Source organism: Aethalodelphis obliquidens, unplaced genomic scaffold, assembly GCF_003676395.1.
Source record: "Aethalodelphis obliquidens isolate GAN/ISIS:26980383/991018 unplaced genomic scaffold, ASM367639v1 scaffold8, whole genome shotgun sequence".
Classification (NCBI taxonomy): Eukaryota; Metazoa; Chordata; class Mammalia; order Artiodactyla; family Delphinidae; genus Aethalodelphis; species Aethalodelphis obliquidens.
The window spans coordinates 5,173,000-5,241,640 of record NW_020837952.1 but is presented as its reverse complement, the minus strand read 5'-3'; the positions used below and the strand labels follow the sequence as shown (position 1 = coordinate 5,241,640).

Below are 68,641 nucleotides of genomic sequence, written 5' to 3'. Positions count from 1 at the left end.
GCTGCCCGCTGCCCGCTGCCCGCTGCCGGCTTCCCGCAGCCCAGCCCGCCGCCGCCTCCACTCCGGAACTCGCTTTCCCTCCAGCGTGCAGGCTGCGGCGTCGCCTTACTCCGCCTCTGTCCCTGCCTCCCTCCATCCCTGCCTTTCCCCCACGTCTCAGACCAACAGATATCTAATATACTTGTCTAGGCTGAGCCGGCTCAACGCTGGGGGATCGCAGCCGCGTTACAGGGTCCTAGCGCGGCGCGCTTCGCTCCCCGTCCCTCAGCTGCAGCCCCCTACTTTGCTAGTTGCCGGGTTCAACAGCTTCTCTCTCGCTTTGCCGCTTCTTCCCCCTTTCTTTCCGCCTCTGGATATGAGAAATAAATAAATCCACGGCTCCTGCCTCATCAGCCCTCCCCACTCCTGCTGCCTCACTCCCCCTCCTCCTTACCGAGTGTACCGCCTTGTTTTCGAAGAAAATCTTAATAGTCAGACATCTAAGCTGTAAATGAACATTTTTTTTCTTTGTGACGGCTAATTTTCTCTCCAATTCTTACGTCTTGCTCCGCTTCGCGGTGGAATGGAATGGATTTAGAAGTCTGCGTATGGGAGGGGGGGAGTGGAGAGATGGAGCCCAGAGTTACAGGCGGTGGCGAGAGATACGGAAGACGGAGAGATACGGAGAGAAAAAGAGGCATTGGGGTGGGGAGAGGAGGGAGGGAGAGGGAGGGATGGATGGAGGGAGGGCGGGAGGGAGGGGGCCCCAGCTGGCGGGAGCGGAGCCAGAGAGAGAGAAAAGGAGAGAAAAGTTTCCCGGAGTCTTCATTAGTTGACTTCTCTGTCCACTGCTTCCCCCAGCCGGCCGAGCTCACCCCCAATAAAGGAAGGAGGGGGGGGGTCTTTTTTTTTTTTTTTTAAGGCCCCAAAGAGTCCAGTGTTTACAAGACCAGAAATGCCACGGCCACGTCCTGGCAGAAAGAAAGGCTGAAATGGAGGACTGACGCCTTCCTTATAAGGTACGATGCTAACTTGACCTTCACTTTGTCAGGGCGCCCCCCGCCCACCCAGACCGCTGCAGGCGGCCAGGCAGAGCCCAGGCGACCCTGGCCTCTGCCTCCCTGCTTCTTTTTCTCTGTCAAATCTCTCCTTTCCTTTTTTTTCACTTCATCTTTTTCTCTTTTGTCCTTTTCTTCACTTTTTCCTACCTTTTCTTTCTTATTCCCTTCCTTCTCTTTTTCCCCTGCTTTTCTTCTTCCTGCCCCTTTCCTTTCACTCATTCCTTTTATTCTTGCCCACTGGTTTCATGGTTTCCCTTGATTCTCTCTTGCCCAGCTCTCTATTGCAATCTCTCTCTCTCTCTCTCTCCTGATCTTTTGAATCCCGGAAACAAGAATAAATATTTTGAGTACTCTCCCATCCCCACCCCAGCTGACCTCCACAGCCCTAGCCTGGCCTCTGCCCCCATCCAGGTATCCCTGGGGAAGAGGGTCCAGGAAAGAAGGCCGATTTAGGATTATAGGGGCTTCACTCTGGGCCCAGTGCCCACTTGAGGATGGCAGTGAATTTGGTTTTGGTAAGACTCTGTTTTCCTCTCACTGGCCTCACCCGCCAAGTCTCTGTGACCCTAGTCGTCTTGAATGGAGGACGAAGCCCTTGTTGTGGCAGTATGGGGAGAGCAGAGACCACTGCTCTTGAGACTAAGGGGGAGACTTAAGGACCAAATTGTTGTTTGCCCTTCTCTCAGCTTCCAGCCCCTAAAATCCTAGAGATTTCACTTAAGACCTTTGGGGAGGGAATTTAGAGAATTAGGGATTTCTGGAGATTCCCACACACATGAAAATAGGAAAGAGATAGATTATCCAGGCCTCTCTGCTTTGCCTCTTGTTGCCTCCCATGCTCCAACAAAGCCTCGGACATTAACTCTAATCATATCTTGTGTGGCTATAAAATAAATGATATTATGGACACCCCTATAATTATCTATTATTCACTTACTTGTGATAATTAAAATACTGGATGAGGCAGATCTATGCAGACAATGTAAAGCCAAGCAAATATCCTGGAAAATGAAAGTGAATCTGTGTCCATTCTTGAGTATGTTCCAGAATCTGTAAGCCTGCTAGGACCTCCTGGATTTAAAAGTAGCCATCTTGTAGGGGATAGGGTCATATTGGGAGACGCTACCACTTCCTTTTCCCCCCTACATCCCACTTCTCCTCCTCCTTTGCACAGACACCAGAGAGGATCAGACAATCAAAGGGAAATTCTTTCTCTCTCCCCCTACAATTATCCAGATAATTGCATGAATTCTTCCTTGAACATTGCTGTGTAGTCAGGGTTGAGATTTCAGCAGGAAGTGCAAGGGACAGGATTCCAAATGGGGGAAGCTGAGAGAGAGTCCTGTGTTCTTACATTCCCATACTTTATAGTTCTGTCTAGTGTTACATTGTTTCTTCAGGCAAAGATCTTTGTTCGCTTTCAGTCATATTTCTCCCTTCCCCCTCCCTTTCTCTCTCTCTCCCTCCTCCCTTTTTCCGGTCCCTTTAAAGGAGACCCAGATCATCCTCTGCTCTTAATAGATGACTATAAAAGTAAAATTAATTCCCCCCTGCCTTTTAATATCAATCTCTCTCTGTTAAGTATGCACATTGGTGAGAATAAACAGAATTAAGTGCTGCAACCCAAACCAGCAATTATATCCAAGGGTTTTTTGGGGGGAGTGTTTGGTTGTTATTTGTTTTTTTGTTTTCCATTGGGCTTATCTGGGAGTGTTTACTCTGCCGAGAGATAACCAGGGGGTATTTGTATTATTTTTACAAGCTCATTGGGGCCTGAGCCAGTACCAACCTGGTAGAAAAAGCAACCATGAAGCCAGAGAGAGAGCCAAAGGAGGGAAGAGAGCGCCAGATGGAGATGAAAAGGAACCACGCGGAGAAATGCAGGGAAAGAAGGAGGCGGCAGGTCCCGGAACAAACGTGGCAGAGGGCAAGACAGGCACTCAAGGACAGAGGTTTATGTATTTTTATTAAATTTTTTTAAAATTTGGGGCTCAGTGAAGAGAAGGGACGACTCAGGAAAGGGGAGGGGAGAGGGGATTATTCGAGTTACAGCGTGACCACCCCAGAAGGGGAGAACACTGGATACACCAGATCCTCGGTGATCCCCGGTGCTGGTGCTGGAGCAGGAGCTGCACTGGGCTCGCTCTGGTTCCGATTTGCCGCCGTCCCACAGCCCGTCGGGCTGGGCTATCGAAGCCCCCCCTCGCGGCCACCAGGGCTTCCTCGCTCTCCTTATCATTCCATCTTTATGAAGAGGCTTGTTAACAAGACCAGCGAGCTGGCCACGCACATCTATCTCTGCCGCTCGAGCTCAGCCAAGCAGCGGCCGGCGGGGGCGGGGTGGGGAGGGGACTGGCGAGGCACTAATTAATTGATTTCTTTGGACAGTAAAGTATGGCCGCATCTACATGGAACCTATCGACTCATAAACAATATCTCTGTTGGGTGTGAGTGTATTGTCTCTCAAAGAATTTTTCCATAGGCGTGTGTCATGTAGTCCAGGATTTTTAGCTGCTAAAGAAAGACCCAAGTGGGTTTCATTTTTAGGGGGCCAGATCGGAGTTAGCTCAGCTCCAGAAAATACTTTATGACTGCCTCTGAAAAAGCGTTGGGAATGGGTTTTGTTGAGAAAAACTTGGGTTATTGGATAACCTTTCCCAGTTGCTTGGTTAAGGTTAAGGATGGGAACTGGAGTCGAGGAGTTGGGCAGGCCGGAGTCCTCTTCCCGGTCGTCTGGGACGGAGTGGGGCTGCTCTCAGATTTGAGAGGAGCATAGAAGACAAGGTCCAGCCTTTACTTCATACTTCCCTGGACTTGAGTTTTTAAAGTAAATTTTAAAAAAGTTAAACAAACCTTAGCTTTCAAGAAGCCCTTGCATGCCCAGCACACAGCCGGAACCTACCTGTTACACACCTCACCTGGTTGCTGCTCTTCCTTCTTTCCCCCTTTCCTAACTGGCAGCTCAGAGTAACTATATTTATATTATATCTAGAAGAACACATCCTGAGACAGAAGGGGTAACGTAATTATACAATGCTAATTCCATACAGGAGTGGTTATGCAGTCAGACCCTGCCGCAAACAGGACCTAGGGCTCTAAATATAGACCCTGACCTCAGACAAGAGAAGCAACAGTTAAATAGAGATAGAAGACCACTCATATAAATAATCCACGTAGACACAGAAGGGGGTTTGTAAAAGACAGAAATAATAGAAATACAGAACAGAAAAGAGGTTCAGCTGATAGAGAATGTCATTGCCAATGCCTGAGCTTCCTCCTGCTACTGTTTTTAAGATTGCCAGAGAAATGTGTATTATAAATACAGTAATATGTGAAATCAAAGTATGTACTTCAATGTATTTGGTACTCATACACCATGTGTACAAACATAATTCACAGAATATATTTTTCATACACTGGGTTGATAGGCACTTTGTGTATATATAATAACATGATGTATATTTTTCATGCAGTGTTTTAATGTGGATATATTAATATCTGGATGCATTGTCCATGTACTGATTTTATATGCCCTTTGGAGTGTATACATCCATGGAGCTAAATAGATGTAGGACTGTACCTTCCCTGCGCAGGATGTGTGCAAGTGTACTGTTTAATCTATGTAAATGAATTTTTACATGTAATGGGTATACATGCTATATGTAATCTTTTCCCAGGAGGTTGTTTTCCCATACAATAGATAAGAGTGCCTCCATATGTATATTTTCTAGAGAAATATATTTTCCATGCCCAGAGTACATGTAATACAGATGGCTGTGCATTTTAGACTGTTTCAGTATATCGGTTATGTCGTCAGTATGGCCAAGCGTGCATTTTGTGGAACAGCTTTTCGATGCTCCGAATGTGGACTGTGCGTCTTTCACAGGGAGCTTTTCTAGCAACAACTGCCGGTGAGTTCCGCACAGACCGGTCGTTGAAGGAAGTTCTCCACTCCGCTTCAGGGAAACTGACAAACGGAAGGCTTATCTCGGAGTTCCCAGGAAGCGGCTCCGGCTCAGAGAGGAGAACTCACCCCCAGGCAACCGGCTGGGTCACAATGGCTAAAGGTCCGCTGCGTTTGGTCTCATCCAAGCCCAGTTCCTCGGCTCCGGTGCCAGGCTCCCTCGGGCGGCACAGCCTTTCGGAGCTTGGGGCAGAGCCGCCGGCGGTGACGAACCCGGCGGGAGGGCGGGCCGCCGCTGTGGGGACGCCGCGTGCCCAGCAGAGGGAGGGCACCTGGGAGAAAGGCCTGGTTCCCGCAGCCCGGCAGCGCCTCGGACTCGGGCTGTTCTTTGAGGTCACCCACAAACCCACGGAGCGTCCCCCCGCCCCCGGGCTGTGGCTCAGGGCCGAGCGGCTGGGCGGGTCCGGGTCTTCGCGGTCTCCGCGGATCTGGCCAGCAGGGGTCATCCGGTCCTTCGCGGGAGCCGGCGGCCCTCGCGCGGCGACCGGAACTGCCGGCTCTGTTCGGGCGGCGGGGCCGGGGCTGGGAGGCGCGCCGGGTTTCCTCTCCCCGGGACCCCGGGCACACCGGAGCCGGGGTCGGGCCAGGCGGGCGGGGAACTGGACTGAGGCCCCGGAACCCTGTCCGCCGGGCCGGGGCACGCAGCGCTCCGGGCGCGGGGAGGGGAGCGAACGGCCAGGCGCCCGCGTCGGCCACCAGCGGCCGGCGGGCCTTTGTCTCGGGGCCTCCCCTGAGCGGCGATCGCGAGCTCGGACCCCAGCTGCCGCGGTGCTGCGCGTCCGGTGGCGGAGGGCCCGGGACGCACGCTTCTCCGCGGAAAACCGGCAGCTCCGTCTCGACAGAGGCGGATACCGAAGGGCGGCCGCTCGAGCCTAACGCTCGGCTTATACGCGGCTGCGGGATCCCAGGCCTGCAGCCCACCTCGCGCTAAATTACACCGAGACCTTCGGCGCCTCCCTGTGCCTGCCGCGCAGAGAGGGTTGGGGGCTCCGGGGTGCGTTTCCCCCACGGGTCGGGGGCCTAAAAACCGCTCCTACTTTCCTGGTAATGGCGGGGAGGATGGGCGGGAGCTCCGGCCGGTCCGGAACCCAAGGTCCCGGGGGTTTGATTTTTCGAAGATCGGGGCCGGCGGTCCCTGCACCGCTCTGGGTCTGAGCCATCGATCGCGCCGGGTTTCCGGCTGCATTAGCATCCACAGAGCCCGGGCTGCCGGGCCCGTCTCCCGCCCGCTCGATAGTGGCTTTAAATACCCTAGCTGCGTGTACGCAGCTCAGACTGGAGTAGAACTGGGTGATAATCAGGACCAAATACACAACTCATTTGAATGGCATAAGCTTACACATACACAACAGTGAAATTATTTTTCTACCTGGATTATCCAGATAACTCTCTCCTTTTCTTGTTCCTCAAGACCCAGTTAGAGACACAGGGTGCCTTGTCTTAAATCAGTGGAGTAAATTGTAGTTTGAGGGCTTAAGCCAGACAAATACTTGCAAAATAGATGCAATCTTTGCCCAGATCCAGAGCTCAGCCAGGTCCTGGGTATTTGGGTTGTGGCTGCAGCCATGACCTTCTCTTTGGCCAGGAGACCCAAGGACTTGTTATTCAGCCGTTGGGAGGAGGTTATAGTGTTTTTCCTTCTCTGACAGCTTCCCCAGTTATTGAGTCTCAGGGCCTGCATAGACAAAACCCAACAAGGAACCTTCTCTCTCAGATCTGCAGTGTCTCTGGGAATAAACCAAGGGAATAAATTAAAGGCCAGTTATTCCTGACCTCTCTAAATTCCCTCTTTCCTATTTAGCCAGAAATGCCTTCACTGTTAACTCTCCCTGTATAGATGTGGCTTAAGAAGAGGGTAGTCTCTTGCCTGGATTCACTGGGATTCAGACCTCCCCCCACCTTTATTCAGACTCAAGGGTAGCCACTCAGTCCTTCCCCTACACCACCAGCTCAAGGCTGCCAGAAGCTATCCAGTCCCCAGCCTGCCCCGAACTCTGTGGGCCCTTTATAGGAGTACTCCTAAAGCTTGGGATCTCCTTCCTGCCCGAATCCTTCAGATGCACACTCAGCAGGGGACTGGGGCAAAGGGAGGATGGGATTTGGTCTAAATCTGCTACTTTTCCTAGTTGCAGGAGTAAAGAAAGGAGGCGAGAAAGAGAAAGAAAGATTCCAGGGCAGGAGGCGTGGCTCGGGAGGCTGGGCTCAGAGGGGGGCTCTTGTTATTCTGGAGCAGGCCCAGGAGGGTGGAGGGGGAATTTGGAGGAGACTTCGTGATTGGAGCCTGGCTGTGAGAAAGGGAAACTCGGGGATCAGAGGCTCACGGGTGGAGGCAGAGGGAGGGCATCCCATCCATAAGGAAGGAGTGGGGTGGAGGTGCAGAGGACTCCTGGGCTCAGCTGAGACTAGACTCTGGCCTGGACCTGGGCCTCTCTCTGTCACGGCCTGGAGGGGCCGCAGCTGACAGAGGCGGAGCCTATTTCACCAGCTTCAAGGGGTCTTTAGTACACTCTCCAGTCATCTTGCAGTGCACAAAATGTGCTCTCAGAGTGAAGCCACAGGGTTAGAACCATCAGGGTGAAGTGTGGACCCACCAACCCCTGCCCCTACCCCATAGCACTCTCACCATCCCAGCTCCAACCAGCTCTTGCCCCTACCCTGGCTTCACTTCTTGGAGATCTTGCAGCTCAGACTTCCTTTTTGTGGTGCTGAAGGTAGTTTCAGCCTCCTCCCGGGCTGTCCACATTATTTTTACAACCCCACGACTCCTCAGATATCCCTCTCCTCCCCGCTAATCTACCATCCCCCAATTTTCTCTCTGCTAGTAATTGCTTGGGACTGGAGATGGCAGCTCATCAACAGATCTTGGTTGCTGGTATATTTTTGTTGCCCCTGCAACCGCTCTTCCTTTATTATTATACGTTTATTATTTTTATTATTCACCTGGGCTGGAAAAAGTAAAGTGGGGGAACAGCTAGGAGGTTGGGGATCCCATTCTTTCTGGGCATAGGAGACCGTGTGTATGGAGCCAGTTTAAAATTTTTCTCTCAAAAAAATCACATCATCATACCATCATGTTTTAATTATTATTATTAATATTAATATGATGAAGCAACTCTGTACAAGGACTATATAAAGGGAAAACGTGCTAGAGACAGACGTTTGCATAGGAGGGCACACTACAGAGAACCGGGGAGGGAGGAAAGGAGGGCATCTACCCACAGGGATCACGCTAGGTACTAGCAACAGACACAGAGAACAGGACACAGATTGACAGAGAAGCTCACAGAAATCAAGTTTAAAGCGACAGGAAGAGAATATTGCATATCTTTGTCCCCCCACCCCGTTTGGAGTGTTTTGGTCTCCTTTATTAAGCTGCGAGAGTCAGGCTGGAGTGCTGAAACTCAAATCCAGCACCCCAGAGACCAAGAGGTCACAGGAGGGGCTGTATGAAGGGGTACATGGGTGACCAGGCAAAGAGGGGAGTGCCTCATACCCAGCGCCAGCCCACAGGGGAGTGTGCAGACAGCTGGAACGGTGGTGATTTCTGCAAACGTGTACATAGGTTAATGTGGGTGGGGAAGTGTGTCAGGTGCCCAGTGGGGGATGAGGGTATGTGATTGTACGGCTACTCTGCAGGGCTGTATTTGGGGATATGAGGCTGCCTCTTTGCAAGTACAGTCAGGAGAGTGGTGTGGGCCAAGTGCTGTACTGGGCAGCTGTGCCTATATGTTTGCCCATGCCTCTGCACAGTCTTTCACAGGGACTTGAATCTGGTGGGAGAGTGGATTGCCTTTCCAGGGTGTGGAAGGAGAGACTTTCCCCAGGTGGGAAGAACTCCAAGCTGGCGGGCCAGTTTCACACTGTCCAGGCTGGGCTTAACTCCCATCATTCCCCTGCTTCTCGCCCTCTTGATCCTGGCAAGGGTGGGTCAGCAGGTGGGAGGTTGGGGGACTCTCACCAAGGGGAATCAAAACAGAGTGCAAGAAGGCAGGGGGGCTCCTTCACAGCTTCTCTTTCGGAAGCCAGCCTGGGATCTACTGGGCTGGGGCTGGGGCCTGAAGGGGGCTATGAATAAAAGGCCCTCGGCTGGAGAAGCCACTTTCTGGCCTCCAGTGGGTTTTGGGGATGTGCCCTTCCCTCTGCTCTGGTCCTCCTAATCTGCGGCTCCCTGGCCTGGGGGCGGAGACAGCGGATCCTGAGACAAAGGGCGCCGTTGGGGAGCAGGTGGAGTAGGGGTGGGTAAAAGAGAGAAAGGAGTTGGGTGGGGGGCTGCAGTGCCCCCTCCTTCATTGTCACCAGCCTGGGAAACCCGGGCTGAGCGGGGGCCTCCGCGGCCGGTAGCCCCTTTTAGGGGCGGATTCTCTTCCCGCCTCGTAAATTACGCCGGTCCAGCCTCCGGCCGGCCGTGACCGTGAACGCCAGCGGCGAAGGGAGAATCTGCAGCGGCTGCCAGAAACTCTCTCGGCCAATCAATGCCGCGCTTCGCAGCTCCTTTTACAGCTTCCTGGGCTTCCCGGAGGGCCAGGTGGAGGTCCCTGGGGTGGCTACTGAACCCGAGGCTGCGTCCGCTCAGCTCTCAATTCCCCGCTTGCGGCTTCCGGTCCGCAGCCGCCTCAGCGGCAGGAAGAGTGGATGGCAGCACACCTGTGAGCGAATGGGCGCAGGGGGCTCGGGAGAGGGCTGGGGACCAGGAGACGGTTCGGGTGGCCTGCCCTAGAGGGGACAAAAGCCTGATCATCACCTTGTCCACAGCCGGGTCTGCCAAATGCTTATGCCTGGGCCTGCTCTGTGTCCAGGCCTGGAGGACCCAGACCCCAGCGGACCTGGACATTGCTGATCATTCTGTTCTCCCAAACCACACTTCCTCCTAGGTCCCCCCACTTCCTTCTGCCCTCCCAGAGCTACCCTGACCCCTTCCCTGCTCTCTGCCCATCCTCCACTCTTGCTCCCTCCTCGCAGCCTCTCCTAACCCCAATAACTGCAAGTTCTGAGAGCCTTAGTCCCACTGTCCCCACCCTCGCCTACTCCTGCAGGCAGACAGACCTAAGACCACGGAAGGAAAGTGGTGGGAGGGGACGCCTGAGTCACCTTTCCTCCAGATCTTCAGACGGAGGCCCAACGCCCCGGTCCCATGTCAAACTAGCCCCTCCCCAGCGCCTCAGCCTTCCCTGCCCCTACCCCCTGCCTGCAGCTGTGGGCTTCCTCTCCCTGGCTGGGTTCTTCCCTTCTCTCTGGGACCTGGCAGGGTCTGCTGGGGGGTGTGTGGGAGGGAACCACGAACAAAACAGACAAGAGGACGTCCCAGGAGGACCTGCCAGAGACGCCTGGCGTTCTAAGCGGGGACTGTGTCCCAGGCAGTGCCCCCTCTTTGCTCTCTGCCAGAGACAGGCTCAGTCTGGGGCTGGCGCCCGTGTCTTGCCCCCTAAAAGAAGGAGAGAGCTTGCTCCCTCAACAGAAGTCTTTTCTTTTTCATTCTGCGGTTCTGAAACCAGATCTTGACCTGCTGGTCACTAAGATTCAAGCGGTCTGAGAGTTCCCTCCGGCGCTGCCTTGTGATGAACTCGTTCACCAGAAACTCGCCCTCCAGCTCCGCCAGCTGCAACTTCGAATAGGGTTTGCGCTTCTTCCGTGAGCGGCTGTGGATCGGGTACCAGGGCGCGCCTGGGTGGAGACGAACCAGCAGGGTTGGCCAGGGGACCAAGAGGTGACAAGCCCAGTACCGTCGGTCCTTCCCCAGCCCCTTTCACCTTGGCCTAACACCCGACCCCAGGCTCTTCCTCTCCTCTCTTAGGAAGACTCCCATCCCCTCCAACTCCTCTGCCTCCATCAATCTCTTTTTCCCCTTTCACTCTTTCTCCTTGCCTCCCCTACTTCTCACTGCAGTATCCCAGAACCTTCCAAATTCCTATCCTCTCACTTCTCCCCAAACCTCTTCTTCTCCAGGATATCCTGGCCCCTTCCTCTCACATCCTCCAGGATGGGGTCCTGATTAGTTAGAACAGACATGAGCGAGTGACAAGAGACAACCACTGGCCTTTCTTTAAAAAAAAAAAAAAAGTAGGTAATGGGGGCCTGTGGGAAGGTGGAAAGAGAGGCCCTGGGAGGGCAGGGACCAGCCTCTGGGTCCCCACCCCCCAAGGCCTGGGGAAGTGTGTCAGAATCCCCTCTCTCCGGAGCTCCCTGCCCCCTCCAGCTGCAGGCCGAGGAAAAAGGGAATCTCTAGTTCTTTTACGGGGATATTTACATGTTTATAGGGCTTGTCCCCCCCAACTCCCTTTTTTAAAAGAAGCGCTTCCTCACCACACAGTCCGTCACCCCAGGAGGCCCTAGCTCAGTCCTACACTGCCCACCACCCCCCCCCGCCCCGCCCCGGGTCAGACGTCCCGTCCGGAGTAACCTCGCGAATGGGCCGGGGTCCTTACCGCTGGCCGCGAGGCCGCCGCCGGGGTTTAAAGGCGATACCAAGCTGCCGGGGTCGCCCGCGCCGGCGCCCTTGTTGCCCTCGTTAAGCAGGGACGAACTGGAGTCGGATTCCAGCGACTGGCACGAGGGCGGGTCGTGCGGGGGTCCCGCGCCACCCTCGCCGCCTGCCGCGTAGTCGTACTTGAAACCGAGAGCAGGCGGCCCCGACGGCTCCAGCTGCAGCAGCGCTGCCCCGGGCCCGACTCCTGGGCCGGGGTCGCGCCCGCGCTCCTCACGCTTCAGGCCCCCGCCGCCGCCCTCGGCGCACGGCTCGCGGTAATAACCCTTGCTGTCCTCCACGCGCGCCAGCTCGCACGTGCGGCCGAAGGGCGGGTTGAGCGACACCGGGCTGCCGAGATAGGGCTGCGGATAGCCATTGCACGGCTCCGCCGACGGCCAGGGCAGCGAGCACACGTTGTCGCGGCGCGGGTAGGACAGCGAAGGCAGCCCGGGCAGCTGCGCCCCGGACGCACGGAAGTTGGGGAAGTAGAAGGTGTCTCCCGTGTGGATGTTCACCAGCGGCCCCACAAACCCGGGATTCAGGAGATTATGCTCGCCCATTTCCGCGGGGCCCGACCGGCAGCTTCTACTTTATTGCTATCTGACATTAAACATAGTTAAACCTGCACCGGCCACCCATTGGCCGTCCAGCTCACGTGGGCGCCGCCGCCAGGGGGATGGGTGGGGACAGAGAATCCCCCCACCCCGCACCAACTCCAACTTCCCCCTTCCCCAATGTGGGGGGGGAGGGAACGAACCGCGGGGGCAGATTTATTCTCTGGCTTCTGGTTTTTAAAAAATCATATAAAACCTAACGCAGAGATCGAGGCAATCGCCCGACACGGGGCAAGAGGGAAAAAGCCACACCAAAAATACCCGCACATACACGCTTCTGCACCCTGCACTACCCCCCCAGATGTATTATCTTCTCACCAACAGCTGGCCGAGCCCAGCCCGTCCCTCTTTAATTAGCTCCTTTATTAACTAAAACCGTTGGAATTTACAATATCTCCCCAATAAATTACTATTAGATATTGTGTCATATAAAGTTTACTGGCTGTTTAAGGAGACGGATGAGCCCTTTGGCTCGGGGTTTATTTACAGTAGAGGAGAAGTGGGGGTAAAGACAGGTTTCCCTGCCGCTGTCTCTCCCAGCCCTGCCGCTGCTGTGCTCCTTTTCCTCAGCTCTTTCTCCCCAGGAATTTAGGGAGACACCTGGGGTCCTCTCCTCCAGGAAGGGCTCAGGGAGGATTACTAATGCTGGGTCTTCCCCATTCTCCAGCTGGGAGCCACCCAGCCACACACCTTCACTCACCGTCAGAGGAGGGATGCAGAAGAGAGGCAGAAGCAGCAGAAAAAGGAAGCGCCCAGCTCCATGAGGACTTGCCTGCCTGCTCCTGAAAATCTGGGGGCTGAACTACTCTTCCCCATGACTTCTGTGGGTCAGGGGGGCTTCTGGGGGCGTCTCTTGGAGACTTTGCAGCAAGAGGCTCTGGGCTCCCAGCAGGGCTTGGCTGGCCCAAGAGGCTCCTGATTCCCACTGTGGAGGAGACACTCACACCCCAGAACCAGCCTAGCATACCACTGGGACCATCAGATAACTGTGCCCAGCCCAATAGGTGTGCTGGGACTAAGGGAAAGAATGCCAGAGAATTATCTTGTTAGGGGTTTAAAATTATTTTTATAGTGCTAACCTCAGTAGCTCCTTCCACAGAAGGCTGAGAACCCAACGCTGGCCATAGGCGAAATTAATCGACATCTGGAAACCACAATCTGGTCTCAACCAAGTCCACAGACACAGCCAAACAGATTAAAATGAAAAAGGAAACAAACCCTCAAAACTAGGTGTATTCTATTGGAGTCCAGTAGACACAATACTCAGATTTCTATGCGATTACTTCGGGCTCCAGCAAAAGCATGGCTTTAAGTAATACCAGGTGAGATCAATAGTTCAGCAAAAGTCTAAATATGACAGAACACCAGAAGATTTGGAGAAAATGAGGGAGACGTGAGTCTGAGAGAATCTGGGAGAAAGAAATCCATGTGGGTGAAAGTTAAATATCTGAGAACGAGCGGAAGCTACAAAAGCAGAGCGAAGCCGAAGATTCTCATCTCCCTCTTTTTCTCTCTTCTGCAGGACATGGCAGAGAGAAACGCAGATTCTTCGAATTCCACAGCTCCCTGGGCGATTTCATATCCCAAACCATAGCTGGGACAGAAATGTGTCCGCGCGGGCTTCGCCCAGCCCGGCACAGCTCGCAGCTCGGCACCCGCCCCTCGCCCCTCTTCCCCTTCCCTGCCCTGGCCGGCCAAGGCCCCCCCCCCCCCCCCCCCCCAGGAGCCCGCCCCGCGCCGGGCCCACTTGCCAGAACCGAAGCCAAGCGGTGGGATCCCAGCCCCGGCGCAGTCACTTTCAGTCAGAACCACGAGAGCCGGGGCGCCGAGGAGCGGGCAGGAGAGAGCCTGAATTGGCCTTTTCGTGCTTAATTGATTAAGGGGCTGCGCGGCTGCACAGAGCATCCCTCGGCTGCAAAATCCACGTCACAGCATCTCCAACATCTTATTTATGCCTCTTTTCAAGATGCATTAATGAGCGTTACTGAATATTTAATTTTAAAATTTTATTTGGGGGTTATTTTTGGTCATAAAGATAAACAGGGTGTGACTTTAATATCGTTGCTGTTTTCAATCAGAACGTTGCACCGGCGGCGAGGTCTCCAGGCCTCCAGGCCTCGCGCTCAGCCGCTATTGTTGGTGTGGGGGAGGCCGAGTTGAGCTTAGCGAGATAATCGCTAGTCCTTGTGCGGTGGAGGTTTCTCCCCATTCTCTTTTTCCCCTCCCAGATGACTCCAATCTCCTAGAAGGGAGACGCCAGGAGGAAGGTCTTAGCCTTTTCGCATCCCTCGCCAGCTCGAAAATCTCAGGCCCGGAGCTGTGCTCGCTGCCCTCCCGGCCAGGCCGCTGAGCACGCAGAGAGGCGGCCACAGGGCGGCAGATGCAATGCCGGGGAAATGAGGATGGAGTGAGGACTTCCTTCTTCCAGACACGCAGTTTCTCCCGGTCCGATTTGGCCCCATCAAAAAAGACCAGTTTCCCCACGTTTCGGACCCTGGGCACTGGCACACGCACAAACCCCTCTTCCTTCCCCCTCTTCCTTCCGTGCAGCCGACCTGATTCCTCTAGGGGAGAGCTGCCGAGGCCCATCAGCAAAATTCACATCCCCAGTGCCCTGCCACTCGAGGATCACTAGGAACCTAGGGGTTATCAGGACCCCGGCGAGGACCCAGGCAATCTAGGCGCCCAGCCTCCTCGTGTACCACCGCGGTTCTGTGCGCCTTTAAGGCTCCCCGCCGCACACGCAGCTCAGGCGCCCCTTTCTTAACCCTACTCGGACTAACTGGCTGCAGAGCTCCGCTCCCAGCCTGGGTCCCCAGGACCGGCGGGAGGCTCGGGTGCAAAGCTTCAGACCTAAATCCAGCCTCGGCGAGAGCTGCTCTCCAGGAGCCGACGGGAGACTTGGTGAGGAGAATGCTTAGGACTCGCAGCAGCCGAAGGCGCTGGGCAGCGGCTTCTAGCTGGGTTCAATCCGCCGGCACTTCGCAGCTCACATGGAAAACTGTACTGGCCTGGCAAGGCTCTGGACCCGCGGAGCAATCTCTGCGCCCGCTCTTCCGCACATTCATCAAATCACGAGATTAGAAGAGGTGGACTGCCTGCTGGACCCTGGACCACAGGTTCCTGATGCAGCTGGCCTGGCTCAACCATGGCCCGCTCATTAACTCAGGGGTTAACTAAAACTGAAGGCCAGGATGTGGTCCAAGGCTTTCCTTGAAGACCCGCGGCAGCCCTCTTGCTTCCTCGCATCCACCAGCTGGATGCGCCGCCGCCTCTCCCGCACCGACTCTGTCTAAGCCTCCGTCCCTCCTGCATCTTCACGGGCTATGCGCTGGTCCTCGAGTCCCCACCGCCGCCGAGCCAGGCGAAAGGAGTTATTATAAAATCTACGGCCGGCTCTGGTGGCAGGGGCAGAGCAGCTGCAGGAGGCTTAGGCCACCGCGGAGTGGCTGTGAGCCGCAGTGTTCGGGCTCCCCAGGCAAACCGAGGTCGAAATTATACCGCGCGGTGCTGCCTTCTCCCGCAACAGTCGAGAGGCCAAGGCGGCCCAGTTCAAGGTCACTGCCTAGTTTGCACAAAACGGTTCTGCCGCCTATGCACATGAGGCAGGGCCTGGGTCTCTGAAGGGAGGTGAGCAGGAGCTGGGCTGGGCGGGAGAGGCGAGACGGAAAGCGGCGGGTGGGGAAGGTCTGGGCCCCAGACCGACCCCTCGGCTCTCTATGTGTCACCCCTTTAGGGCATCTTAGGCTTGGGGCAGGATTTTGTCGGGGTCAACCAAGGCTGACGGGTGGAGGTAGGGGCTCAGACTCCTCGTTCTTCGCTTCACCAGCTCATCCAGGGGTCCGAGCCCACCTGGCTCCCAGGCCTCCTTACGGGTGCCTAGGACTTAAGGAGAAGGTGAGGAGGCCCCTTCCCCCGTGCTGCCTTCCAGGGCTCTGCAGCCTGGAGGAGCGGGGTGTGAGAGGGACCTTGGGTGAGGGGGCCCAGTCAGGCTCTCAGGCTCACACAAGCAGCCTGGGGTCAACAGCGTCCTAACCTCCTCCAAGCATTCAGTGGTTCCACTTGTCCCCCTCCCACCACAAGATCCCAGCCCGATTGCTACTCAGGAAATGGGGAAGGGATAGGGGTGGTCCCAGGCAGGAACATCTGGGAGACCATCCCTCCACCCCTCACCTGAGCATCCCTAAGTGAGCCATCTTCCCCCATTTTCACTGTCCTTTCGGCGCACTAATAGTTAAATAATTTCGGGGTTCTGACATTTTCCCCCTCGCCAGCAGAGGATCTCTTCCACCTAGTGAATTACTGAGTATCAGGAAAGGTGTGGGGACCAAGTTATTTAAAAAAAAAAAAAAAAAGCACCTTCTCCACAAACACCACACCTACAGTCGCCAGCAAAGTATGGGGAGCCCAGGGCCTGGTCTCCGTGGACCTCGAAGCTCAGTATGGGGTGAGGACTACCCAGAGTGCCCTCTGCCCCACAGCCAGCCGCTCCCTGTGACCATGGCCTCTGACCAGGCCTAGCTCTGGGGAGGGGCTGAGTTCTGCCCGGGGTCTGATCTGCCCAGCTACCCAACTGCTACCCAAATCCAAGCCTCCAGTTCGGGGCGGGGGCGGGTGTGGCGCTGGGCAGGGGCGGATCGGGGTAAGGGCAACGGGCCCGGGAGGCTGGTGGGGGTAGGAGGATGCGCTATCCCCAAGGCTGGCTGGGCTGGAAGAGCGGGGGTCCACTTACCTTTGGAGACGGAAGAGGTTCAGAAGGGTGCGGGGCGGGGGTTCTCGGCCTCTAGAAACCCTCTGGGTGCCCCCTCCCAAGGCGGCCCGCAAGCCCAGCCGAGGTATCTGAGGAGGGCGGGGCGGAGGAGGCGGAGGCTGCGGCCAGCGGTAGGCGCGCGGGAGCCGAGTTGCAGAGCATCTCTGGAGAGGCCGCCTTTTATGGGCGTTATTAGCGCCCCTGTCTAGACTGGAGACGACACCTCTGTGTGTAAACAGAGGCGGCGGGCTCTGGCGGGAAGGGGGATGGCGCGTCAAGGGGGCGAGTGGCCCTCCCCTTCTCTGGCCACCGGAAGATCAAGGCCTTTTCCACCCTCCCCCCTTCCCTGTGCTCCCTGTGATGTCAAGGTCAGAAAGACCTAGTCACGGTCAAGGCTAAAAGAGGAAGAGCCTGGTTGGTTGCGAAAAGGCTCTGGCCCCCTCCTCCTCCCAGAAGCCCCTGGCTCCCCAGGGCCCCTCAATCCTCCACCAGCGCGGGTCTAGATACACATCTGCCTGATCCGGCACTTGGAGTTTTTGAGGAGTGGGCTCCTGACACCATCCAAGTCAGACCCAGGTGGATCCTAGGGTGGGGAGTTCTCTTCTGAACAGAGGGGGCTGCTGCAGGGTCCCCAGCTTCAATCCTCTGGTAGATGGAGAGTGTCCCAGGGGCTGCCCCCGCCTTATACCCACACGGGGCCTGCTGACCGAGCCGTCTGTCGAAAAGCCTCAGGAGCAGATGGTCTGGAGACAGTCCTGGAGGGATCTCCCGAGAACTGCTGGCCTTGCTCCCTCAGGTGGGTTCCTGGCTGTGGGACTGACTACCGGCCAAAAGGCCCATTCTGCTGGCCCTAGGTCTGAGGACTAAGATGTGGGTGGGGAAGGGGTTTTCTCCCCAAGCTCAGGAAAATATCTAACCGAGCCCTCCCTGGCAGCCTGGTATAGAGCCCTCCAGACCGAGAGTCCTGTGAGGCTCCAGCTCACCCGGGTCCCCCCAGCCTTTGCCACGGGGAACCACAAGGAGCCGGGGATGTCATCGGATTATGAGAAAGATAGCAGGAACCTCAGTCCCAGAGAAGAGCTGTCCATTTCCCGGGGATGCCTCTATACTCACAATCCTTCAGACATTTTCTATCCCCTTGCCCCCGCATATTTATTGCATCCTCACTCTCACACAGACACTAGAGGACTGGCCTTGGAAAGAAAGGCTTTCTATAGATTTGCATAAAGAAAAGAAAACACACTCTACGCCCTGAGATCAGTGCCGGCTGACAACATTGCTACACGTGCACACACACAGGCAGAAAAGGCTGAGGAAATTCTGCACTGGTCAGAGGCTCTACACACACACATACACACAAACACACGTATACACACACCTTCACAGGAATGTCTCACAGAGTTCCCCAATGAGAATGCCAGCTCTCAGAGGAAGGAAAGGTAAGGAACCAACACAATCAGGGAGAGAATCATGCTTTTTCCCAACTCTGGGAAGTGTGTGTCCCCAGAAAGCATACTCACACAATACCTGTCTCACCTAGGAGTTTCCATTCTCGTGCTTACTTTTATGGAAGAGGCATCTCCAAAACTGATCCAGGAACATTTGATCCAGTGCATGGGAGGCATCTTAAACACCCTGCGGCACACTGGGGCTCACAGGGACTCAGAGGGACCGCAGTGCTTGCTTGGGTCACTGGTGTCCCAGTGCAACCCCAGTGAGCCCGCGCAAGCTTTCTTCTCTTTTCCATCGCCCCCTTCTGGGGCCTTAGGGCGTATCCCTCTGTGGGAAGACTCGCTCATTTGCCCTCATGTGGATTTGTGTGCAGAAGTGGAAGGATGCCTCGGAGAACTATAGAATTCTCTTTCCCCACTGAGTCTCCAGCTTCCACTGACTCTACAGCTGTGTCATGGGACTACCCAATGTACCCCCAAGTCAAGAGGGGTGGGGGTATCAAGGGAGCCCCGGGTCTCTTGTCTACTCAGTTCCTTTTTCTGACCAAACACACACATTTAATTTTCAATTCTTCCCATCTCAGGAGAGACTCAGGGGTTTTGGAGAGAGGTTAAGGTGGTGAGTGGGGAGAGAAAGGAGAGATGGAATTAAGAATGAACATTATTCCTGGGAGATTCATCTATTCCCTCCTAGATTTGTACTGCCCAGCGAGGGATTCTTTGGTGGTTAACCCAGAGTTGAAATGGAGTAGAAAAGGACTGGCAGCAGTATCAGTAGCGGAGCCTCCACAGAGGGTGAATTCCTCAGGCTCTTTGTCTCTCAGATTCGGGGTGTGTGTGTGTGTGTGTGTGTGTGTGTGTGTGTGTGCCACACACACCCCTGAAACATTTATTTAAATAAAATTTTAAGAACGTCAGCCATCAGGCAAAGTGAGATCAGAGAACTCTGATTTCCAACCCAATGCTTCCAGTCTTTCTGTGTCTCAGGAACGGAAAAAATATTATATATAAATAAAAATGGCTGCAGTAAAGATTTAATCTGAGATAACATTGTTTTAGGCTATATCGCTTTTTAAAAGTCTCTTAACCTGACAACTTAACGATCTCATTAACTCAGCCAGATAGGGAGATAGGCACAGACGGACGCGGCAGGGAAAACAAATTAGTGGCAGAGTCTACAGGGCTCCTGATTGCCTGGAAGACTGGGGTTCCCGAGAATGCTGGAGAATACACGTGAGATTGGCTTAGAGGACTGGGGGCCCGTGGGGTCCTAGCAGCCCGGCCTCTTGCATAGGTTGGTGGAGAGGAAAAGGGAGCAGCTTGGGAATACGGAGCTTGCGGCGGCCTCCCAGCAGGGCAGACTGAGGGGACCCCTTCCCAGCTCTAGCTCTGAACTGTCTGGAGGGATTTGGGACCCTCTGGGGGCAGTAGAGCCTCAGGAGCAAGATTAGCTCCCCACTGCCGCCACGCTGCCACCACCACAGCATCCAGTCGCCAGCTGGGACACCACTTTCTCAGCACAGAGATCCAGCTCTGAGCTCTATTAACTGAAGTGAACCCACTCACTTGCTCCCAGGCCTTTTCCGTCGCTGATCACATCCTTCTCTCCCAAGCCTACTCATCTATTTGGGGCATCAGGATGGGAAAGAGTTTTCTTCTGTCTAGATCGTATCAACAATCTGAAAACCTCACTTAAAAAACTTACGTGGAGCAGAATATAAATTTGGGATCTATCCAGCTGGGGGTGTTCTCTCTACTCTTCCCCCTGCCCATTCTGGCTGAGTCAGGGCAATAGAGCCTACCCCAAGAACCAGTGGATAGAAGGAGTTTCAGAAGGAATCTGAGCGATAAAATCAAGGCAAAAAAAAAAAAGATTTTATTTTAAAAACAGGTTTGTGGTATTTTTTTCCTTTTTGCATTCAGTACATTGTCATTCAGACATCACAATACTATATACAGATACACAACATTTTTTAAAAGCCTGTTTTGGATGAACATTTCAAAAGAACACGCTTTTGTAATGCACCAGTGGGAAGGGAGAAGGTGAGCCCCCATCCCCCAGCACCAAGTTGGCCTTTGAGGAGGGAAATGTCAGGCAGCGTCTGCGTTAGCTGGCTAACTGGGAGCCAGCTATCTTGGCCTCCTGGAAGAAAAACTGCTGTCCTCAGGACAATGAGTAAAAGCGAAAATGTGAGGCCTTCTCAGCTACCGCCTTGACGGAGAAGCAACTGGAGAGGGAATCTGCCGGGGGACCCGCTCTCCATCCCCTTGGAAGAGAAGCTTGTCCGTTCCCTAGCAAAAAGTTCTGCTCCTGTGCATGGCCTGACCCTCAGTCTCGCCACAGAGAGAGAAGGAGAGAAGACAGATTTAGCAGCATGGTGGGAGTTTCTGTCTTCTCTGGATTTCTGCATGTTGATTGAGAAGCAGAACAGAGGAGGCCATGGGGGCAAAGGTGGCTCCTCAGAAACTCAGTTCCTTGGTCCAGGTGGGGGAGAAGGGTAGGTGTTTCCTCATCCAATTCCAGCTTTTGTTGAAACAGGAAAGAAAAAACCTAAGCGCTGTCTGTACTCCAATCACGATGCCAGGTCCCTAATACTTATCATTAATATTAATGTGACTTTTAAAATATGCACAGAAACATCTTAACTGGGAAATCTTGCCTAACTAAAGAGTGCCAGAGGGACAGGGAACGGGAGGAAGGACTGGACGGAAAGTAGGAGCTCGCCAGGTCCTGCTCGGGGTCGCACCCTTAGGGGGGTCATCTACCTGCCCGGGCAAAGGATGAGGCAAAAATGGGGTCATTCGGGGTTCCCCAGCTCTGCTTTGGCTGGAATGACCGGGCTCTTGGCTGCCACTCGGCGCTCCGGCAAGGCGAGGGGCAACGGCCAGAGGGAGTGGAGGCAGGCTGCCTTCCTCCCACGCCCGCCCGGACCCACCTCCAAAGCCGCTGAGGCGGGGTAGATGCCGTCTGCGTAGGGGTGAGGGTTGAGGATGGGGTGGGGAGTAGAGGGCGGCAGAGCACACCCTTTGATACCCTCTGCCTCCCAGCGGAGTGGTTCCTCCTTCTGGTTAACATTAAATATTTGTCTGTACCCGAAAAGCGTCCTTTGGTGTGTTCGGATATGGTACAAATCGGCGACATAAATAGACGGGGCGGGCAGCTGGGTGCGCGGTCAGGTAGAGTGAAGATGGGGCGCTTTTGATTTGCTGACCACCTTCTTCTCTTTGACCCGCCGGTTCTGGAACCAGATGGTGACCTGGCGCTCCGAGAGGTTCGTGGTAGCCGAGATGCGCCGGCGCTTCTCTTTGGTGATGAACTTGCTGGCCGCATACTCCTTCTCTAGCTCCTTCAGCTGCCCCTTGGTGTAGGGCACGCGTTTCTTGCGCCCGCGGCGGTAGCTGTTGACCTCGGGCTGTAGGGGGACCACGTCTGGGGGGAGAGAGAAGGCAGGCGGCAGGAAGTGAGTGGCATGGATGGACCCAGGACCCTGCGAGGGGCCTCAAGTCCGCGCGGCTGCGGAGGCGCAGGTTCCGGCAGGGACTCAAAGGGAGCTGACGGATTGTCCCCAAATCTTTTGCACCTCTGTTATTAGCAAGGCCTCGACTTAGGTGAGGACCCTGGGGTATTGCCTCTGGTGCAAACTTTAAAGGAGGGGGCGCCCAAACTCAGTAACCAAGATGAATGATATTTTAATGCAATGTTTTAAAATATATAAACGAATGCCCAGGAGTCCATGATGAACAAAATATGAAAATTTTAAATAAATGCGGGACCAGTATTACTGATTTTTCCTTTTGCCTCAGCTTCCAGTATGGCTCTACACAGCACTCCTTGTTAGAATCCTTGTTCCCTTAGAGGGGTCCCTCCAAATTGCACCCTGGTCTGCTAGCCTGCAGGATCGCAGGTATTCAGGAAAATCCCTCTTTCCTGCAGGTGGGTCATATGGGCATGGGTCAGTTTATACTCTGCCCCATTATCAGAGGAAGGTGTTCTTTTGTATGTTTGAGGGAGGGCATGGTGGGCAGGGAGACAGTTTCAGTGGGCACAGACCCCCAAGTGGGGCCTCTTGCCTTTGGTCACTGGCTCTGCACTAGGAATCTGAGGCCAGCACCGACAGCTAGAGAGAAGAAAAGTGGCCAGGTGAAGCCAGACTGCCTGGGAGCCAATCTCTAGGAGTCCAGTGTTGTGAGCCACTTAGTAACATCCAAGGTGGGAAGTCCTAGCACTGAGATGTAGGGAATCAGGTCCCTAGAAGTGGAGGGTCCACACCCAGGTGTGTGCCCACCAGAGGAGACACCAAGAGAGCCCTTCTTGGGTTGAAACCAGCTGTTCACGTAAGTCTTCTATAAAAAGAAATCAGTGCCCCTCCCTTGCCCCCATAAATGTCCACTCAGCAAAACAGCAAATCCTGCTCCCATGTGCTATCCCTGTCATTCCTCTGAGGCTGAAGGAGACTGTCCCCACCCCATGCGGGAACCCTAATCCTAAATACCTTGTCATCCCACTACTAGTTCAATTTCTTCATGCTCTGAGAATGTCACAGGCAATACGTGTCACTTATATCCCCCCTTCCACTCCACCCTCACCTCTGTCAATAAAAAGATCATAGCAACACTTTCAAGGGGAAGTGGGGAACTAGGGAAATTATCTGAGTAACTCACCCTTCAATTTTTAAAAACGTAATTGGCAGAGTTCTTCATGCAGGATTTAATGAGTAGGACTGAATATTTGAGATTTCCCCTTCATTCTTACTGCCCTTTGGAAGTGTAGACACAGTCTAGAATAAGGACACAAAGCTCTTTCTGAAATGCTTGTTCTCACTGCCCCCCCCCCCCCACCCTCATGAAACACCTTCCTTATACCCATTCTCATTGGGTCTGCTCTCTCTCAGGGACCCTTGTCTACACAGGATGGGGAGAGAAGAGGTCACCATCAAATGCAGGGGGCGAATAAAGTACGCAGAAAGAATATGGGAGAGAGGGGGTTCCAATGGCCTGGTCTGGCTGTCTTCATGACGACAATTTTTCGGGAAAATTGTTGGACTTGTCACTTTTCTCTGCCTATGTAGGAACAGGCCAAGTTTTTTTTTTTTTTAATCTGCAAAACAAAACAACTTCACTTTAGCAGAGCAGATCCTTTATGTTAAAAAGGATTTTTTTTTTTTGCACAAGATAATTTTTAAAAGTCTCACAGTTCTTAAATGTGTCTTACTCTTACAGATGTAACTATGATTTGAGAAACTGATGATTCTGGAATAGGAGTAAAACAGAGAGGGTCAGTAATGATACCGTGAGGCTTTTTTTTTAATCCTCGGAACATTTTTTCCAGTCTTATTTTATTAAACCCATTTTACAAGATAAGGAATCTGAGGTTCAGAGTAGGTAAAGGAACTTAAGTGGCAGAGCCAGATTTCAAACCCAGATTTTTGGACTCAACATAATGACACAGTGAGTTCTAAAATGGAAACAGACCGCTTGGTACAATTTAGCTTTAAAGTACCTCCTTTTTCCTGGAGAGCAAATGGGATAAACGTGGGTTTGGGTTCCTGAATTAACCAGATAATTGTCCCTGATTTTTTTAAACTTCACTTTCTGGAAATGCTCACAATTATCTACCCGATTTTGGGTCTCCTAAACCACAACTATAAATTTCCAATGAGGCTTAATCAACAAACCCTAAAAAATCAGTTTAAAAAAAGCAGATAGCTGGTCTAAATTGGTTATTTTTCTCTACAGAATGCCAAGAGTTGATGTGGCCAAGTTTTTCATGGATCAGACCTAACGGCTGGTTGTTTTGGCCAACTGGGGAAATACCTTCAGTCTTGCCTTCTGAAAGAAGCCCCCTTTCATTGTCTGCTGTCTTGTCTGGAAAGGAAGTGGGATCTGCAGATGTGGAAACATCTGGAAGCTTAGGCCTCGAGTTGTGTCTATGCTGCCTAAAGTAAGTAGAGGACTTGGTGATTAATTTTACAATCAACCTTTCCCTAATCTCCCTTCAGAGCGTGTGGGCGTGCACACACACACACACACACACACACACACACACACACACACACCACTTCATACCTGGGAACCTAATAGACACTTTTGAGGAGCAGATAAAAATCAGATCAATGCTCAGCCACAGCTCTCTCTTGGGGTCCTGTGTACATGTTCCTACTGCCCACTGGCTCTTGACCCACCCACTCCCCAAACAGGGCTCTGGTCCTCCGAAGAGGACCTTGTTCAGCTAGAAATCCTAGCCACTCTTCTCAAGCAAATTCCAAAGACTTGTCAGTAGAGACTTCCAGTATGGCCCAAAGAGCCCATTATCTCCTTCTCTCTCTTACTGTCTCCTCCTATCCTATCTGTCTCTGTCTCTCCCTGTCTCCCCCACCCCGCCCCCCTCCTCTCTGCTTCTCTCTTGGAATTTCTGCTGATTCTCTCTTGGAATTTCTGCCTCTCTCTGTCAAAATTAAAAACTGTCTATACTCACTATAGGAAGAAAAAAAAAAGAGCAAAGAAGCAAGGGTCTAGATAATTGGGTGAAGGAAGAAGCCACAACTCAGCTGGGCCCTAATTATCTGGATCTTTCTGAACAATTGCCTTCATCTCCCACACCAGCCCAGACTGCCATAGATGAGGTCTCTCAGAGCCAGAGGCACTGAAAAGAGACAGTAGTGTTTATGCCTAGATGCTGCTGAACAAACCACAATTGCATAGACAGAGTTATCTGGAAATCTCACTACTTTAAAGGAGCTCTGTGTGGGTAGAAAGATGGAGGGTGTCTGAGCATAATTTCTTATTCATCTGCCTTTTGCCTGGACCTCTGCACTCACTGAGATACACCAGCCCGATTCTATTTCCACACCGGGAGTGTGTGAGCACATAGCTGTTGAGATACACTGGGTTTTTATATCCACTTCCATGCCATAATTTGCAAGTGTATTAAATCTCAGTTGGGCTATATATTTTTTTATGTCAAAGATATTTTTCTCTAGGAGGCTGTGATAAAAAAGTGCTTACTTTTAGTTTTTTTTTTTCCTGGGAATCTTTAAGATGTTTATTTTGCTCAAAGATATTTCTTTGAGCTTCTCTCCAATCTCTCACTCCCACCTTGCTCCACATGCATACACAGCAATGCCAGAGCAGCTCCCTCTCATCCCCTCTTCACACTAAACCCACCGTCCACTGCTCTAGACTTGTGCCTCTGCCCACAGTGGGCTGGGTGGGCATCTGCCCCTCTGCCCTTCAGCCCCTTAGCATGGCCTGTTGGCTACCAGCTACTGATGCTCCAGGAATTCCTGCTAAACCCCCATCTCCTAAGCAGCTTCCCATCTGGGTGGGATGGGAAATTAAAGGGCCATATCTCCACAACACACTATTGTACACCTACATGTGAGTTGCCTATCTTCTAGAAAAGTGTTATTATGTGTTTCGTATTAGGTGGTTAATAACAGAAATCATATTATATAAAAATATAGTCAATGCAGAGTAGGTAACGCATGACACCATGTACTAAAATTCTATCAACCTAAATCTTCTGGCAGCCAGAAATTGGGTGTCTAGTGTGGGTCCCACCTTGGTCAGTTGTGTTATACTAAGTCATCTTATAATATTTACAAGAATGTTATTTGCTACACTTTTTAATATCATTCAGTAATTTTTTTTAACCATCTGTCCTTGCCCCAATCCTGGATGCAGAGGAATTTCAGGCCCACCCTTAGGAGGTCTTCAGGTCTACACTTCCCAATGAAAATGTCCCTGGGTCCACATGTAGAGTTGGGGAGGGGGGGGGCTCTGGGCAGTGTGGGGAGCCATATATGGCTGGTCGGGGCCCCCAGGACCCCTGTAGGCATCAGAACGGAGCCAGTCAGCCCTCTCCCACTGAGCTCTGCTCATATATAGCAAGAGCAGACTCAAGCTCTGGATTCACTAGACCCTGAATCCTGATTTCTCAGCACAAAGCTGAATACGAAGCTCCTGATGTGGTTTTGAGAAACCTGGAACTGGTCTTTTCCCCTGTGGAGTGTGGGGGGGTGGTGGTTTGCAGGATCCCTTCCTGTTCAGAGATAGCCTCAATTGGAAAGGGAACAGAACACCAGTAAATTCCAATCCCCCACCGCATATGGAGCCAGACAATGCAGAGGGGTCCCCTGCCTGGGCCTGGACCTCAGATCCTTCCAAAGCAGGTCTCCCCCCCACCCTCATCCTCACTCCCCTCTAAGAGAAAGAGACACTCCCCTGTGTCTAAGGCATGGGGAACTCTCCTTCTCTCCCGCATTTGGGGGAGTTGGTAGTGCGAACACCCACAGGATTTGAGCTCAGTGCACCAGAGAGGCAAAGAATTTTATAATCCAGGAGAGGGATGTGAATTCCCTTTTCTCCACACCCTCTCTAGAGATTTTAGCTCTCTTGTTCCTTTAACAATCAGGAAATTCGTGGCCAAATTCTTAAAATAAATCAAGAAAAGAAAAAAGAAAACACCCTACATTTCTGTAGATCCCGGCAAATTAGACCCCTATTTAAAAACAACAAAAACTGTCCAGTGCCTGCAGTGCCTGAATGATCTTGGACATTCAGGCAAACAAAATGTTTGGGGGTTCTAATTTTTTTCCCCAATTAATCGGTGGGTTGAGCGTTTTGTCCTAGTGGTTTTGGATTCCAAGGCACCCAAGGCCCCCCCCCCCCCCCCATTCCTGGCCGGAAGCGGGCTTAGGAGGCCAAGAGCCGCGCGTGAGACTGGAGCCCGCTGGGGGAGGAGGAGACAAGCTCCCGACTGGAGCGGAGCCGGCGGCCGGGCGCTCGGGCGCCTGTGATTGCTTCACTCTCCGCCCGGCAGCTCCGGGGAACGTGTCGGAGCAGATTTCTTCCCCGGCGCATTCCTCAGCGCAGCTCGCCCGGCCGGCTCCATCGGCAGCCCAGGAGAGCCGGCGCGCCGGGGCCAGACGGCGGGGGTGGCTGGGGCGCGGAGCCCCGGGGCAGGCGGGGCTGGGACGGGTCCCTGGCGGCGGCGGCGGCGGCGCTCGGGCCCCTTCCTTACCTGGAAAGGGAGACTTCCAGAGGTGGGAGGACTGAGACTGCTCCTTGGAGCAGTACACCTGACTGTCCCAGCCGTTGGAGAGAGCCCAGTGCTGGTAGCCTTCGACGGGGATGAGCGCGTCGTGACGCGGCTCCGGGTGCCCGCTGATCCCAGGCACCACAGACACGTCCAGGTAGCCGGGCATCGCCTGGTAGGAGCTGGCGAAGCTGGGATAGAAGGCGAACTCCTTGGCCCTGGAGGACAGGTCGTCACCCGGCAGGGCGCCCGACGGCTCGGAGTACTTATCGCCCGGGTGGTAGGCGCAAGGCTTTTGCTGCAGGTTCACGTTGTGCGACAGGCGGCAGCCGTAGTAGCTGCCACCGAAAGGGTAGCCGTAGCCCAGAGTGGCGCTGGACGAGGTGGGGGGCGCCGGCGGCGGGGCGCATTGGCGCGCCGCCTCCGGGGCCGGGATGTCCGTGTAGACGGCGCCCTGAGGGGCGCCCAGGGGAGCCGGCGGGCGGCCCAGCACCGGGTGCGGAAGCAGGTCGCGGCAGTGGCTGGCCGGGCAGCTGCTGCCCAGCCCGTCCATGCTCGGGGCTTTGCCGGGGCTCGCTCCGCTGCAGCCACCCCCCGCGCCGCCCGCGCCGCCGCCGCCGCCGCCGCCGCCGCCGCCGCCGCCGCTGCCGCTCTCCGCCGCGCTGTCCTCATAGACGTACATAAGGCTCTCCGGCCAGCGAGGATGCAGGAGCAGCGAAGTCGTCATGACATGATCTGCTCGAGCTTTTTAAAAACTCCACTTGCCAGAGGCTGCGAGCTGGGGAGACACCTCGCTCCCTTTTCCCCTCCCCCATCCCTCCTCCCTTCTCTCTCTACCCCTCCCCTCCTCCTCCTGGTGCTTCCACCTCCCTCCCTACATGTCCTCTACGCATGCGGGGACATTTCATTAAGAAATCACAGGCTCCCGCCAGCCTCCCCTCGGCAACCCTCCCGCGCCCACGTGACGCCACCCGTGCACGTGATGCCTTGGCCGGGTCTCCTGGGGTTCCCACCCCTAGAGGTGGGGCGGGGCGAAAGGGAAGAGGTCTCTGCTGATTGGCTCTCAGGAGGGGCAAAGAGGAGGGAGCTGGGAGATTTAAAGGGACAGGGCAACGCCCCCTGGCCGGCCTCGGGGAGGGAGAATGAGAAGGGGGAGGCTGAATTTGGCCGACGCAAAGGGGTCTGGCAAGACCAGGACTTTTCCTGGGAGCCTCCCATTAGGCTTAGAAGGCGTGTGGGGGAGACTGATTCCTACCCCAAAAGATCGCTGACTGGATTGGGGCTTGGAGCTAAGGGTCGGGGAGACACCGTATTTTTTTTTTTCTTAATAAATAAAAAAACTGGAAAGCAGGCGGAAGCGCACCGGCAGGGCGTGGGGAGCCCTGGGTCTGGCCTTGGCTGACTCCCTGGGAGCTCCGGCTGGAAAGAACCCGACACCGAGCAGCAAGACTTTGATGCCGGGATTGTGTTTCCATTTCCGACTTTCAGCCACTTTCCCCAAAGCCCCAGTTGTCTAAGAGGGACCCTCTCTAGGCTCGTTGCCCGCAGGTCTTCCTCCAGCGGAGCAGAGAAGGCTAGGAGGATGTAATAGCCCCCAAACACAAACATCATCACACGGAGGGCGGGATGCTCTCAACGAAAAATTGAGATAGAATAAAGAAGAGAAATGGGGGCAACAGAATAGAGGGGTATTTCAACATACAATAGAAATTAAAAGACTCGGAGTGAGATTTTTCAAAGAAAAGGGGGAGGAGGAGCAGGGATTCGGTCTAGGAAAGCTGAAAAGCTCTTCATACGAACAAGAAGAGCACGCGCTCTCAGATCCGTGTACAAAAGGAAACGTGGGATGAGGGAGAGTCGGCAGCGCTGCCCCTTTGGAGGGACATTTCCCAGGCGCTACTCTGGGAGACCCCAGGAGGCCCGATCCGAGCCTGGCGGATCCGCCTCCGCCCTCGGCCGCCTGGGTTGAGCCGGCCATAGGCTGAGGGGCCAGGCAGAGCCGGGATCAACGCAGTTCCCAGCTGGATAACCCCAACTTTAACTCCCATAGCATCCCCTCCTTTTAACGTGAAGTGTTTCGATGCTTTGAAACTACCCAATCTTTTCAAAGAAAAAATTAACCAACTTACTAATTTTCTAAAAAAGCCCCCCTCTTCTCTCTTCCCAGTCTCCAGACTTGTCGGGCTTCCTGTGCTCAGTTTGGTGCCTAAGTAGAGGCACCCCTTTCCAGAGAGCATCTCCGTGGGATTGAGCCAAGTTCCCTTTCAGCACAGGGCCTCCCTGAGGAGAAGAGGTAATAAAGAGAGAGAGAAAAAAGGGGAGAGGGGCTACAGCATCTCCCTCTTTCCTGCCTCTGCCAAAGATTTTAAATGCTGGGTGCTCTTGTCCAGACCGCGGCCAGGAAATAGCCTCGGGCTAAGCCGAACCCGCTGGATCCCTTCAACTTGAGAGCAAATGGCCAGGTCTGTACTGAGATCTGGCCCACGGGCTGCCTCCCTTCTACCGGTAGGGGCAAAGTGGTGTTGGACGATGGAGAGCGCCCTGGCGTGGGTGACTTAGGATAAGAGACGCAATCTTTATCAGGGTGCTCTTCATTCGGAAGGGTCACCTCAGAGTTCCAGAAAGCAGGCTTTGGGCTGGGCTGGCAGTAGGAGGAAAAATATATCAGGAAGCTTGGAACATGAGCAGGCTAGCTTGAGTGTGTGTTGAGGGCGATGATGGTGGATGGAGGAGAGAGGAGTGGAGAGGAAGGTGGGTCTTGCTGGGAGCCGGCTCTTGGCTAGGAAACTGGCTTCTCTGCCTCCGGAGTCCCAAGGTCAAGGTAAAAGGAGGAAAGCAAACATGGCCTGGCTAGTCTAGACTGGGTCGTGTGACCTTGGCCCCCCGCGTCTGCCTGCGGCCTGCCTGGTGGGGGTAGGTGGGTGGAGAGGTCTGCCGTTTTTTCCCTCCGCAGGTGTAGGGGTGGTGCGGAGGCCCTAGCTTCCCCTCCTGTGCAGTGCGGGGTCCGGTTCCGCGTGGAGAACCCGGGGCGACGTGGACCGGGCTGAGTGGGGCAGCCGGGCGAAACAAAGGGCCTGAAATGGCCACCCCGTTCCTGGGGCTCCCTCCCGGGTCCGGGAATGGTCTAGCTCAACGCCAGATGCGTCTTCACGGGCCAGAACCCAAAGACGGGTCCCCCAGCCTTTGGGAGTAAGGGGCAGAACAGCAGAAAGACTCTGGGTGCAGGCGGCCCAGCAATAAATAAAATCAATAGTAGGTTCTTTTCCAGATTTATATAAGGGCATTAACTATTCCTATTGCAATGAGATATAGATTTAACCCAGCAATTTTACAATTCCATTTATTAGGGGCTTTATGCGGCCAAAATTTAGCGACGAGCGGAAAGAGAGGGAAAAGTTCCCTTCGTCAAGGAGACCAGCCGAAGAAGATGTAGGCCCCCCAGAGACCTGAGAGAGTGGGAGGCGAAAGTTCAGGACTCAGGGCGTTGAAAGCGCCAGAGAAGGGTCCGCATGCTCTGAACGATTTCCCACTCTTTCGCTGGGTTCCCCAAGACCTTCCGCGCCTGAAACTGCCGACTCCAAGACTGGGGCGCACCCGGAGCAGGGAGGGAGGCGACGAGGCGAGAGCCTGCGGCCGGGCGCCTCAAAGTAGAGCCTTGTTGGTTAATTAACTTTAAGCCTGGGGTCGCTTCTTCCTCCTCCCCCCGAAAAAAAAGATGTGGATCTCGCTGAGACACAAATAAAACCAAATTAAACACTCCAGGAGAATATGCGCTACTGGAAACATAGTAATTACATCGCCGAAGCGATGAGGCGATCCCGCCCTAGAAAGCCAGGCGCTGAAACCCTCGGCTTCGGCGCTCACCCCCCGCCGCTGAGCCACACCTCGCCCCGCCGGGGGCTTCGCGGGTGGGCCGATGGAGCTGGACTGCGGACCTGGTTGAGAGGAAATCAGGAGGAATGAATAGGAATGTGACCCTTCGGTCTCTAGCTGTGATGATGTTGGTGTGTGCGGGAAAGGACGGAGCATTTCATCACACCAAAGGAAAATGGAAAACGGCCCCTCTAGCCCCGTCGAGAAGCCCCGGGCTGCGCTCTCCGCTCTTTTTTCAAAGGGACATTTGTGATGGCGAGGCCACGGGAGCCGCTCTGCCCTCAGCTTCCTCTATGGACTGAGTTCCCCGCTAAGTTCAACTCTGAAATTCTTGTTTTCAAAGACTCCAATATATAAAGGAGATATTCAATGTGCCGTCTCACTGGAAGTGTTTGTGTGTGTGTGTGTTTGCACGGTATACGTGTGCACACGCCCGGCCTGTGGGTCTGTGATTGTGGGCAGGCTCCATGCACTGTTCCAGCACATGCCCTTGTGGATACGGCCCAAGTGTATTCATGAAAATACCCAGCCCTCGCCGAAATCCTCTCTATGCAAATAAAGATCTCTGCTGGTCTGTTTATTTCTCTGGATACACACTTGATTTATACGCTCATCCTGTTCTCTACTTAGACATCCCCAGGAAAATGAAGAGGCAGATGTCTGTGTCTTTCTAAAGTTGAGGGGTGAAATTCCTGGCCCGCTGTGTTAGAGACCAAGTCGGTGGGGTAAGCTAGCAGCATTTGCAGCAGGAGTTGCTGTACACACTCGAGGGCTGGGTGAAGCTTGAATTCCAGGCGAGGGAGAAGGGGATGAGAGAAATGAGGTTGGTGTGCCCCTTATTCAGTGCCCAGATTGCCTTCTTTGGAAAGCAAGCATCAGTTGATTTCCCTTCCTCCCCCTCTTTCCTCTGTTTCCTCCATATTGCCCAGGAAAAAAAAAAAAAAGAGCTTGAAGCTCTGAAGCTCCTGCCCCCCCCCGCCCCCCGCTTTTTTTTTTATGGGAGAAATTCCAGTTTAAAAAAAGGAGGGGGTGGGTTGAGGCTGCAGGAGAACAAAGAGCCTTACCACCATGGGGTCTGGATTCTCGCCCAGACTTGGGGCCTTGGTGGGCGGGCATAGAGTTTGGGGGGCCCTTTCCTGTCCAGGATACGGGCTGCAGGCAGGATGGAAGAGATTTGTGGAGGACTGAGGATGTAGGGCTTGAGCTATCTAGGAAAGAAAGGGATGTTTGGGATAGAGAGGTCACTTACAGGAAGGGTTAGGAGTTCCGGGGTGGGGGGGTGGAACTATGAAAGAGCCCCCTGGGAGTGTGACTGAGTTGGGAGAGCCTTACACACTCAGAGGAGATTAATTCCTGTTGGGTCACAAAGGGTGATACTGGTGGGGAAGGAAAGAAAAGTGGCTGATCCTGGGGCTCCCTGGCCCTGCCCAGTCCCCTCCTCGCCTCCTTTCCCTCCACCTCCCTTGGCTCTAAAAGGTTGGGGGTGGCCCAAGGAGTGTGCAGATGCAGGTGCCACTCCCAGGCTCCTGGATCCCTCTGGAACCTGCTCCAGTTTAATCTCTCCACCCCCACAGTGTGGACTCAGAGGAGAGCCACCCAGGCCTCTCCTCCCGGTCTGAGACTCACCCCCTGGACAGCAGCTACCACCCTGGCATCTTCCACCTATATTGTTCTTCCTCCTTGGGCCCCCAGCTTGAGGAAGATGGGACCAGGATGCGCTGAGGCATCGCTTTGCTCCTGATTTCAGAGTTTTCTGCTCTCAAACCCAAACTTGCCTTCCTCCAGGCCCTATTCACTTCCCTCTCCTAGACATCAGGGAAATCCACTCTCTTCTGCTGTCAGTTTAGGATTGCAGTGTTGGCTGAGGGTTTGGGAAGTCCCATCAAACTTTCCTCTATGGTTCTGCAGGGATCCACTCGAGGGTCGGGGTTTAGGCTGCCATCACCAATCTTTTCCTGGATTCTCCTCCAGCCTGCCCCCAATCACACCTGTGGTGCTCTGTGTTTGAGTGGGGAGATCAGGTAGCTGCTTCCATGGGGAAGTCTCAGGAAGCCTCCTCCAGTGGCCTCCAGTGTCCCTACCTCGGCGCTCATTCTTCCATTGCTTCCATCGCTGTCCTCTCAGCCCTGCAAGCTCCTCACAGAGACCCTTCCCAACCCTCCTCATCCTCTCCTTCCCCAGACCCATCCCCTTTCTAATCCTCATCCCTCCTACTCCCTTTTCTTTTTCAGCAGCATCTCAGCCAGTCACTTGCCCTCCCCCCACCCCCAATGACAGAAGTTCTGGAAATAAACACAGAGTCAAGAAATTAACAAAATATATCTCCCGGCTTCTTGCCTCCCCAGAGCCCCTACACTTACCCCATCCCTGCAGTGGGAGAGGGCCCTCTGTTCCCCTCCCCTCACCCCAGACACCTCCTCCTTTTAGGAAGTCCTTCAAAAACAGACAAATAAAATCTCTCCTGGTTTTAGGGCCTGTCTGAGAGGGAAGTCCAAGTTCATTTTCAAGTTAGACAAGGGAGTTGAGGGGGGTTGGGGAAGAGGTGGAGGAGTGTTTGCAGGGGGCTGGATTTGGCTTCCTTTCAGAGATCTAACAACGGGCCCTTTTGGTCAGAAAGCCAACAAACCGAATGCTTGGAAAAGGTATTTATCACTTTCAATCATTTCCTCCATCTTTTAAAGTTTAAGTTTGCGGCTCCTAGAAATGAGACAGATCAATCTCTTCTCTTCTCTTCCTTTCCCTTCCTTTCCCTTCCCTTGCCTTGCCGTCCCTTGCCTTCCCTTCCTTCCTTTCTCTCTCCCTCTCCCTCTCCCTCTCCCTCTCCCTTTCCCTCTCCCTCTCCCTCTCCCTCTCCCTCTCTCTCTCTCTCTTTCTGTGTGTCTCTTTAGGATTTCCAGTTACTTTAAAAGAAGATAATGGAAAATAACATTTTTCTCAGAAGGGGTTGTAGACCTCAATACTGCATTCTTCTGGATCAAAATGGACTGTTTATCTTATATATCCTTTAAAATAAGAATGACTAAATATAAAAGACATAGCTGAAGCACTGGACATTTCATCTCTAACTAGGTGAAATACTGCCCTCAATTCCACCATGATGCTGAGACCTGGAGTTTAGTGGGTCCTAAGAGGCAGATGGTAGAGGACGTAAGTATATTTCATTATGAGGAAGGAGAAAAATTATACCCTAAATGGATTACAGCCTAGTTCTCCCCATGACCAGATACCCTCAGAAGTCACAGCAGAAGATACATTCTAATCATTCTACTTTGAAAATAATTGAACTTGACACCAGAAATTAAGGGACCTTCAAAAGATGTCTTACCAAAAGAAAGAAAATTTAATTTTCCTATCTCCAAAAAGAGGGAAATGAAAACCTAAGACTCAACTAAAGGGCGAGAACCCCTCTTTGCTAAAATAGCCAATCTTGCTTGGGATCTATGGAGCAAAAATGCAGGAAGGAGCTTGAATGTCTGGGTACTTGGGACGAGATTCCTGCTGGTGGCAACTAATTCCACCTTCCTGAAAAGATATAATTTGGTGAAATATTAGTTCCTGGAGGGAAACTATCCCTATGATATCCTTACGGAGGGGGCTGCTAGATTTTCTCTCCCTCACTGTCTCTTCTCTCTCACCCATATTTATCCTTCTCTAGGGAGTATTTAGAAGAATTTTTTCTCTTGGTTGTGGTGTTGTTTTATACATACGTGAAGCAAAGTTGATGAAATCTAAAGAACTAGAAAGGAAGATGGGGACATCCATGTTCTCTCCTCGCAAAGATTGCTGCACTCACTTGCATAGTCAGAGAAAATTGAACTCAGATAAGAAGAAATCTCTTTCAAGGTATAGAGACCACCTCAGACTTCGTGCACTTGATGGCCTTCAGCATTTCTGGGGAGCATGACTGTTGAGTCCTGGTTTTTGAACACTGCTGGATAGTACACAGGCTGGGGGAACATGTATTGTGATGGGTGTGCATCGTGCTAGCGTGGAGACATTTACAGGTTGGTCATGACAGGGGTGCTGGTGAGGGCAGGCTGATGATGGTGAAAGAAAAGGAAATACAGTGAGGATTTGAGCTTGGAGAAGACCCCTCCAGCTCTCTGCAGTGGGGGCCTTCTCTCCTTCAGCTGAGCCACTATAAGCAAAATGGGAAAAAAGACCATCCTCACGTTTCTGCAGAGATGCTATTCCTAATGCATTAAGGAAATCTTATGCAATTCCTCTCTTACTCTGAGGCCTTAGGAAAACCTTTTTCTGCTAGAATCTGCATTTGTGATTTGAAGCACTTTAACTCTCTTTTCAGTACTTGGTTTATTAATGAATATCTCTCCGAAGAAGTAATGCAGATTTATTTCTCTCATCTATTATAGACCTATCATCTCTAGACAAATAAGTATATAATATATGCTTTGTTCGGTGTTAAGGGAACTTTAGATAAATATTAACGTAAGATACGTGCCCTCAGATACCCATCTCCATCTAATTAGGTAATCTTTGTAAAAAATTTAAAAATATTTCCCTTGAATATGAAACATAGTCATGTTTAAATTAAAAACAAATGAAAGCCTTTATTGTCTTTATGCCATTGCTGAGATGTGTGTGTGCGGTTTGGTGGACCTATGGTTTTGTGGACAAAGATATATGTTGACACAGACACACAGGTTTGTTAATCCACCTCCACCAGTGTTTTCTCTGATGCAGAGAGCTATTAAGCAGGCATGGTATTCAGGCATATGTAAGGCAGAAATTCTTTTTTATTACCGATTTTGTTAAAAATCTTATATTTAAGAGAGAATAAAGACACCACGTCTGAGGATATCCAGGACCGACTTTGCAGTATATAATTCTCAGACCCATTTCCCCTCAGCCATAATTAGCGGAATTACGCGCCTGCCAGAAACCAAATTGCCGTATGGCCAAATCTGGCAGCATCCTGGCGTTGGCACTGTTCTTTCAGCGCAATTCTTTTCTCTGCACAGATTTTTAGGAGATTCGGGTCACTTCCGGAGCCTGGATGGCGAGTCCCCTCAGCCAGAGCAGTCAGCGGCCGCCTGGCTCCGCCGGGAACACGGCGCCAGCATCTAATTCCTTTCTCTTTTCTTTCTGGATTGATCCCAGGACTTCGAGAGTTCTTTCGTTAATTATAACAGGCTGATTTTTAGGGGGGGGGTTTTGGTGGGTTTTTTTTTTTTTTTTGGTTTTGGTTTGTTTATTTGTTTGTTTGTTTTTCCATGTAGTAATTATTTAGTATTGGATTTCACTAACTTCGACTAAACTGAAGCTTGGCGAAAGCCGCTTGCACGCAGGACAATCAATGGCCGACACGGGAGGACAGCGGGACGAGGGCCCGCGCTGGGAAGCGCCTGCTCCGCTCCTGCGGCGCCCGAGCAGAACCGGCGAGCCAGGCACAATCACACCCGTAATCCTCACTGATGCACTTGCGTGCGCTCTATGGGCACTGATAGCTGAGCACACAGGTGGGTACTTTTCTTTGTGGGGCAGAGCAGACTCTAATGAGATCCCGGAGAGCTCTGGGCATGTGGGAGGCGCGAGCCGGCGCGGGTGCCCGGGCATTCAAGGACATGCTGCTGCGAACCGATCCGGAGGTTTTGCAAGTTAGTACCCTGTGCCTCCGGGGGTTCCGGTGCTTATCTACAGGGACACATCCTAACTGCGGATTTTTTGTTGCTAACCACCACTGCCAAGACCAAGAATCAGCCAGCTTTCCCTTCCTTCTCTGCCTGTCTGCTTGTTCCTGTGGAAAGGGTACCTCTCAAATGGGGAAAGAAACCCTCCCCCTATTTTGTTTCTTATGCCCAGTCTTCGGATAGAGAAGTGGGGTGTGTGTGTGTGTGTGTGTGTATGTGTGTGTGTGTAATCATACACTGACAAAGATTTCTCAAAAAAAAATAGTTGAGAGAATCTCTGGTTCCAAAAAAAAAGTGCAGAGAAGTGGATGGGTAGATGGGTGGGTGGAAGGGCTGCAGGCCAGAGGCAGGGAAGCCATGAGAACAGACTTCTGTAAAGCTGGCTAAATCTCAGTTGGTGAAAGTATAAAGGAGGAAAGCAAATTATTCAGATGTTAGGGATCTCAGTATTAAATTCTGGGTGGCTATGTTTTTGTTGCCATTTGCTCCTATAGTACATATGAAGTGGCATAGTCATGTTTCATATAGAAACTCATGATGACAATATCCCCATACAGTTGGGTATGCTTCAGTTATACTTCTAAACATGGTGCACTGTAGGTCTACCAATTTCCGATATTAAGTTTTTCCTTTAGAATACTTCATACTTTAAATAACAGGGACAGGCTCATAAACAGTGGTGAATTTCTCTTTTCAAACATTGCAAGAAAAGCAGGCTCACTACCTTCTAAAGCTTAGCCCCACCCTTGAAAAAAGAAGTTTCCCAAATGTGATTTGTCCTAGGAAGAAGAAAGCCCAATCCCATCCCTTCTCCCCTCAAGATGACTGCTCACTTAGTCTCGGGGTTCTGGCCTCTGGGTGCAGACAGAAGAGTGCCTCTTCAAGGTCCAGAGACATCCCTCCTCTCTCCATGTTGGCCTCTCAAGGCTCACTCCTTAGGATCTGAACCCGGCAGGGATCTCTCAGATGCTGAATGTGTCAGTTGAAGTCAAGTGGAGTGACGCCCCAAATCCACGCTGCAAGTGCATATTCAGCCTAAGAATTATGTGGAAGGGGCTGGTCCTCGCCCAGCTTTGATCATCCAGGAAAAAATACCTGGAGGGCCAGGAAATATGTTTTCCATCGACATAAGGAGAAAACCAGTGTTTTCTTTCTCTCTAGCTCTCTCTCTCTCCATATATATGCATTTTGATAACTATATCTAGTTCTATGCCTTTTATTGCAACAGAAGCAATATCCTTTGAGGAACTGATGCCCCGGAAGGACAGACTCTGTCCTTTTAAACCAGGAAGAATGCACAGAGGACCCGTTCCAACATCTTAGAGCACACTGCACCGGTCTCTATTAGATTTTCCTTTTTTTCCTCTGTCTTTTTCCTTGCCAGGGACGATGAGCCTCCACAAGCAATCAGAATTCTCCTCTTCCTGAATTACACAAATAATCAAAAGTTGAGAGGAAGAGTTGTGGGAATGTTTTCAAAATCTCGCTGTGATGGTGTTTTCTAGTACTGTCCCCCCACTCCCACGGACAGCCTTCAGGCTGTGACCTGCCCCAAACGGTGAACCTGGAGAATGAGGTCCATGCTTTTTGAACAGGAAACCTATCTGTAACAACTTTAAAATCTGCCTTGGTTACGAGGTAACTTCAGTTTCAAGAATCTAAAGCTGCGGGGGAGAGTTCCCCATCTCAAGGCCTAAAAGGCCCCTTTTTCTGCCCTCGGGGACAGAGCCAGCTCGGAGGTACACGCTAATAGGGGGGGATTCTCAGTAGAAAATCCAGTGGGGTCATAATCTCGCTCCGGATCTTTATTTTAGACTTCAGTCCAATTATTTAATTTTCTTCTCTCCCAGGGCCGTTCAAATTGCTCGGGAATATTGCCTTCCGATCTGCCCTCGAAAACTGATGACTTCCTCCGGCCGAAATCAGGCGGAGGAAATGGCAGAAGCTGAGCAGGGAGCTCTGGGCTGAGAACTCGCCCTCCCTTCCCGCCCCGCAGCCGCGTGCTTTGGCCCGCGCTTTCGGGACCGCGACTTCGAGGGGTGCGGGCTGTGATGCTTTGGGTTTTCGTTCCGTCCTAACCCCCCGGTGATCTGGGGTCCAGCGGCCCCGACGCCGCCTCCATGGAACCTTCCGAGGCTTTGGGCGGCTGGGGTAGAGCACGTCCCTCTCCGAAGGAGCCCCAGACGGTTTGCATAGTTCCAGGCAGACGTCAGGTTCTTTTCTCAACCTGAAGCAAACGAAATCTTCAGGAGTCACAAGCTCAGTTCCCAGACCAGGTGGCGCCTGCCCGTTCACATCTTTGTTTTTTTGAAGGGAATAGATTTAAAGGAAGAAACAAAACAAAACACCTCGAATGGGGAGAAACTAGCGGAACTTCCCAGAAGCTGGGTCCCGCTGCAACGTCTCCACTTTAGGGGACCGAGTCACTTTCCCGCATTCGCCCTTCCAGGACCGATCGCTCCCCAAAGCCGTTTTTCCAGAAGTTCGGCCCCCTGTCCAGGCAGCGTCGGAGCTTCCGCAGCCTACGGCGGGTACCGGTCTCCCGCCCCCGCGGGGCGCAGCACCAGGGTCACCAGATCTTCGAAGCCTTTGGACTCTGCTTTCGCGTGGATGGGCAAGAAGGAGCGGCGGGAGTGAACTGAGGGATTACTGACTCCCGACGCCTCCAAAGACCGCACTTCGCAGCTTTGGAACCCCCAGAGCTGCCGAAGCCGACGTCCTGCTCCTTTATGGCATTGCGGGCATGGGGGAGTAAATTCAACCCCTAAGTGTCTGCACTAACGGATTCTTTCCTCCTTAAGTCTCTTTCATTTTACTCAGCAAGCCTCGGCTGCTCTTTGCTTTGGGATTTAACAGACCTCCCCGCTCCCCCAGTGTGTTTTTCCAGCGTGCGTTCCAGATCATCTCAAGAAACCCAGCAGGGAAGGGCGCTTAATGTAAAACTCCAGGGCAACTAGGGGGACAGGAAAACACTCACTTCACACATACATGAATAAGGTAGTGAGTGTCGCTGCAGAATGGTAGGTCTGGGGGAGAATGGAGATGCCCTTTTATTTTTAATAGCGGGCTAGAGGCTCGAAATATAGGTAACAGAGGGGATCAAGTTGCTGGAAACTTCGCCTTCGGTGACGTGTCCTAAAAGCTGCTCCCACCAGGGGTGAGATTTCGAGAGAAGCGAGTGGATTTTGTTTTGTTTTGTTTGTTTTTAATTGTAAATATTCAAACTCTTCTTGAGAGGACCTCGTCCCTGCCAGATGTGTCTTCTGATCCTACCAGAATGGAACACGTAAAAAATGTTAAATCCAGTTTGGGAATTAATCGAGTGTAAAATATGATTTTGTCTAGGGTTGAAAGACCAGGCAAATCTTCTGCTTTCACTGAATTTTTCTGACCTCTGTGTCCAGTGATAAGTTTTACTAGATTGTTTTCAATAACAAAAAAGATTTTTAGGATTGTGTCCACTTCCAGGCTCCCCAAGACCTGGGGGTTTCAGGCACATCTTCATTACAGAAGAGGCCAGAAGTTCCATGGGAGAAGAAACCAGTCTATTGAGAGTGGAAGATCTAGGTAGGCAAGCTACAGGATCTTGTCTGTCTTCGTGGCCACGTGATGGCGGTCACCTCTGTTCTTTCACAGAAGTCCTCTCTTTTCCTCCCCATCTTTTCTCTCTCCCATTCATCAACACAAACCATCTGGAAAAAAGTCTCTTTGGGCAGTGATGATCTTCCTTTTGAAGAAAGAAGTATTCTCACAAAGATGTTCTCTATGGTAGTTGAACCATTGGTTCTTCTCGAGAATTTTCCAGGTTGGTCTCTATAGCAAGTATTTTCCCCAAATCTGGTAGCTCTTCACAGCTGGACTACATTCCCCAGCTTCCTTTGCAGTTTGATGTGGCCATGTGACTAAGTTTTAGTCGATGGAATGTATATGCCGTTTCCTGGCCAAAGCTTTTAGCAAGTGGATGTGTCCCCATCCCCTCTCCCAATGCTTTCTGTCCACTTCCTCCATTTGATGCTGACCTTGAGGCCCTAAGGAATAGTGGAGACTCACATGGGAAGAGCCTGGATCACTGAATCACATGTGGAGGAGAACTGCCCACTGACAGGAATCATTTGCCTAAGACTTTACCCAAGGGAGAAATAACCTTCTTTTGTGTTTGTTTCACTGTACATTTTGGATTTTATTCTTGACTAACAGACGAAATACAACTTGATTTTTGTCTTCCATCATCCCTTATAAGTGTCAATGGATGGTAGGTAATCTTTCTTGGGATTAAAACTCTAAGAGGCTCTAAGACTCTTCTGCCTCTTCTTATGTGACAGTCCGAAAACAGCTTCAAGTCATATACACAATTTCAGATCTGTACTTAGATTGTCCAGTCCAGCGTATCTTCAAGATCCTGAGTTTGATTTAATGTGAAATCTTCTCCTCTCCCTAATTCAGGATTGCTTCAGCCTAGATGCCTGTAGAGGGAAGGAGGGGGTGATTTTGGCTTATTTCTTAACCTTGGGTTTCTTCCCCCCCCGCCCATCTTCAGCTGCTGTTTCAGATCAACTAGTGGTTCAAAAGGCGGAGAGAGTGGAGGATTGGTTGGAACAATGTTTAGTGATTTTGAGTTGTGGAGATAAGCTAACTAGACCAGGGCTACTGTAGTGGAAACTGCGTAGCACTAAATGAAGCAGAACTTTGGCGATTCGTTACTTAATTTGACATATAGACAAGAGAGTGTAGATCTAGACAATTTAGGATTTTTAAGTAGATTTTCTGAATTATTGGTTTGATATATTTCCAGATCTGAGTAAAGAATCACCGTTCATTCACTAGGTTGTGTAGAAATGGCCCAAACTGGTCCCCTGCAAAAGTGGCTGGTATGAAAGCATTTCTCCAAAGGTAATGAGGATACATTGCCTTGAACTGGTTCATCCAAATTACCCCCATCATCTTCCCTAAGATTGTAGACTAGACTCACTCTCAGGAAATGAGTTCCTATTTTTTGGCCCTTTCCAGTACTAGGAACCGGGCCCTCTCCGTCCTGAAGTTCTGTTAGGCATTCCACTTCTCTTATGGAAATCAAAGCCGCTAAGTCAGATAGTTAGAATGCCTGTCAGACTCTCTGGCATTTTTGAGACACTGGCATCCCTCTTTATAACCAGTGCCAAGACATTCAGGCCAAACTTGGGGTCACCAGTGGGGGAGAAATCCTGTCCGGCCACAGCCTGCCAAATGCAGAAGTGTTAATAATGCAGTTAACTTTGTGGATAATGCTCGACTATAAGATTTTAGGCCTGTCTACATGCTGGTAAAGGAAAAACTTCAATCCTTCATCGGGTTATTTCCAAATATCTAGATATATGGTAGTGAGTGGATCAATTAGCCAGAAGACATCTTCTTCCTGCTTACAAACAGTTGCTTGGCATTACACAGACCTAATTAAGTGTGCATGTTATTGAGTGGCATTCTCTGAGCAAAGAGCTATAGCGCAGGATGTGGGTAGAAAAAAAGCATTGAAATCTATGGGTGAGACTCAACTAAACTTGGAAACCTGCTTACCATTGTGAGCCAGGAGGGATTTCAGATGTCCACAGATAACAACCAAATCAGTCTGGAAATTAGCCTGGTCTTTGGAAAGAATGGTAGATTGGGTTAAACATTGAATTATCCCTCCTGGATGACGACTTGATCCACTTTCTGTAGATTGTGTCCAATCTTCTAATTCACTTTTTCAAGTGTACAGTTGGTTACATTCGTCATCATGCACTTTCTGGGAACAGTCAAAGTGGAAAGGGACTTACATTCAAAAGAAGAGGTAGTGGGTCTCTTTAATGAAACATATTATTCTGACAGTGAGGGCTGTTAGACAATGGAGTGGGAATAGAAGAGTGTGATATACAGTTCCCTTGTGTAGCACTTTGAATACTAGATCTTTTCTAATTTACCTGAGCAGAAATGGATGAGTACTCGACTAGAGACAGGGGCATGTCCAAGATGACCTCTCAAGACCCCTTTTTTTTCCTTCTTTTTTGCTTTTGGCTTCTATAATTTTCTGATAACAGCTGTACCTGTAAAATGTGTCAGATTCAGTAGCAGGGTCAGGGGCTGCTGTCACTTGGCAGACTTCAACAACATGACCCTGGCAAAGACTTTGGAATAAAAACATCAGGAAAATGAACACTCAATGCTCCATCGCCAGAGGACCGGCTGGGAGCTGTCAGGTTGAAATACTAGTCTATTTGGGAAGGGAAAGAACAGGAGCAAGGCCTCCAACACTCCTCTCCTCCTAGAAAATACCCCTCAAGCATCAGAACTGATGCCAAACACATCAAATTAATTAAGAAAAGAGATAAGAGAGGTATTAAGGCTAAACTTCTACCCTAGCCAGTCTGTCAGTCAACAACCCTATCAGGAGCAAGGCACTTCCCGCACTGGGAGGGGAGACACCACAAAACAAGAGGTGAGGCTGTTCCCTGCACACAGGGAGCCTTATTCCATCTGTGCGGGGGATGGAACATAGGCTTAGGACCCAGACAAAAAGATGAGAAGACTGAGAGACAGGAGAGGTGATGGACGTCAGTGCAGGGGGAGGAGGAGAGGAAGCTGCAGCTGGAGGAATCAGACAAGAGAGGAATCCCCGGGGAGGGTCGATCCCTCGGAGTTGGGGAGGAGACATGAAAAGGGGCTGAGGGCAGAAGTGGGAAAAGACTTGTGTCCCAGATTGGGCAATGGCTTGTGCAGTGTAGCGACTGGAGAGGACAAGGTATGTGTTGTTGTGGGCAGCACAGGAGCCTGGTTGAGCAGAAATGCTGCAACACAAAGTCACGGGAGAAGAGGCTGGACACTGTTGAATTATAAATCTGGCAGGATAAGATGAATCAAACATGAATTTCTGGGTAAAGGTGTTTGTGACAATAATGCTGACAAGGGGAGAAGCTTTTGTTCTGGCTACCTTTTTTTTTTTTTTAGTGGTACGCGGGCCTCTCACCGCTGCGGCCTCTCCCGCTGCGGAGCACAGGCTCCGGACGCGCAGCCCCAGCGGCCATGGCTCACGGGCCCAGCCGCTCCGCGGCATGTGGGATCCTCCCGGACCGGGGCACGAACCCGTGTCCCCCGCATTGGCAGGCGGACTCCCAACCACTGCGCCACCAGGGAAGCCCCTGGCTACCTTTTAGAAGTAAAATCCAAGCGTATGAGGGGGGATGCAGTCATCTCTTGTCAGAAACATAAGGCCAACAGAAAAAGCACATTGCTTCACCAGTTCCAGCATGAAGTAGCAAAAATATCTTCCAGCTATAGCAGGAGTGTCCAGGGAAGAGCCAAGAAATGTGTGGTAGCGTGTGACTCTTTATATGTCTCCATGTGTGTGTTTAAGGTTGTGGGTACATGGGGACTTCCCTGGTGGAGCAGTGGTTAAGAATCCGCCTGTCAGTGCAGGGGACATGGGTTCGAGACCTGGTCCAGGAAGATCCCACATGCCGCGGAGCTACTAAGCCAGTGCGCCACAACTACTGAGCCTGCGCTCTGGAGCCCGCGAGCCACAACTGCTGAGCCCACGTGCCACAACTGCTGAAGCCCGCGCGCCTGAAGCCCGTGCTCTGCAACAGGGGAAGCCACCGCAATGAGAAGCCTGGGCACCGCGAGGAAGAGTGGCCCCCTCTCACCACAGCTAGAGAAAGCCTGCATGCAACAAAGACCCAAAGCAGCCAAAAATAAAATTGGTTAACAACAACAAAAGTATTCTAAAAAAAAAGGTTGCAGGTACATGTCTTTGTATGTTCTGATTGTGTTTCTTCTTGAACACTTTAGAAAAGTATACAAAAGATGCACCAACAAATAGACTAGTGCATTAAATTAGTAGGTAGATAGATGATAAAGTTTGAGAAATACATATCCATGGAGGAAAATGTAATACTAACCACTCAGTATACATGCACACACACTGGATAACATTCATATATATATTACAAATGCAAATATACGAAGATACACCATTTCAGGTCTGTACAGAGACATAAGTGCTATTAACTGCTATCCATTTCATATTCTAAGAGAATAACAGACATTAAATGGTGTTTAAATCATCCTATCTATTATTTTGTCTATAAGAAAGAATACACCTAACCAACTACTTCAAGCACCATAGTGCCTGTTTAAAGAACTACAAAAAATTAGTCTGATATCTAACCTGCATTAGCATGTATGCTGTAGAGGAAAGTGCACTGAATCCTGTAGGAATCAAAATATATGAATTATTAATCCACATCTATCGCTTAATACAGAGTATGCTTTGTTTTTCTTATAAGAAAGAGAAATTTTCTTTTTTTTAAAAAAAATATTTATTTATTCGGTTGTGCTGGGTCTTAGTTGCGGCATGCAGGCTCCTTAGTTGAGGCATGTGAACTCTTAGTTGCAGCGTGCATGCGGGATCTAGTTCCCTGACCAGGGATCTAACCCGGGCCCCCTGCATTGGGAACGTGGAGTCTTAACTATTGCGCCACCAGGGAAGTCCCCAGAGTATCCTTTGGTAAGCCACTTTCTCTCTGACCCTGTTTCTTCATCCATTAAGTGTGAAAGTTGTTTATAAAATCTAAGCTTCCTTCTAACTATAGTCTTAGAATATATTTATATATTTTAGCTATAGTCAGAATATATATATATATATATATCACACAATGTTATCCAAGTGCCCAGAAAATTTGGTGGAAAAGAAAATTAGATGACCATAGTTGTCTACAAATGCCCAAATAATTTTTCAGTTCTGTTTCCTAATGACAAAATTCCAAACATTTTGATATTGTGAGGACTGAGGGGTTAATGACAGAAATTTTCACCTTTCAAGAGCTGAGTTGGTGTCGTATGGACAATGAAACTGAGAATGAATAGGTCTATAGTCACTTGTTCTACACAAATGTTGGAGATTATGATGGTAGATTACACAATGGAATGCTTTAGATAAGTCAGTGAGAAAATCAGTTACGTTGGCCATTTGGCATTGGGTAGTCAAAACAGCTTTTTAAAAAAATTTTAAGCAGATGGACTGTTTTTCTGTGTTATGGATGTGTGCCCATTTCCTCCACAATTAGTGCTCGGGCCCTCTTCTCTCTAGATCTCTCTCTACCCTCATCCCAGTACTCAACACAGAGACTTTGCTCTGGTCCCCCAGAGCAGCCACATTCTGAAAACCTATTAGTATGCCGTAACGTTCCACATATGTATGCATGTTGAACATACAAACCGTCAAAAAATAGCATGCTCTTTTTTGAGGGCTCCTAGTAGAGCACTGGCACTTGCCATAATATTCCATTACAAAAAATGAAAAAAAAAAAGTCTGCAGCTGGTAAACTTCATCCTGAATGTCAACAGGGGTCTGATCCCATAACACAACAGTCTGAGATAACCTGCATCACAAAGCCAAGACTGGCTGTGATTACTTAGCATTTATATAGCACTTTATCTGGGTTCTGTACGTCAGCATCATTAATGGGAGATAACTCACCAGGAGTTACAGCTGAGAAAAAAATTCATGACAAAGGAGGAAGAAAGAAGGAAAAGTTTAAAGGATTTGAGTGATTCCATAGGGGCTTGCGGTTACTCAGTAATGGGGAGAGGGCAAAGATGTTATTTAAAGAGGACAAGGAAAGCTCTTTTGTCTCTCCCCTGTGAACAGGAGTGACTGAAGGTGCAGAAGGAGAGAATGAGTTCAGACAAGGAAGTAAAACCATGCCAGTGAGACTCGCTCAGCCTGAGTTTGATTAAAAGAATTTATAGTTTGTCTTCTATAGCACCTTAGATCCCAGGGAAATTATCATCTAGCAAAGACTGTGATTAATGGTTGGAGGGTGGTTCTGTCTGGAAGCAAGGGGATGGACAAGATACTTTTTAAAATTGGCTTCCAAGCCCAGAAGTCTATTGTCTATTTTAAAAACTAGAATATTAAAAAATTCATCAAAGTTTCATTGTGGCTTATTTTTTTGTTCTACAAATTTTTTTAAATTGAAGTATAGTTGATTTACAATGTTGTGTTAGTTTCTGGTATATAGCAAAGTGATTCAGTTTTTTGTTTTTTAATAAATGTATTTATTTATTTATTTTTGGCTGCATTGGGCCTTCGTTGCTGCACGTGGGCTTTCTCTAGTTACAGTGAGCAGGGGCTACTCTTTGTTGTGGTGCGCGGGCTTCTCATTGCGGTGGCTTCTCTTGCGGAGCACAGGCTCTAGGCGCACAGGCTTCAGTAGTTGTGACATGCAGGCTCAGTAGTTGTGGTGCACGGGCTTAGTTGCTCCGCGGCATGTGGGATCTTCCCAGACCAGGGCTCGAACCCGTGTCCCCTGCATTGGCAGGAGGATTCTTAGTCCCTGCGCCACCAGGGAAGTCCCAATTCAGTTTTTTATATATATATATATATGTATATATATATATATATACACACACACACACACACACATATATACATATATATATATATTCTTTTTTTTTTTTTTTTCCGGACGCACAGGCTCAGCGGCCATGGCTCACGGGCCCAGCCGCTCCGCGGCATGTGGGATCTTTCCAGACCGGGGCACGAACCCGTGTCCCTTGCATCGGCAGGCGGACTCTCAACCACTGTGCCACCAAGGGCAGCCCTCATATATATATTCTTTTCCATTATGGTTTATTATAAGATACTGAATAGAGTTCCCTATGCTATACAGTAGGACCTTGTTGTTTATCCATTTTATACATAGTAATATGTATCTGCTAATCCCAAACTCCTAATTTATCCCTCCCTCACCGCCTTTCCCCTTTGGTAACCATAAGTTTGTTTTCTGTCTGTGAGTCTGTTTCTGTTTTGTAAATAAGTTTATTTGTGCAATATTTTAGATTCCACATATAAGTGATATGGTATTTGTCTTTCTCTTTCTGACTTACTTCACTTGGTATGATAATCTCTAGGTCCATCCATGTTGCTGCAAATGGCATTATTTCAATCTTTTTCACGGCTGAGTACTATTCGGTTGTGTATATGTACCACATCTTCTTTACCCATTCATTTGTCGATGGACATTTAGGTTACTTCCATGTCTTGGCTATTGTAAATAGTGCTGCTATGAACATTGGGGTGAATGCATCTTTTTTTTTTTTTTTTTTTTTTTAAATTTCATTTATTTATTTATTTTTGGCTGTGCTGGGTCTTCTTTTCTGTGCGTGGGCTTTCTCTAGTTGCGGCGAGCGGGGGCCACTCTTCATCGCGGTGCGCGGGCCTCTCACTGCCGCGGCCTCTCTTGTTGCGGAGCACAAGCTCCAGACGCGCAGGCTCAGTAGTTGTGGCTCACGGGCCCAGCCGCTCCACAGCATGTGGGATCTTCCCGGACCGGGGCACGAACCCGTGTCCCCTGCATTGGCAGGCAGACGCTCAACCACTGCGCCACCAGGGAAGCCCAATGCATCTTTTTGAATTAGGTTTTCTCCAGATATATGCCCAGGAGTGGGATTGCTGGATCACATGGCAACTCTATTTTTAGTTTTTTAAGGAACTTCTATACTGTTCTCCATAGTGGCTGCACCAATTTACATTCCCACAAACAGTGTAGGAGGGTTCCCTTTGCTCCACACCCTCTCCAGCATTTGTTATTTGTAGACTTTTTAGTGATGGCCATCCTGACCAGTGTGACGTGGTACCTTATTGTAGTTTTGATTTGCATTTCTCTAATATCAATAATTAGCGATGTTGAGCATCTTTTCATGTGCCTATTGGCCATCTGTATGTCTTCTTTTGAGAAATGTCTTCTGCCCATTTTTTGATTGGGTTGTTTGGTTTTTTTGATATTGAGTTGTATGAATTATTTATATATTTTGGAAATTAAACCCTGTTGGTTGCATCGTTTGCAAATATTTTCCCCAGTCCGTAGGTTGTCTTTTCGTTTTGTTGATGGTTTCCTTTGCTGTGAAAAAGCTTATAAGTTTGATTAGGTCTCATTTGTTTATTCTTGCTTTTATTTCTATTGCCTTGGGAGACTAATCTAAGAAAACATTGTTATGACACCTAGAGTGGTGGGATAGGGAGGGTGGGAGGGAGGGAGACGCAAGAGGGAAGAGATATGGGGATATATGTATACGTATAGCTGATTCACTTTGTTATACAGCAGAAACTAACACACCATTGTATGTCAGAGAATGTTTTGCCTATATTCTCTTCTAGGAATTTTCTGGTGTCATGTCTTATACTTAAGTCTTTAAGCCATTTTCAGTTTATTTTGATGTATGGTGTGAGGGTGTGTTTTCACTTCATTGATTTACATGCGGCCGAGCAGCTTTCCCAATACCACTTACTGAAGCATAGTGGCATTTTTATAAAGTACAAATTAACTCTGTTATAATACATAAGAATGTAATCATTCAGTTAGCTGGAAGTATGGAAATGATCACTGGAGTATCAGCAGATTGAAAATTGCAAGGCTGTCTAGCTGTGGTTCAATGCTCAGAGCGTGGGTTTAAAGACAAAAGATGAGTTTTAAACTTGGTTCCACCACTTGTTACCTGTGTAAACTTCGGGAAATGATTTAATCTCCTTGAGACTTAATGTTCTCATTTATTAAATGGAAATTTTGTAGAACATATTAATAAAATGGGCTTTTGTTTCCAGCATTAGAGCAAGTAAAAATGCTTTACTATAAAACACTTAGAAATATGGGATAAAATATAAAATATTTAAAAATGCATAGCTGAGCTTGTTAGAAAGAAAGAAAAGTCTCCTAAGGGACCGAAAATAAGAAGAGAACTGAAAACTTGAACCGTAAATGAGAGAGCTGATCCTGGAGGTTCCCTACGGCATATTTAGGAGTGGTTGCTCATCTTGGTAACCGAAAGGATTGGGTTTTTTTGCCTTGTTTTGTTCTGTTTTAAAGTTAAACACTAATCAGAATGTTAATTTTTAAATATTATAACAGACTAATTTGAAAAAGAATCTAGTAGAATTTTTAGATATGAAAAATATACCATATTTTATCAGTTCTAAGATGAGCTTTGATCACATTTTAACATTTCTGAAATCAGCGTATTTCCTACAGTTACTGTGGACTAGGCAGCTCTTTTGATGTAGTTGTCACTGCCTGTTCCTATGCATCAAAATTTGCAGGAGATATAACAGTGACTTTGAACAAATTCTGGAGGCTATATATATGGAGCACTCTTGTGAAATGCTCTTGATGTCACAGAGGATGCCATTATGTGGACATGCATGGAATTTAAAAGACATTCAGAAGATATAGACTCTGAATGTGAAGAAGTTTCAGGAGTGCCCTAACACATTTATTTTCCTTATATTTTCTTTTCTTTTTTTTCCACACCACATGGCTTGTGGGATCTTAGTTCCCTGACCAGGAATCAAATCCAAGCCCTCGTCAGTGAAGGTTCAGAGTCCTAACCACTGGACCACCAGGGAATTCCCTATTTTCTTTTCTAATGTACACACAAGAGTAATAAATAAATTATAAAACCTATGTCCAAAGTCTGAACTGGCTCTTGAAGTAGCAAAAAATTCTAAGTGTTAAGAAACTATTTGTTGGGACTTGCCTGGTGGCACAGTGGTTAAGAATCTGCCTGCCAATGCAGGGGACACAGGTTCGAGCTCTGGTCCAGGAAGATCCCACATGCCTCGGAGCAACTAAGCCTGTGTGCCACAACTTCTGAGCCTGCGCTCTAGAGCCCATGAGCTACAACTACTGAAGCCCGCCTGCCACAACTACTGAAGCCCATGCACCTAGAGCCCATGCTCCACAACAAGAGAAGCCACCGCAATGAAAAGCCTGTGCACTGCAAGGAAGAGTAGCCCCTGCTCACTGCAACTAGAGAAAGCCCACACGCAGTAGCAAAGACCCAACACAGCCAAAAAATAATTAATTAATTTAAAAAAGAAACAATTTGTCTTAGTTTAATTGCAGTAATGGCTTTTTTAAAAAATAAATTTATTTATTTATTTTTGGCTGTGTTGGGTCTTCGTTTCTGTGCAAGGGCTTTCGTCTAGTTGCGGCAAGTGGGGGCCACTCTTCATCGTGGTGTGCGGGCCTCTCACTATCGCAGCCTCTCTTGTTTCGGAGCACAGGCTCCAGACGCGCGCAGGCTCAGTAGTTGTGGCTCATGGGCCTAGTTGCTTCACGGCATGTGGGATCTTCCCAGACCAGGGCTTGAACCCGTGTCCCCTGCACTGGCAGGCAGATTCTCAATCACTGCGCCACCAGGGAAGCCCAGTAATGGCTTTTTTAATGTCAGTAAAATAATGGTGCTTCTTACCTTTGATATCATCTTAGGCTATGTGAAGTACAGTAGTCTTTGTATGAGTCAGGATTCAGGACTGAAAAGAAATCTCTCTAGGTATTTTAAACAGGAAGAAATCAGGGAACTAAATGCTTACAAATCATTGAATGGGCTAGAGGAGTAGAAGCCTGAGTCAATTCATTGGCTTTATCACACCTGCCTTTCACACTGACAAAAATAAAAGCAGCACTAAAAGTAGCAGAAGGGTGAACTCTACTTTGTTTCTGCCTTCTAAATCTCTCATGAATACCTCTCTTGGGTGGAACCTAATTTGTATCCAGAACTTGGGAAATGTAGGCAGGTGTTTATATGTTTTGCTTTCTAGATCCTCTTATATGAAAAGATAAAGTAATGAAAATGGATGGTCAGCACAAATAGACCATATCTATGAGGGTAGGTAAATATAAAAACCAAATGAATAGAAGTGTATCATTTAATTAGTAACTATTGAAATTGCTAGTGACAAATTAAGGCCACAATGAGATACTATTATATACCCACCATATTGGCTCAAATTATTCTCATAATACCAAGTATTGGTGAGGTTGCTAAGCAGTGGGGATACTCATATAGTGCTGATAGGAGCATAATTTAGTACATCTTGAAGAACAGTTTGGCATTACCTGATAAGATTGAAGGTATGTATGCCTTAGGACTCGGCAATTCTAAGTATATAACCTACCAAAATTGCACATCTATATGTACCAGTATACATGAACCATAATGTCCATAGCAACATTGCTCATAATAGCACCAAACTGAAAACAACAAAATGTTCATAGCAGTAGAATGATTAAATATTTGGTATATTAGACAGTGGAATATTGTATAAACACACACAAAAATGAGTGAGCCATGGATAAACACAATAATATAGGTGGATATTTAATATATAATATTGGTCCAGAGATAAGGACACAAAAATTTACGTACAGTATTTATTTTATAAAGTTTCAAAACAAATGAAACTAACCTATATTGTTTAGGAATGCAAACTTAGGTAGTAGAACATTTTTTAAATACAAGAAAGGGATTACCATGAAAATCAGGATTATGATTACCTCTAATGGAGAGGAAAACAGTTGTGATTGGGAAGGGGCACATGTAGGGCACCTGGGGTCTGGCAACATTCTATTTCTTGATCTGTAACTACAGTACTTAATTCAACAATACTTTTTTGTGCACTTTTATGTATGTGTGTTACACTTCATATTTTTTTTAAGTTTAAAAATAAAATAAATGGATGAATAAAAAGAAACCTAGGCATAAGGAAAGAGAGAATTATAGAGTTAGAGGAGAGATCTGAGGAAATTGTTCAGAAGATAATACAAGGAAATAAAGAGTTAGAAAGTATTAGAGACTAAAAGATGGGTTGGAGAATGAGAAGGTCCAACTTATATTAGTTCTGGAGGAGAGAATACAGAGAATTGGAGGAGGCAACATTCAAAGATTATGGCTGAGAATTTACCAGAATTAATAGAAGACATGAATCCTCAGGTTCAGATTACACAAATCTTCAGCAGGATCGATTAAACTAAATCCATACTCATATATGTTGCTATGAATTGAACAATTCCAAGTACAATGAGAAAAGATTAAAAAGCAAACAGAGAGAAAAACACATTACCTTCAAAGTAACAACAATTATATTCACAGCAGACTTTCTGAAAGCAACAACAGAGACAAGATTAACAGTGGATAATGTATTCAAAGTACTGAGTTTTAAAATTTTTTCATCATGAATTCTTTACTCAGCTATACTATCATTCAAGAGTAAGGATGAAATAGATAAATTTCCAGACAAACACAACAGGTTTATTAACACAAACAGACCTCCCACTAAAGACGTTTTCTTTAGGGAATTTCCTAAAGAAAATTTCAACCCAGAAGGATGAAGTGAGATAAAAATAAGAATAGTGAGAATAGTTTTGTTGAGTAAAGAAACTGGAAAACATGTGGGTATTAAGCGTTGACTAGGGAAACAATAGTAAGAGTGACTAATCTGGGGATATAAAAATAAGGTGGTATTATAATACTGGACAACAATAACATATAAAATGAGTGAGATACAATCAGAATTAAAGTATTCCAAATTTCTTGCATTATTCGGGATGATAATAGGGATATTGTTTAAGCCAGTAAGATTATTTTTTAAAAATTAGAATAATCATGAAAAGAATAGAAATAGAATATACAACTTGCAAATTAGTAAAGGAGAAAAGGAATTTTTAAAAAAACTTTCATCAATTTAATAGAAAGCGGGAAGAGAGATGCATGGAAAAAATATAAGCACAAAATAATGTGGTACATATAAAACAAAAATTATCAGTAAACTCATTAAATATAAATGGACTAAACTTGCCAGTTAACAGATTGAGATTGTCAGACTGGATTTTAAAATTTAGTTATGTGCTGTTATATGTCATAATGACATAGAATGCTTGAAACTAAAAGAATAGAAAAAATACCAAATAAACTGGTATTACTATATTAAGATGAGACAAGATAAACTTTAAGATACATAGAAAAGTGATTATTGTGGGCTGGGGGGAGAGGATAATAGGAAGTTATTGGTTAATGGGTACAAAGTTTCAGTTTGTGATGGATGATGAAAAAGTTCTGGAGATGGATTGTGGTAATGATTGCACAACAATGTGAATGTACTTAATGCCACTGAACTGTTTGCTTAAAAATGGTTAAAATGGTAAATCTTATGGTATTTAGATTTTACCACAATTGAAAAATTAGACCTTAAGATTTTAAAAATGGAATCACTACGTAATCATAAAAGCAACAGTTTACCAGGAAGATATAGCAATTATTTACTTTTGTGCGGTCACTTCAAGTACATAAAACAAAGCTATAAGAAGAAATTTATAAATTCACCATAATAGTTGGAGGTTTAAAAAATTATATCTCTCTAGTAATTGGTATATTGGTAGACAAAAACTAGTAAAGGCATAGGAGATTTGAATAACACAATTAGCAATCATTCTCTAATGAATATACGTAGAATGCTTTATGCAACTATTAGAGAATACACATTTGTTTTAAGAATATACAGAGCATTTCAAAAACTGACCCAACACTGGGCCACAAAACAAATCTCAACAAATAAAAAGCATCAGTGTTACACAAGACCACATTTCTCTGCACACAAGCAATTAATTTAGATAGCAATAACAAAAAGATTAAACTCCCAGATAGTTGGAAATGTAAGAAAAAATTTTAAAGTGTAACTAATAATGGAAATTAGATAATATTTAGATTGAACAATAAAGAAAATACACAATCAGAATATGTGAGATACAGCTAAAGTAGCATTAGAAAGGGCTTTATAGCCTTAATACATTACAAAAGAAGAAAGAGGAAAAAAAAGCTAAGTTCCAACTCAAGAAATTATCAAAAAAAAAAAAAAAAAGACAATCACAGAACCTCCCTCCAATCAAAGCAGATGGAAAGAAATAATAATTGTAAAAGTAAAAATTAGAAAACAAGGATACAATAGGGATCATCAACAAAACTACAAATTGGTAAATGCTCACTCACCAAAAGGTGCCGTGAGGTCCCAATAATCAGGTAGACAAAATCACCTGGGTCTGTAAATGTCAGTCACTCTCTACTGAACCACTCAGGGCTTGCCAAGAGAGCTCATTAACACAGTAGCTATGAGGACAAGGTTGGAAATTACGCAACAAATTTTTCTCTCATCAAGGTAGATCTGGCTACGATATACCTCCTGAGGATAATCTGCCAATAGCACAGACCAGTAATGAGCCATATGATACTGTACCTGAGGGAACCAGCTAAGGCAGGTTGATTACAGTGGATCCCTTCCATCATGGAAGAGGCAGTGTTTTGTCATTGAAATAGATACTTTTTCTGTCTTTGGATTTGCCTTCTCTGCCCACAATGCTTCTGTCAGCCCCATCATCCGAACTTACTAGTGTGTTCTTCACCATTATGATAGCCCACACTGTATCTCTCCATCCAAAAGAAGTGAGGCAGTGGGCTCAGGCTCACAAGATTCAACAGTCTTAACATGTATTCCCATCACCCACAGACAGCAGACTTTATGGAATGGTAGAAGGGCCTAATGAAGACTCTACTACAGAGCCAGATGGGAGAAAATACTTTGTGATTTTGGGGTGCTGTCTAATATGACTGACTGGGAGAGCCATATTTGGAGATATTTCTCCCATAGCCAGAATATATGGGTCTAGGTACCAAGGAATGTATGTAGGGCTGACCTCTCTCACTGTTACACGTCATGACCTACTTAAACATTTTTCTTGCCTCTCATTCCTCTAACTTTGGATTCTGCTGATTTAGAGGTATGAATTCCTAGGAGACTTTTATGGCTTTCTGGCCATTTTATATTCATGCCACGGAACTAACAGGCAAAGGAGCTCCTCCAACAGCTGGGGTGAAACAGAGTGGTTGCCTTGCAATGAGAGCAGGGAAGAGTGTGCTTAAAACCCAGGGGATTCTCTGGGGTGCCTCACAGTACCTCCATGACCAGGGTAGAGCTAACGGAGGCTTAGAGCACCTCCAATGCAGGCAGAACCACTACAAGCTAGCTTTTTTAGGAATAAAGGTTTGGACCTCTCCACTAGGAACCCGAACCAGCTAGGTGCTGATTGAAGACAAAAGAACATGGAATGCGTAGTTGATTAAGAAAGTTATAAATAGCAACTACAGCTTTGTTCTGAAGCCTTGGGGCATACATGGGTGGTGCTGGCAGCTATGATGGTGGGAGCAGCAGCTTCCTGGCCTCTTGATCACAACCACCGTGGTATGTTCTTCAACTAACAAGTTTAGTGGTACCTTCTGACTCCTGTTCTTTCAGCCCTTCCAACAATTTTGTAAGCCTCGAATTTCTTTAAATCGTTGTAGTAAATTCCTTTCTGCTTAGAATATCTAGAGTTATTTCCGTTCTTGCATTAAGCCCTGACTAAATCAGATAATGATTAAGATAGTGTGGTATTTGCATAGGGATGGTCAGATTGGCCAATTTAAAAGAATAGAGAACCCAGAAACAGACCTGTGCTATTTAAATCTGGTATCTGATATTTCAAACCACTAGAGAAAAGGCTGGACTATGTACTAAATGCTGCTGGGGACAATGGGCACCCTTAGGGGGGAAATTAAATCCTTTTCTCTCACCAAACAAAAAAATTAATTCCAACCAGATTAAAGATGTAAATGTGAAATGCGAAAAGTGCAACACCTTTAGAGGAAAATATGTGGAAATTTAAAGTAAGAAACAGTATTATTCTAATGACTTTTAAATTACATCTCTAGCTTATACCTGTCCCCTAAACACCACACTCATACATCCAACTTCCAATTCAAAATTTCCACTTGGGTGTCTAATAAGCATCTCAAAATTAGCGTCTTCAAAACCAAGTATTCATTTCCCCCCAGCAAACCTTCTCCTGCAACGTTCCCCCATTTAAGAAAATGGCACTATCACTCATCCATTTCCTCAGGCAAAAAACTTGGAGTTATTCTTGATTTCTATTTCATATAATCCTTACCAAACCCATTGGAAAATCTTGTTAGGTCTCACTTCAAAAAATATTCTGAATCTGACCACCTCTCACCATTTTCTCTGCTACTATCACTATCTAAGTCATCACCACCTCTCATTTAGACTATAGCAATAAACTCTTACCCAGTCTTCTTGCTTCTACTTTTACCTCTTGGACATTATGATAGTAGCCATAATGATCTTTTAAAAAATAGATCACTCCCTTGCTCAACATCGTCCAGTCATTTCCCATCACAGCATAAAATTCAGCTACTTCTCTGAAGTAATCACATACCACTCTTCCCCACACTTATGCCACTTAGGCACACTTGCCATGTCCTCAATAAAAGTTGGTTGACTAAATTTAATAACAAGTTTGTAATAGCAAAGACTTGGACGCAACCTCAAGGTATCCCAAAGGAGAATGGCTAATAAACTGTGGCAATTCTTTATACTGGAATACTCTACAGCAGTTAAAATGAATAAATAAGTCTCGTGTGGCCACACAGATAAATATCAAAAACAATATTGAACAACAAAAGCTAGTTGAAGGATAAATATGGTATGCAAATTAAGAAACATAAAACAATACTGTATGTAGCTTATGTTACATACATATGTAGTAAAAGTATTAAAAAACTTCCATAGTGGGAATTCCCTGGTGGCCTAGTAGTTAGGATTCCGGGCTTTCACTGCTGTGGCCTGGGTTCAGTCCCTGGTCAGGGAACTGAGATCCTGCAGGTCACACAGTGTGGTATAAATAAATAACAAAATCTGCTTAAACAAATTAATTAACTAATTAAAAAGGAAAAACTTCCATGGTAACGATAAGCATCAAATTCAGGTTGGAGGATACCTCTGTGAAAGAGGAACACTAATATGATAGGGGAAGTGTACCCATGGGGTTTCCTTATATTTGTGTTAATAATTTATTTCTAAGCTGAAACGTTGGCACATAAGTGTTAATTTTCTTATATATATTTTTTGTATGCCTGAACTATTTAATAATAAAACTAAATGAGATAATAGGGACTGGTGTGTAATAATAGTTGATATTTATATAGAGCCTGGTTTGAGTTAGGCACTGTTCTAAGTGCTTTACATGTGACAGCTCATTTAAATTCTCACAACAAGCCTTTGAAGTAACGAATATTATTATCTCCATTCTAAGGATGAGAAAATGGAAACACAGAAAAGTTAAGTAATATATCAAGACTAGATGGTGGAGCTGATCTGGGAGAAGAAAAGCAGTTTGGCTCTGATTTTTAACCATTACACCAAATCGCCTCCTAGCCCTTATTAAACACACAGTAGGTTCTTAATATTCAGTTGCAACCTATGAGATTGTTTTTGGAGGCCAAAATGGTCAAATATGTCAGCAATTGCATATGGTTCAACCACTAAATGGCAAAGAAATACAAATACAACTGAAATGACCATATGAAAAGGCTCTATGATGACTCTGCCATTGCTTTTAAACATATGAAAGACTTCTGCATGCACATCCTATAGATGTTGTTACCACTGAAGCACGAGTGCTCGGAAATCCCTTCCCAACCATTAACATTGAAATCAAGTGAAGAAAGCCAGGCTTTTTAGGAAAGAGTGGTCATGATCAACGTAGGGTGGAGTGCAGCCACTGTGGGGTTGCGGGGTGGGGGGGGAATGGCTGAGCTGCCCTCTCAGCACCCTAAGTCTCCCTTCCGGGATTTTGCCTTTCTCGGTTTGTCCAGGAGGCTGCTTCACAACTGCCAGGACGTCGCCATAGGTTTGGCTCAGAAGCCCTTGTTTGCAGGCCTCTGAGTGAGCTCCTGAGAAACCCAGACGGGGCGGCAGCCTTTCTCATTAGAGCACGCAAGGGCATGAGATCAAAAATCCCTCTCCCCCAGCTCCTGGCTGCACCCTGACTCCCAGGAATTTGGAAATAGAAAGAAGGAGACAGGAGACAGATACACGTTACCTCAGGTTCAATCTGCCTGGTCTTTGCAATTTTTGTCCTAATTTTTCATCTGAAATTTCCGAGTCTTGTCTTTTGCATCTGTTCAGTGACGTTGTCTCCTTCTCAGTCTCCATTTCTAGTGAATCAAAATTTAACTCCCTCTTTTTAAAAAATAAATTTATTTATTCTATTTTTGGCTGCGTTGGGTCTTTGTTGCTGCACGCGGGCTTTTTCTCTGGCTGTGGCGAGGCGGGGCTACTCTTCGTTGCGGTGTGCAGGCTTCTCATTGTGGTGGCTTCTCGTTGCGGGTCACGGGCTCTAGGCGTGCGGGCTTCGGTATTTGCAGCACACGGGCTCAGTAGTTGTGGCTCATGGGCTCAAGAGTGCAGGCTCAGTAGTTGCGGTGCATGGGCTTAGTTGCTCCATAGCATGTAGGATCTTCCTGGACCAGGGCTCGAACCCGTGTCCCCTGCATTGGCAGGCGGATTCTTAACCACTGCGCCACCAGGAAAGCCCTGACTCCCTCTTATGTATAGTTAACAAAATAACCTGCATGAAACACTGCTTTCCTCATGTCCTTCCTGAAGAACAATCATCTACTATATTCAATTCGAAATCCTTAGTGCAGATTTCTGCAACTCCTCATCACGTTTACAGGTGCCCCTCTCAACCATGTCAACCAGAACAAAACCCGCATCAGTGGCTGGATCTAGCCTGGATCCTGTGTGGAAACACAAGAATGGACAGGGTTGTATCTGCAAAGTGTAGTGAAATTATGTTGCACACTGTTGCATACATGCTTATTCTATGGGCATGAATTTCTATGTACGCACATGGAGGGGGTCCATGCACGGGTGCACAAATGTAATTGATATATGTGCCTGAAGGTGGTGTGAGCATTTTCTAGAACCCTATGTTCGAAGTTTCACTCCATAAATCTCTTTTACTGGCAGTACTCTGAAAACCAAGGGCTGTGTAATAATTTACACTGCATTGTCCTTCCTCTCTCACTCCCCTTCACTTGCCTAGGATGAAAACCTGAAGATGGATGGTGATGTCTCTTTGGAGGAGCCAGGAGTGTCGTTCACCCGCTCTCTGTCAGTCTACCCCTCTAGAGCATTTCTTCTCACTCCACTTCTCCTGCTTTGCTCTAGAGGACAGTCTTTCTGTCTCCTCTTCTTCCCCACACCTTGTCCACTGACTCCTGAAAAGTTTTTCTTGTTGGGGCAGCCACCCTGGGTTAAGTAGAAGGAGAAGGACTTTTCAGATGATCCAGTCACGAGACCCCCGCCCCCGCCAAATAACAGTCCTCCATGGGATCCAAAGAGTTCCAGAGTTTTCCTCCTTCCTCCACTCAAAGCTATTTTAGTCTAACTTTCAAAGGCTCCAGGGAAGATGATTCCACATTTCTGTTGGTCCTCAAGAAGAGTATTTCTAACTCTCAAAGCTTTACCTTTTATCCTCTCCACTGTGGTTTTATTTATTTATTTATTTTTGGCTGCGTTGGGTCTTCGTTGCTGCGCGCGGGCTTTCTCTAGTTGCAGCGAGCAGGGGTTGCTCTTCACTGCAGTGTGTGGGCTTCTCACTGCGGTGGCTTCTCTTGTTGCAGAGCACGGGCTCTAGGCACGCGGGCTTAGAAGTTGTGGCACATGGGCTTAGTTGCTCCATGGCATGTGGGATCTTCCTGGACCAAGGCTCGAACCCGTGTCCCCTGCATTGGCAGGCGGATTCTTAACCACTGTGCCACCAGGGAAGTCCCTCTACTGTGGTTTTGACCATATTCTCTTGAGATTGTTTTATTTTCACTAGACAGAAAGTTCCAGGTGAAGGATAAAGGGTAAGTATGGCAGCAGTGACAGAGAGAGCTGAATGGAGAAGTACATACTTGTTTTCAGTTTGTGCCTTGCAGCCTGTAAGTGATATATTTAGGCTCATCGAGAGCTGGAGAATCATTTTGTCTGTCCCTTGATACTTCCCCTCTCCTCTCCGGTTGAACTTTCATCTCTCTAGTGTTTGACAACCCCCAAGCAACCGTCCTCTGCTACCAAACAAAGTGACATAGACTCCATTGCTTCAATAAGCCAATGAAACTGCAAACCGTCATAGACAGGAAACCCTTCCTGCGGTTAGACCAACCCTCTCTGCAGCAGCTTCATCTCTAATTCTGTGTAGATAGACCACCTTTGGCATCTGCCTTCTATGTAAAGAAAAAATACTTCTTTTGATGGTTTCCCATTCCAAGTTTCCACACCTCTTCAAAAATCAATTCCGCCACAACCTTACTTTTTTAGGAGAAAATATAGAATGTCTTTATGTCCTCAGAGTAAAGAAAGATTTCTTAAGACAAGATATGGAGTAAATCCTAATGGAAGAGATGGATAAATTTGACTACGATAAGAACGTGTTTTCTTTAGAGATCTCCATGTAAAAAGTGACAAGCCAAGCCACAAACTGGGAGATATTTGCTATTAAATGGCCTGTAAAGGATTTGTGCACAAAATATATATAAAGAACTGATAAACATCATTAAGAAAAAGACAAACAGAACAATAAAAAATGGGCGAAAGACATGAATAGGTCATTCACTTAAGTGGAAAAGATGTTCAGACTCTATAGTAATCAATAAAATGCAAACTAAAATTATCCATAGATTGGCAAAATTTGAAAAGCGTGACAATACCAAATGTTGGTGAAGATAATGGAGCAAAATTCTGACATACTGCTAGTGAGAGTATAACTCGCACAGCCATTGTGGAAACAATTTAGCTTTATCTTCTAAAGTTGAAGATATTCACACCCCATCAGATAGGAATTCTATTCATTGTGTGTGTGTGTGTGTGTGTGTGTGTGTGGTCAAAAACAAAGCATAAAATTTACCATCTTAACCTTAAGTGTGCAGTACAGTAGTGTTAACTCTATGCACACAACACATCTCTAAAACTTTTTCATCTTGCAAAACTGAAACTCTATACCTACTGAACAGTTCTTCTTCTCCCTCTCTCCCAGCCCCTGGAAACTACCATTCTACTTTCTGTTTCTAAGAGTTTGACTATTTTAGACATCTCATAAAAGTGGAATCATGCAATATTTGTTTCTTTGTTACTGAATTATTTTACTTAACATGATATCCTTGAAGTTCATCCATTTTGTAGCATAAGACAAGATTTCCTTCTTTTTAATTTTTTTTCCAGAGAAGGAAGGATTTATTACTTGCAGGAAGTAAGGAGAACATTTGCTTTCCCAAAGCAGTGTCTCTCCTTTTTTTAAGATTGAATAATATTCCATTGTGTGTGTATTCTACATTTTCTTTATCCATTCATCTGTTGATGAACATCTAGATTGTTTCTATATCTTGACTGTTATGAATAATGCTGGAATGAACATGGGTGTGCAAATATCTCTATGAGATCTTGTTTTCACCTCTTTTGGTTAAAAATACCCAGAAGTGGGGGGCTTCCCTGGTGGCGCAGTGGCTGAGAATCTGCCTGCCAATGCAGGGGACACGGGTTTGAGCCCTGGTCTGGGAAGATCCCACATGCCGTGGGGCAACTAAGCCCGTGAGCCACAACTACTGAGCCTGAGTGTCTGGAGCCTGTGCTCCACAAGAGAGGCTGCGATAGTGAGAGGCCTGCCCACCATGATGAAGAGTGGCCCCCACTTGCCGCAACTAGAGAAAGTCCTCGCACAGAAACGAAGACCCAACACAGCCAAAAAAAAAAAAAAGTCAATCAGGTTTACTAAAAAAAAAACCAAAAAAACACAGAAGTGGGATTGCTAGATCATGATACTTCTATTTTTAATTTTTTTGAGGAACCTCCATATTATTTTCCATTGTGGCTGTACATTCCCACCAACCAGGCATAAGAGTTCCAATTTCTCCACATCCTCACTTACACTTGTTATTTTCTGTTGTAGTTGTTGTTGTTATTGTTTTTAATTTTATTTATTTACTTAGGCTGTGCCGGGTCTCAGTTCTGGCACACGGGATCTTCGTTGCGGCATGCAGGATCTAGTTCCCTGACCAGAGATCGAACCCGGGTCCCCTGCCTTGGGAGTGCAGAGTCTTACCCACTGGACCACCAGGGAAGTCCTGTTGTTATTGTTTTGATAGTGGCCTTCCTAACAGGTGTCAGGTTTCCTATAGTTCAGGTGTCAGTTCATTGTGGTTTTTATATGCATTTCCCTAATGATGATGATGCTTAGCATCTTTCCGTATGCTTTTTGGCCATATGTAAATCTTCTCTGAAGAAATATCTATTAAAGTTCTTTGCCCATTTTCTAATTAGATTTTTTTTTATTGTTGAGTTGTTGAGTTCTTTATATATTCTCTATATTAATCCCTTATCAGATATATTGTTTGCAAATATTTTCTCCCATTTTATAGGTTGCCTTTTCGATCTGTTTATTGTTTCCTTTGCTGCACAGAAGTTTTTAAGTTTGTTTTGTTTTGTTTTGTTTGCGGTACGCGGGCCTCTCACTGTTGTGGCCTCTCTCGTTGCGGAGCACAGGCTCCGGACGCGCAGGCTCAGCGGCCATGGCTCACGGGCCCAGCCGCTCCGCGGCATGTGGGATCTTCCCGGACCGGGGCACGAACCCGTGTCCCCTGCATCGGCAGGCGGACTCTCAACCACTGCGCCACCAGGAAGCCCGGTGCTCTGTTTTTACTTTTAATGCAGCATTACTTCTTCTGCATATAGATTATTAATATACAGTCAGCTTTTCTAAATTTTCATAAATTTTGACATAAGTTTACATTTGTAAAATCAGCATCAAGTAATAGACATATTTGTCCCCCTCAGAAGTTTCTTTTTTTTTTTTTAATCGGGGTATAGCTGCTTTACAATGTTGTCCCTTTGCCATCTACCCTGCCCACGCAACCACTGACCTAACTTATGTCACTGCAGAGTAGCTTGCATTTTCTAGACTTTACATAAATAGAATCATATAATATGTTCTCATTATTACCTGGCAACAGTCATCTTTTGACAGACTAGACTAATGGAAGGAAATGTGGATAATTTCTTAAAGAGGATATAGATCTATTTTAAATCATAAGGGGAAATATTTTAAAACTAAATTAATACTCAAGATCAAGTGAACTGATTGATCAAGTTCTTCTGGAATTTGTGTGGGAAACTTAAGCGCACATAGATTTGACCGTTGATAAAATCGGAATGCTCCTCTGAGTGTGATGATGTAGTAGAAGATGGATTGGTTTGGGAGCCAGAATTATATGCACATTTAGGTTCCGTCATCCCTGGAAGAGTGACTTTGAATGAATTATTTAACCTCTCTGAGTTTCAGTTGTTTAACCCATAAAATGGGAATAGTAAGGACCTCTTTATTGGGTGACTGGGAGGATTCAACTAGACTTGGACATGGAAGGTGTCTCACATTCAGATATTAGCTTCTCTTCCCTTAACAGTGATTCTTGTTTCTATGAGAATATTACTTCAGAATCATAAAGTCATCTAAAAATTACTCAACATAAAAATAGCCACTTAATAGCCTTTATGAGAACATATCTAGTGTGTGGAGCTGTGTTCATCTATGTAATCTTTTTTACAGCAGCTGATTAACCTTCCTAATTCTGCTTTGTCCTAAATGACATGAAAAAGAATTTGGTATTAGTGTTCCCTGACTTCTCATTGATTAAGAATGGGAGAAGAGGGTTTTCCTGGTGGCGCTGTGGTTGAGAGTCTGCCTGCCGATGCAGGGGACGCAGGTTCGTGCCCCGGTCCGGGAAGATCCCACATGTTGTGGAGCGGCTGGGCCCGTGAGCCATGGCCACTGGGCCTGCGCGTCCGGAGCCTGTGCTTCGTGGCGGGGGAGGCTGCAGCAGTGAGTGGCCCGCGTACCGCAAAAAAAAAAAAAAAAAAAAAAGAATGGGAGAAGATAGCCAAGAGGCCAGGGAGACCATCAGAAATTGATCAAAGAAAGGACAATGGGTGAACTCCAAAGTGGATAACCCATACAGAGAAAAGAGTGAGGTCATGATGGCAGCTAAAATGAACCAAGTGCTTACTACATGCTAGGCTTTGTGCTAAGGCTTTACCTGAATTGTCGCATTTAACCCTCATAACAAACCTTTGCGTTAAGAACTATTATTGGGCCCATTCTACAGATGAGTAAATCAAGGCTCAGAGGAGCTAAGTAACTAATTCAAGTTCAAACAGATGGAAGTGACGAAGATGGATTCAGACCTAGATCTCTGCCTTCAGAGCTCAAAATACTTTTAGAGAAGCACAGAAGAATTCTAGGCTCGAGAGGTTTTCTGCTCTTAGAAAGGGAAGAAAGGAAACTACTACCAAAATTCTGTCCTGAATTTTAGGAAAGCAACCATCCACAATGACTTGAGTGGGATTCAATCACTTCTTGATGATCTTTTCTGGACCGTCTGACCACGTGTCACCTATTTTAGGCCTTCCTCACCCCCCCAGCGTCACCTGCAACGCAGGCCCTTGATTTCCATCACTGTTGGAAAAATTCTCCTGTTGTTGAATCTCAGTCATCCCATGGAAGTGGAGGCCCTCCAGTTCTGGCTAACACCCACTTCCCTCCAGGGCTATTTGTCGAGGAGGGGGTGAGTATGGGCTTAATGACATGCTTTCCTTAACAATTTTCCAAACCTATCATCTAGGATAGGGTTTACTAGCATTCATCAACAACACCCCAGCAAAGTAGGTTTATAGGATGAGCCCATTACCTGTTTAGGAATCTGGAAGGCTAAGGAATTTGTACCAAGACTTGGAACTCAGGGATTTGAACCCCAGTCCCTCCTGTACCACATGGCCTTCAGTTAGCTGTACGGTTGCTCTAGTTGTTCATCCTCTCCTCGTCTTCCCTCCACGCCCACCACCATCATCTCTGCTGGCAGAGTGAAGGCTTGAGTTTTGCCTTACTTCCCACGGAACTAATTAAAGTCTACAAAGTACTTTGAGAATATTCAGCGTGGGGTTCTTTCCAAGACAGAATTACAGGTGGGAATGGCAAGGAATGGGAATAGGCTAAAACTAGGATAGTTGAGTTGCTCTAAGGAAGGCTCAGAGAAGCCTCTTTCCACTATGAATCTTAAGGCTCTTTCTCTATGCTTGCCCAGCCATCGCAGGGAAGAGTTCACTTTCCCCTTTCCCAGCCTCAGATATAAGGCAAAGAGGGACCTGAGTTCTGTTGTTCCGTCTGCCCTTTCCCCTCAAAATCACACACAGAACGCTTCAGACAATACTTGTCTTATGAAAAGGAAAAGGTTGGATTACATACATATTAGTCTGGAACAAAGTTCTCAGATGCAGGATGTTGATTGCTGTATCTTCTGTGCTTTCAACTGTGGTTGGTTAATCACTGCTCTTGAACTTCTGCTCTAGCACAGCCTTGACATGGGCACCTCTGGTGGGGGGGACTCTTCTGAAGAGTCAGGTCCTGTCCAGGAGGGGTTTACCTATAAAGGCAAAACACACACAATAAAAGCGACCTGAGAACAATTACAAAGCAACACATCAATACAGGCAAAATAAAACAGCACAACGGGTGCTGTGGATTCGGCTTTGCTTGATAGGTTTAGGAAAAGCCCTATTTGAAAGCAGGGACCTTTGGGCTTTAATACTCCTCACTCATGTTACAAAAGCCTCAGTCTTTGGGGTCTTTTAAATATGTCCTGCTCTTAAGCAGGTCAGCTGTACTTTGGGTATTTCTCCCTTTCTTCTCTCGCCATCTCATGAAACACTTTCTGGCTCCATTTCCCCCACTCCCATATCCTGAATAGCGAAGGCTTTCTACTGTCCAAATCAACCTGTCCCCTTGGAACATACCATGGAACCAGCCAATATGCTGCCAGGTGAAGGGGAACAGGCTTGTTAAATATTCTTTAGTACAAATCTCAAATGTGCAAATGCTGATGTTGTGGAGTAAGGAGGATGACGGTTGGGAGAGACATCTACCCCCCATAAATTCTCAGAGATTAAGCTCCACGCCCTTTGAACCAAAGGCTTCCAAGACCTTTTACCTTTTTAGGAAGGGCTCCCTGTCATCTCAATTGTCCACATTACTGGTAGAAAACTATGACACTGATAGCCAAAAGAGGAGATTTCTGACGCAGTGAGAAGGTGTTCTCTGAGGGGTCCGATCCAGCAAGAAGGGTTTCTCTAGGAGGAGTGGCTATCAGCAGTGTTTCATTCTGCTCTCACCAAATGATAGAGCAAGGAGATGGCCAAGCCCAAGGATGGCGGGGTAACAGGAACAAGCTGGGTCAAGACAAAACATTTGCTGCAAACGATTCCAAAACGTTCACAGACAGAGATAATGGCAAAATGAACAGACAGTAAATGGGAAAAGATCAGCTCTCACCAAAATTATATTCTCATTGGAAGAAGAAATAAGAGGAAAGGGAGCTCTAGCTTTGGGAAGGGAAGGAGATCATAGAGATGACCCCTAGCACCGGCATCACCCTGCAGCTGTGGTTTCAGGGGGTTATGTTTTCAGACTTGCAAGGTTGATGACTACAGTCCTGGCAGAGAAGGTTCTCTTCAGTGTGTGGGTCCAGCCAAGTCTAACAGGCCCAATTTTCTCAACCAGCTCTACTCCACACTGCAGGTTTTCTCTTCTTCCCTACCACCTTCAGTGTGCACCTACATTCCTGATCTCCTCTTTCCTTCAAACCACATATGAGGCTTTTTGGACTCCACTGGATATACTCAAGGAAAGTGGATGAACTATATCTTAATACAGAGCAAGCTCCTCTGACACAGATCAAATAATACATTTCATGAACTTGAAATGGCAGAAGGGTCAATCATAATTATTTGATGCCTGCCCCAAAATCTTCTATGGTTTTAGGCCAGGTATCAAATATTCAATAATATCAAGGAATAATATCAAAGAATAGCTGGCCCTGCCCAGAGGACCTTACAGTTTAAGTGGAGAAACAAGACACAAATACACATGAGAACAATCTCAAAGCTCACATAAACCTAGGCGAAATTACACAGCACGTTTTGGAAAAGGAGGGATGGAAGCTAGATTTAGTTCTGTTCTTCTATTTATTTATTTGTCTATTTATTTATTTATTTTGGTTGTGCTGGGTCTTAGTTGCGGCACGCGGGATCCTCGTTGTGGCTTGCGGACTCTTAGTCGCAGCATGTGGACTCTTAGTTGTGGCATGCATGGGGGATCTAGTTCCCCAACCAGGGAATGAACGCAGGCCCCCTGCACTGGCAGCGCGGAGTCTTACCCACTGGACCACCAGGAAAGTTCCAGTTCTGTTCTTCTTAACAACCATTTCTGAGCATTCACTGTCAGCCAGGCACAATGCTAGGAGGTACTTTATATCTTTCTTTTCTTCTAATCCTCACAAACTTTCGTGGTAGGAACTGTTACCACCGTTTCAGAGATGAGATTAAGTAACTTGCCCTACTAAGCAGGAGAATGGGTTGAAACCCAGACCTGTGTGACTCAAAACTTGTGCCTTAAAAAACTAGCATCTCATACTGTATCCTTCTGCAGAAGAACTTTCTACCTGGAAAGAAGTTTAAACTCTTTCTTTGCTTTAGAGGAGGTTGTACAACTTAGGGGCAGTATTGTGAAAATAGAGGAATGAATTACGTGAACTTCTATCTTTGCCTGATTGGCTCACCCAGCTCTAATCCTTGGGCCAGGGGGGAAAAAAAACAAAAGCAAAAACACTACAAGCTCAAGAGATGCTAAGGTTGCACATCTAAGAGCCTTGGGCTGAAAGGCGTTTTGAGAGGTCATTCTCCTGCCTCCGCATAGAAGGCCCTTTAGATTCCACGGAATTCACTTTGGGAAAGTGGATGAACAATATCTTAATACAGCGCTAGCTCCCTTGCCATAGAAGATCACATAAAGCATTTCATGAACTTCTAGATTGATTAGTCCTCAGTGTAGCTTTTGTTGTTTCACTGGACTCAGTGAAATTAATAGAAAGGGATATTCTGGGGATCTCTCCTTCGACTTTCTGGCATGGCAGCTTTTCCACACCTCTAGCCTCAATCCTTGCTGCTGCGAGATAAGCATGAGAGCTTTAC

General features: G+C 47.9%; 2 protein-coding genes and 1 long non-coding RNA gene across 5 annotated transcripts; 1 reads left to right on the top strand and 2 right to left on the bottom strand.

The window, feature by feature from the left end:
* Nucleotides 1-8,068: 8,068 nt before the first annotated feature.
* Nucleotides 8,069-13,128, bottom strand: HOXC12 (homeobox C12). The gene is made up of 2 exons (XM_027106494.1): nt 11,427-13,128; nt 8,069-10,665 (listed from the first exon to the last, which is right to left on the bottom strand). The coding sequence occupies exons 1-2, from the start codon at nt 12,025-12,027 to the stop codon at nt 10,427-10,429; spliced, it is 840 nt and encodes a 279-aa protein (XP_026962295.1). The 5' UTR covers nt 12,028-13,128; the 3' UTR covers nt 8,069-10,426.
* A 7,007-nt stretch (nt 13,129-20,135) lies between these two features.
* Nucleotides 20,136-28,131, bottom strand: HOXC13 (homeobox C13). 2 transcript variants are annotated; one of them, XM_027106493.1, is made up of 2 exons: nt 27,305-28,131; nt 20,136-21,712 (listed from the first exon to the last, which is right to left on the bottom strand). In XM_027106493.1, exons 1-2 carry the CDS (start codon nt 28,044-28,046, stop codon nt 21,456-21,458), a joined length of 999 nt encoding a protein of 332 aa, XP_026962294.1. In that variant the 5' UTR covers nt 28,047-28,131; the 3' UTR covers nt 20,136-21,455. The 2 variants fall into 2 exon arrangements, 1 of the variants encoding a protein (XP_026962294.1); XR_003432807.1 differs by having other exon boundaries at nt 21,603-21,712; nt 22,945-28,131.
* Nucleotides 27,468-31,780, top strand: LOC113620532 (uncharacterized). 2 transcript variants are annotated; one of them, XR_003432809.1, is made up of 3 exons: nt 27,468-27,581; nt 29,487-30,571; nt 30,667-31,780. It is a non-coding gene; the product is annotated as an uncharacterized LOC113620532 (long non-coding RNA). The 2 variants fall into 2 exon arrangements; XR_003432808.1 differs by having other exon boundaries at nt 29,487-31,780.
* The last annotated feature ends 36,861 nt before the right edge of the window (nt 31,781-68,641 follow it).

What these genes read in the sequence shown, in the direction of transcription:
- HOXC13 (XM_027106493.1), bottom strand. Translation starts at nt 28,046, where the DNA reads ATGACGACTTCGCTGCTCCTGCATCCTCGCTGGCCGGAGAGCCTTATG. An exon ending in CTGGAAGTCTCCCTTTCCAG is followed by an intron (nt 21,713 to 27,304) that starts GTAAGGAAGGGG and finishes CTCTCCCCCCAG; the next exon opens with ACGTGGTCCCCCTACAGCCC.
- HOXC12 (XM_027106494.1), bottom strand. Translation starts at nt 12,027, where the DNA reads ATGGGCGAGCATAATCTCCTGAATCCCGGGTTTGTGGGGCCGCTGGTG. An exon ending in CGGCGGCCTCGCGGCCAGCG is followed by an intron (nt 10,666 to 11,426) that starts GTAAGGACCCCG and finishes GTCTCCACCCAG; the next exon opens with GCGCGCCCTGGTACCCGATC.